The following is a 71,064-nucleotide window of genomic DNA, read 5'->3' as shown; positions in this document are numbered from 1 at the left end:
GAAGAACATATGGGTGCAGGTGTTGGACAGAAATGATGGTAGGTGCCTCTGGAACTTCTTTTCCGGTTGCTTATATTTGCTCAGTAAAGTAGGAAGCAAGGGCATCAGCTAAGAATTAAGAACGGAGGAATGGAGGTTCCAGAGGACAGGGTGTGAATCAGGAGGGCAGGAAAAAGAACTGCCCAGGGAAAAACAGTATGGTTACTAGATAGCACTAAGGGTCTACACAAGGTTTGTGTTCACACATTTAAAGCAAGATCAGTCTGGGGCGCCTGGGTGGCTCAGTCACTAAGCATCTGCCTTTGGCTCAGGTCACGATCCCAGGGTTCTGGGATCGAGCCCCACATCGGGCTCCCTGCTCAGCAGGAAGCCTGCTTCTCCCTCTCCCACTCCCCCTGCTTGTGTTCCCTCTCTCGCTGCCTCTCTCTCTGTCAAATAAATACATAAAATCTTTTTTAAAAATAAATAAAAATAAAAAATATAGCAAGATCAGTCATCACGACTGTATGCTTTTCTCCAGGAAATGCAGGCACAGAGTGAGTGCACAGCTGACTACAATGAGGCAAGAGGAGGTAAAGTTCAGTGAGGCAAGCAAGTGACTATAGTAGGACCATGGAGTTTAAGCTGGGTAGAGAGGGAAGAAAATGAGGAGCAATGAAAAGGTGCTCAGTGGACTGTTAATTCATATGGAGTCCAACAATTATTGGCATCGGGAGGTGAGCTGGAAAGATAGGAGGTGATGGTCAGAGAGTGGGGTCCATGAAATGGAGGTCACGGAGAAGTCACAGTGATGGATAATGATAAAAACCTCTCTGTGAAAATTAATGGCTGACACAGAATGGAGGACAAGGACAAGATTACTGGAGAACAGGAGTAGGATAAAATAACATATTTTTTAAATGTCAGGAATTAGAAGTGTTAAAGAGAGTGACATTCATCCATCCACAAGATAAAGTCGTACAGAAATGAGGAGTTAAGGGGCGCCTGGGTGGCTCAGTTGTTAAGCATCTGCCTTCGGCTCAGGGCGTGATCCTGGCGTTCTGGGATCGAGCCCCACATCAGGCTCCTCTACTGGGAGCCTGCTTCTTCCTCTCCCACTCCCCCTGCTTGTCCCTCTCTCACTGGGTGTCTCTCTCATTGGCTGTCTCTGTGTCAAATAAATAAATAAAATCTTAAAAAAAAGAAGGAAAGAAAGAAAGAAATGAGGAGTTAAGACCTAGGAGCAAGTAGAGGACAGCAAAAATTAAGGGCAAGTGGGTAAAATAATCTGAGGACATGAAATTCATTCTGAGGAGGAGGCACAATGCTCTGGAAGTAGCATTGAATTGCCCTCTTAACAGAGCCTGGCTGAAGACATAGGCCCCCTGCCCATTTCACTTCTTGTCTCCCTCAGAGGACTCAAGTCGGGGATGAAGAGAAGTTGGTAGCTGTGCTGCAGATGCTGATAAATGAGTCATCGAACGAAGCAGCTGTGGAGGCAGCCCTGTGCTTGGGTTTCCTGAGGCCCTGCAGCAACACAGCCCAAGAGTTCTTGCTGCAGTGCCTGAGCCAAGGGTCCAAAACCCAGCAGATGAAGGTGTGAGGGGCAGGAGGCTAGGCTCCCTGGGGAGCCCTGGGGAACCAGAGGCTGGTGCTCACTTCGGTACTGTCGGGGCCCCGTCATACTCAACCAGAGAAAAGAAGCTTCAGCGGGGACCACCGCGGAGCCTTCTGTGTGTCTGTGAATATGCATGTGCATGAGTATGGGGTCACACAGACCTAAGTGTACATGTGTCTGTATATATTTGATTTGTATGAGTGTTCATTTATAAATGTGCACCTATGTGCACACATGAACTTATGTTCTCACTCAAAAGGTGAAGAGGCAGGAGAATGGACCTGATCTGTTCCCCAGTTTTAGGCTCAGCCCTCAAGCCTACCTGGCCATCCAGATGCCTCTTGGCCCTGTACACCCCACCCTACCCTGCCTGCCTCCCACAGGCACTCAGGATGCTGGTCAAGATGATGCATGTACACACACCCACAGTCACCAGGGCCATCCTAGACCAGCTGTGCTATTCTAGTGTCCTGGAGGTAAGCTCTCAGACTGCCTAGGACCCTTCCTTCTCCAGCATAGCACAAGGGTGAGAGATAGGAAGAGTCTATCCTTCATACCTTCCCACCTCTGCTCTCAGCACCGCTTTGAAGCCACCCAGATGCTCAAGACCATTGGGCTGGAAAAGATCCAGGCACAAGGGCTGGAGGGATTCACATTTGACCTGCTCTGGAGGAAGACGTATAATGAACCTTTCCTTGTAAGTGAGACCAAAGGTCCCAAACCCAGGGAGCCCAAACCCGCCTCCTCTCCCTTCTCTGAAGACCTCCTCTAGCTTGGCTCCCACCACACTGCCCATAAAGCATCATATTCACTCTAAGACACTAATGCACTCCCTGTTCCCCTGTTCCCCTAATGCAGCCCACGTTTTCAAGCCACCTTGCCTTTGATCAGGCAGTTCTCTTAGCGAAAAATGCCGAGTCATCCCTCCCTCCCTCTGCAAGGTGCAAAACTGCCTTATGTTATTATTCACTCCTCCCTCCTTTCTGTCACAGTGATTGCTCCTGCAAGGCCAGTCCAAACACCTCCTATTGGAACCTTTCCCAAATCACCTCCAACAGAATGAACCCTGCCTTCCTCCGTGCTCCTTTGCTTTCATCTTTTTGTAGCTTATTACAAAACCAGCCACAGAACTTCTAAAGACATTTTTCTAAAATGTAAATCAGATTGTCTCACCTCTGCATAAAACTTTTCAGTAGCTCCCCAATGCCCTCAGGAAGGCTTTACACTGTCCTTCACCACCCAAGGCCTGCTTCCCTCTCTGGCTGCATCTCTCCCCACTCCTGCTCAGGGCCACACACCAGCTATGCTTAAAATGACCGTGTCCTCATTTATACCTGTTATCCCAGGGTAATTCCTCAGTGCCCCACTTTGAAGAGTCTCAGTGTGGTCACCTAGCTAAACTGAAATATTTTCTGTTCCCTAAGCCTCTAAGCTTTTGTACATGCCCTCCACTCTGCCCAAAAAAATCACCCTGCCCCCAGCCCTCTACTGGTTAACTGCCATTCGCCCTTCAGGCTTCAGCTGAGGCATCACTTCTTCTAGCAAATCTTGCCGGTACCCGAACTGAAGAGACCCTCCTATGTTCACCCTATAGTTAGTTCAGTCGTAACACTTACAACAGTAGGGTGACTGCCTACTCACTTGTCTGCTTCCCCTACCAGACCACGAGTTCAAGGCAAGGACCATATGTAGCACAAAGTCAACATTCAGTAAAGGTTTGTGAGCACTTCAAGGTACACTCCTGTATTCCTCTGTTGTCCCTCCTTAATCCTTCTTCAGGCTATGAGGCAGGCTGTGGCTGAAACTGTGGAAGACCTCAGGATGAAGCCTACAATGATGAACTTGGTGGAGGCGTGAGTGCCTTGGGCTGGGAGCTGCCAGAGCCAAACCTAGGCTGTGGGAAAGGGGCACAGGGTCGGAGAGAGCTGAGACTCGGATCCCAGTTCTTACTTCTCACTTGCCCATGCCCCTGGCCAAGTCACTCTTTGACCCCTGGGATTTTCTTTATCTGTAAAAGGGGGCTGATAATACCAACTCAGGGTTGTTATAAAATGTAAGAGCCCAAATTAAGATGAGGACGTGAAAGGGACCTGTAAAAGGTAGAGTTCTGGACAGATGTGAGTCCTAATTGTCTTTCAGTGCCTCCTGGCAAATTGCAGTACCTGCCTTTCCCTTCCTAGCCCCTTTCCTGACCCAAGTAACAAGCGGGAGCAACTGATGAAATTAGCATCTCTCATTGGCCTTACGCCCGACTCACTCTGGGCTGCAAGAACAACCAACCAGCCTTCCTCCCCTACCCTCTAATTGGATAACACTCTTACTCCCTTCTACATAGGCAACTGATGAACTCAAATATCACTGCACGCCAGGAAGCAGTCATCTCTTTGGTAAGGCCAGCTCTGCTTCTCTCTTGATGGCAGGGGGAGTAGGCAACTGAGCACAATTACTCAGGGGCAGAAAAAGCTATAAAGTTTGGGGAGGTTTGCTGGCTTATTTTAGAATTCCAGCCCTACCAGGATATCAGGGGTAACCTCTTTTTCAGGATTGGAAGCACCTACCTCCAACAGGAGACGGGTATGAGAGTCGTTGCTTAGATACTACAGGAATTGTCTTGACTCTTCCTAGTGAACAGTATGCGCTGGAACCCAATGCAGTGGCCCCAAAAGGGAAAGAAAGGGATACCTCAGTGGGGGAGCCATAACGCCCCCTCTCGGCAGGCCACAGAGTGGTCAGAGGGGGACTAGAATGGAAAAGACCACAGATGGGGCATCTCCCTAGGCTGGCTACTTAGTCACTCTCATTCTGCCTCTGCCAGGGCGTCCTGGGGATCCGCAGCCCACAGGTGTTCCACCTGCTCCTGGATATGCTAGACACAGAAAAGAGCCAGGCTGTGAAGAACAGCGTGAGGCATTCCCGCTCCCCTCTTCCATTTCTCTACCCCTCCTTTAAGCCTCTCCCACCCATCCTCACCACTTGCTCTTTGTCAGGAGGGAGGAAAGGGGAAATGAGCCTCAGACACTGTCCCTTGACTTCATTCCTTGGGGCCACAGTGGCCTATGGCCAGAGCACCCTCCTCCCCGAGGCACCCCCTCCACTCCCAGCCTTAGCTTGAAGTGAGCCAGCCATAGGACCTTTGTTTCAATGCAGCTACAAGAAACATTAACTGTCTTGGCCTCAATTGATCCCTGGATCCAAAACAAGCTGAAGAACAAGGTTGTCTTTGTGTGTGAGGCACTTAAGACTAATGAGGAGGAAGGGCCTACAAGGTTCCGGAAAGAGCCTGAGAACCCAGAAGAGTTAACTATTCAAGACTTTCAACTTGCACAGCTGAACCTGTTTATTGCAAAGTCCACAGCCACATCAGACCAACAGAAAAAGCTGAGTGCCCAGAGAGGCTCTGCCTTTTACCTCCCCTCTGCCTTCCCACCCTGTTTCTCTAAACCAAAACAAAAAGCACCAGCCACAGGGCCCTGGGTGCCAAGGATCAGGAAGCAGCTCCAGATCCTAGCTAAAACCTCCCAATAGGTCAGTTCTTCGGGCCAAGTCACCACTCTCCCTGAGGTTGCTTCTCAGGCTCCCCTGAGAAAACAATCTACACCTATCTTCCATGAATAAATGTCACTCTACCTATAACTGCTGGTCCCTTTGTCAGAGGCTGCATGGAAACTCAGGTCTCCTCACTTCTGGCTGAGTGTTAATTCACTCAGCCACATGTCCTTTTCACAAAGGGAAAGAGCCAGAGCTGCTCCAGTGGCCAACCTGCCTCCCTAAATCAAGCCCTTGTTTATGCCCAGAATTTGATGAGCCTTTGCCCAGAGTGGGCTGCAGAAGGGAAAGTAGGAGAAAATCCTGAAAAGCTTGGCTCTTGGATCATTTCATCTTACTAACTTGTCGCCCCTCACCACCACTTCCTAGTGGTCAGGAGGTAACAAAGCTATACTCAAGACCAACCATCTCTACGGTCTTTTTGCCACCTGCTTTCTGCCTTCCTCAGGGCCATGCCCTGTGACAGGCCCTCTTTACTCTCTAAAACTGCTTCAGTTTCTCCCTTGTTTGTTCTAAAAGCTTGTTTCCCTTTACCAATAGGACCTGCACCAATCCCAACAATCTACATCTTCCATCAAAAAAACAAAAAAACAAAACAAAAAAAAAACCCAGACTTTGTGGAGTCAGAAAATTCTGAAGTCTAAATCCTAGGGTCCATCACTTTCTTCAACTCTGACTTTGGACAAGTTCTGTAATCTCTGTTTCCTCACCTATAATAAAATGAGAATGATGCACACTACTTCAGAGAGCTCCTCTGAGGAGTGAACAATAATATACATCCTAAGAGAGTGCCTAGCATCACATAGGAAGCACTTGAATATGAGCTGCTTTTCTCTTTTCCTCTCTTCAGTGTTGCCATGTGAGCCTGTGACCACCAGAGGTTAAAAACGTCCTGCCACCCCTATTAATCCCCCCAATCTGATTGAAGTGATCTAATGTGAGGTCAACTTCTTCCCATTAAGCAGAGAAAGGTCAAAGTAAAATAGATGCTCCTTTCCATTTCCCCACACTCCAGTTTCTAGAGTGGTCCCGTTATTGTGAATCCAACATGATGTGTGTCACTCAGATGTATCTCCCTACCTACCCCCCCACTGCTTCCAGATGCATGTTTTGCCTCATAGAGTTGTAAGTAAAAACCAAAAGTAGTTTCACTATTCTGGAGTCTAAGCAACATTGCCTCCACTAGTGTGGCACAAAGACCAAAGATGGCAAAGATGATCTTCCTCTCTTGCCCACCCTGCACCTTTGGGCCAATGAACAATCTAACCCAAATTTCCCTGGGCCTTTACAGCCTGTGGGTACAAACAAGGGCTTAGTAACTACAAAATTCAGGCTCTCAACTCCTGCAAAATCCTGCCCACAGATCTCCAACCCCTGTTCCTCCTCCTCCGTATTCTGGCTCTTTAGAGGATGGTCTTATTACTTGACCAGATACCAGTCTCTGCTCGATACCTCAATCCTCATTTCACCAATCCTCATCAGAAGATTTAAGACAGCACTGAACATAAAGCTCTGCAGAGAGCACACACCATCTGGTACACCACCAACAGACTAGAGCATTCTCAGCACCAAAGCCACCTAGATGCAACACTCTGACAAACATGCTCAATCCAAGCTGTGGCCAGTTTCTCTCTGAAGCCTGAAATGCCCACTTATCTCAGCCAACAGCATCTGTTGATATTGCTCTTTGGGCACCACCCAAAATATAAGTTCCCCCCTCTTCTCTCTCCTCTCTTTCTAATGAAACCTCTGAATACACCCTCTGATGGCAGCAGAAACAAAAGGCATATACACCCTCCTCCTCTTCCAACATTCTCCTCCATCTCTGTGCTATCACCGAAATCTGGCTCTCTCCCTTGAACTAGCCTCTTCCCAAAGTCTTAGGTGTTGCTTATCCTCCTCCATTCCTTTCAATGTCACCATTATCCTGTGCCTTCATATAAAAATCACTCTGGGACTCTAGACCCACCACTTCTCTGTGGGTCTTGGCTCTCTAGTTATCACACTCTCTGGTCCACTTCTCTATTTTCTCTCATTCATCGCCTAAACCTTAGTCTTGCTATCACCATGATGGTAACAACCATCCAACACCCCATCTCCTCTCCCTTCCATTCACTTCAGCCACCCAGTTCCATGGTCACACCTCACCCGTCATCCCTAGGAATTGCTTCATCTCCAAAATCCTAAACATCTATTTTCAGACCCAAAGCTATCTATCCAGTTCTTTTTATCCCCACTACCAGTTCTTTGAATCTCATTAATAACACTATGCTCTTGACGTCCCTACATTCTTAACTGCCTTACTTTTTTTCTTCCCACTCAGCCTGGACTTCATCCTTCAACCACTATCCTCACTCTTCTTATACCTCTACGAGGTACGAGACAAATTTGAAATTTTTGTTCTGGTTACTAGTATCTTACTAGTAAAATCCCTAACCCTGAATCAAACTGCCTGTGTTCCTATAAACAAGTTGCTGATTAAAGATGGAGAAAAATCACATATCCATACAGACTGTATCTACAAAACACTTCTCCCCTATGTTAACTGAGCTCTTATTGTTGTCTGGCAATTTTATGGGTTCCTAATCACAACACTTTCCTATTTCCTACAATGGTTGTTTTAAGCCTTCTCTGCTACCCTCCCATTTACTACAGTCTCTTCAAACCTTCTATCATATCCCCCAACTCTCAGCAGACCACTATACTTTACTTTACTCAGGACAGAAAAAGACATCAGATGGAATTACCTCAACTTCCTGCCACCTCTTTTATAAGCATCCTTATACATAGAAAAGAGCACAGACCCTAAGGCCAGATCCTTGGATTAGAATCCTGACTCTGCCACCGCTAGAGAGGTGACCCTGAGCAAGCTGCTTAGCCTCTCAGGGCCTCTGTTCCTCACTTTAATTTACCCTCTGAAAAGCCCCTTCTACATGGCAATCAAAATCATTTATACCATTCACCTCTTCTCTGAAGTGTTTCCTATACCTCCTTGATTCACAGCATTGCTGTGAGAATTAGTTAACACACAGACTGCTTTTAATAGTACCTGGTACATGGTAACCTCCCAATAGATGTTAAATGTCTGTTATCATTATCATCATCTGCAACTATCCTCACCTCCAGTAACAACACAAGAGGCATTCTCCTCTTCTAAGGCAAATCCTTCACCAGTGTTATAGTCACCATTCCTTCAAGGGATGTGAATATTAATTATCCCCATTTCCTTGCAAGGAGTGTATAAACATGCTTTATAACCATCCTAAAAAACAATCTCCCACAAACCCACATCCCTGCCTAGATGCCTCCTAACTCACCCCACCTCTAACCACTCTTCATAATCTAGTCTTAGTTGCCCGTATTACTGGTCTCCTCCATCTCTCTAATTTCTATTATTCACCATCCCACTTCAGTTGCAGTTCAGAATTCAATTCTCTACCGAAAAGGCTTTTGCTAAGGCAGTGGTTCTCAAAAGGGGCAATTTTGCCCCCAAAAGGACATTTGGCAATATTGGGAGACATTTTTAGTTGTCACAACTGGAGGCTGCTACTGGTGTCTTGTGGTAGAGGCCAGGGATGCTGCTAAACATCCTACAATGCCCAGGGCAGCCCCCACAGCAAAGAACTATCCAATCCAAATGTCAGTAGGACTGAGGTTGGGAAGCCCTGTGGTAAGACAATTTAAAACCTCCCTATCACTAAATATCACTGCTTTCTATCCTTTGCATGACTTGGCCTGGCTTGAGCAGCTGACACCACTAGCTTCTCCCTCCTTAAAATCCACTTTCCCTTGGGTTCTACCAACACCTCTACCAACTGGGAATTCCCAATCTTTATCTCAGAATCCTCGTCTATTATCTTGATCAAATATTAGCATTTCTCAGGGTCCTGTCCTAGGCTCTTCTCTCTCTACATACCGTCTCCCCAAATCATTAAAATCAACTGAGGTTCTTTTTTTTTTTTTTTTAAATGCCCAGGCCTAACAGATTTCACTGTCTTGGAGTGGAACCCAGCATCCTTGTGCTTTAAAAAACTTCCTAATTCTAGTATACAGCTTGGATGGGGAAGCAGTACTCTAGACAGTCTTACCATAATTATATCTACTCAGCACTTTACCATATGTATTTTAATGGCTCTCATTAATCTCAAATCTCAAATAACAGATTCATTTATTTAGTCAATATTCATTGAGTACCTACTCTGAGCCTAACACTGTTCTAGGCAGTAGGGTAGAACAGTGAACAACAGACAAGGTTCTCTCCTCTCCTGGAGCTTATATTCTAATGGAGAGAGAGAAACTGACAACCACAAAAAGGTCATTCCCAATAGTGATAGATACTGTGATGACATTATAAAAGGAGATATGAGTGTCACTGGAGAGAGGCAGTGTTTTAAATAGGAAGGCCAGGGACGGGGGCTGGAATCTGACCCAACACTGCAGTGAAAAGGAGTCAGCCACGTGAGTATTTGAGGAAGGAGAATCCTAGACAAAGCATATGCAAAGATACTGAAGCAGAAGTAATTATGACCAATGTGGTTAAAGCAAGGTAAGTATGGATAAATGTTATATAATAAGGTTGGAGAGGGAGACAGAGGCCAGATCATAAGGGCTCTGCAAGCCAGAGTAAGGAATTTATAGCCTACATATAATAAAAGTCAATGGGGTGCCTGGCTGGCTCAGTCAGTAGAGCATATGACTCTCAAACTCAGTGTTGTGAGTTTACGTCCCACATTGGGCATGAAGCCTACAATTAAAATTTAAAAAGTCAACGAAAGGCTTTTAAGAAGGCACAACACTGTCATTCATATCTTTACAGTATCATTTGGCTGCTATGGGAAAAACAGATTTTAGAGGAACAAGACTGTGTAGGGGGACCTATTAATGGGCTTCGCAACTGTACACAAGAGAGATGATTATAGTTCGTACCTGCATTGTAACCAAGAATATAAAGATGGTTTTGAGTTATATTTTGGACACAGAATTAAAAAGACTTGCAGGTACAGGATGAATGAAAGAGAAATCAAATGTAAACTCAAGTTTTCTATCTGGTCTGGGAGGACAGTGAAGACATTTACTGAGATGAGGAAGCCTAGGAAAAGAGAAACTGATCTGAAAAGGGAGATCAAAAGTTCGTTTAGTCCCGGCAAGGTCACCAAAAGAAAAAAAAAATGTTCTGTTCAGTACATCCTAATGAAAAGGTCTAACAGAGGGACACCTGTATGGCTCAGTTGGTTAAGTGTCTGCCTTTGGCTCAGGTCATGATCCTAAGTCCCGGGATTGAGCCCCATGTCCAGCTCCCCGCTCACAGGGAGTCTGCTTCTCCCTCTGCCCCCCCCCCAACTTGAGCACTTGCGCGCCCTCTCACACTCTCAAATAAATATATAAAATCGTTTAAAAAAAAAAGACTAGGTCAAGTAGGAAGGTGAATATAATCCAGAGTTAAAAGGTCAAAACTAGAGACTTAAATTTGGTAGTCATCACTGTATTAGAAGGTATTTAAAGCCACAGTCTGAATGAGTTCTTCCAGGATAAAAGTGGTTGTGAACAGAAAGACAAAGGAGATCAGAACAAGCCCTGAGAAATTTCCAACATGTGATGGTCAAGTAGAGAAACTAGCAAAGGAGACAGAAGTCAGTAAAGAAAAAAAATCAGGGTGTTATGTTGAATGCCACTTTTTCTAAGCTGCAGATTTGCACACCCGGCTGCCTACTGAAATCACTCCCCAAATCTTGCTCCCAAACCTGTTTCTTTTCCCAGTGTCTCCCAGCACATCTACACAATTACCAGGCCAGAAACCTGACTTCTCTCCCCACAGTTTCTAACATCCAGCCAAAGCCTGTTAAATGTCCCTCCTCATTTCTCAAATCAATTTAGTTCTCCCCTCCTCATCCAGTCACTGAGCTCAGACCAGTATCTCTCTCACCTGGCTTACCATTCCGTCTCCAGTCCAGCGTCTCCACAATGCAGCCATAAGCATCTTTCAGTTGACGCCACTCAGGTCAGGCCACTCCCCTGGTTAAAATCTTTTAATGACTCCCTATTTGGAGGCATGGGAAAAACGAAATGCAAGGATCTTGTCACCAGCCTTGCTTACCTCTCCAGTCTTACCTTGCACAGGCCCCTCCTCGAACTCCTCCCTCTAACCACAACACGCTACATACAATTCCTAAACGCAGAGCTTGCTCTCCACTCTTTCTCTTAACTCCTGACTCATTTGTTCATGTCGTTAGTTTTCTGCTGGGAACACCATTTCCTCACCCAGCCTTCGTACTTGGCCAACTCCTACCCTTCCCTCAAGACTTACCAAACCTCCTTGTCCCCACGTGACTGGATTAAGCGTCCTTCCGATCAGCCTTCAAAACACCTTGTACTTACTCTTACTGGAGTGCTTGTCAGACTGTATACTGTTTGCTTGATGGGCAACATACCCAGCGTCTCATGCAATGCCTCACCCTTGGTAAGGGTAGGAGAGATAGTTCTTTAAGTAACATACCATGCACACTGGTATCTGGACCCTGGCTTATCAAATCCTTACTCTTCCTACCTAGCCCTCAGACCTCACATTCCTAACATCTAGAACACTGCCCTAAATAAATGGTTCACAACTGTAAACTGCAATTAAACTGACTGTATCAAAACCACCTGGTGAGCCTGATATAGATTCCTAGGCCTAGCTTTCCACACTTAACACGTTCTGATCAGTTAGACCTGGGGTGAGGCCTAGGAATCTGTAATTCTGACAACCTCCTCAGGTAATTCTGACATGCAGTCATTCTTGCAAACTATTACTCTAAACAGAGTAGGAGTTCAGTATTGTTGAAAGATACATTTTCAGTTCATTAAACAATGCATTTCTTAATTCTTTAGGGTTAGAGTCTGCTGTAACTGAATCCTGAGTGTGACAGAACAATGCACTAATATACAAAAGTCCACAAAACAAGCAGCCTTTATTGCAGTAATACAAAACACTTTCCATTTTGGCAATATTTTACAACGCACTTAGCTTCAAGGCTTGGAAAGGAGGTTGGAAACTAAATGGGAAAATTTTAACGGACATTTCTAAAAGAAAAACTGTCCCAGCCCTCCCACCCAAATAAAAATCCAAATGTCACTTAATTTCACTACCCAAGAAGAGGCCACGAGGAAAGCAGCAGGCAAAACTCTGGCAATTTCACTATGGATCATGTCAGAGACAAAGGAACATTCAAAACAGTCATCAGTATGGTCGGTTGCGCTGATCATTTCTGTAGTCGTTTCTAGGAAAAAAAATAAAGAGCCAGACTAAATTCTAATTTTCTACCAAAGGGGAGCATCAGACACTTCCTCAGCGTGCTGGTGACTGGTGTTGGTTTGACAATTTCTGTAAGAATGACACCATACCTAATTTATTTCTCTACTCCTAGAAGGTACTTAATAAATGTCTAATTTATCAGCTTTAAGACACAAAGTTCCTAGAAGAAGCTTTTTGCTATCACTAGCTCTCTTCAAAACTTCCCATCTAGAATAAGGACTCCAAACCACTGCGGTATTTCAGGTCAGAGACTGTGCCAATTCCAGCACTCTAAACAGAAGAGTGGCATCACAGAACTAGGCAAGCAAACATTGTCATGTAAGAATTCTGGGTCTGCCACTTACTATGTGACCTTGGAAAAGTACTCAGTGTTTCTTACTCCATAAAATGGGAAATACATCTACCTCACGGGGTTAAGAGGAGGACTAAAGAATATAGATACTTCCACAGGATTTCCCGCACAGTAAGAAGAGTTCAAAAGATAATTACTAGGGGCGCCTGGGTGGCAGAGCGGTTAAGCGTCTGCCTTCAGCTCAGGGCGTGATCCCGGCGTTATGGGATCGAGCCCCACGTCAGGCTCCTCTGCTATGAGCCTGCTTCTTCCTCTCCCACTCCCCCTGCTTGTGTTCCCTCTCTCGCTGGCTGTCTCTATCTCTGTCTTATAAATAAATAAAAAATCTTAAAAAAAAAAAAAAAAGATAATTACTAATAGCTAACAATTATATAGCACTTACCATGGGCCAGGAACTGTCATAGCATAGTAATCTAATACGACTCCACGAAGGAGGTATTGTTAGCCCCAGTTTATAGATGAGAACACTGATATTCCAAAGGGTTAAGTAACTTGCCTAAGGTCACATAGTGACCTATGGTGGAGCCAGAATTTGAACCCAGAGAAGTCTTATCTCTGAAAAACATGCTCTTAACCACATGCACACTAATTCTCACTACCCTATACTGCCTCTGGCATACCGATGCTTAGTATAATAACTGAAGTTCTTTCATATCACTGGTGGTTCAACTTTGTCTGCTTCTAGGCCATTCACGTGACAACACACTGCCATCAGTACCTACCATCAGTGATTTTCATCTGGAACAGCTATTACCAGAATCTCCACAGAAACAACTACAGGGTGGTACAACACATAGGATTTCAGAAAACACACCCCTATGAAAGGTGTGCCCCCCTCACTTAGATTAAGAACCTCTGATTTACATACAATTTCAAATTATATCTCAATCTCAATTATCTTTAGCCATGAGGAAGAATAGCACATATTCATATACACACACACCGACATAAAGATTTGTGAAACAGAATTTCCTAAACAAAGTGAGTTTCAGAAATTTCTAAATAGGAAACTAAATGAATATTCTCCATCCTCACTGAGAGAACTTCCAATGAAAAATTCAAGTTCCAAAAAACTGGACCTTAAGAAAATGTGACAAAAAGGGCTCAGATCCTAAAGCCTAGGAGCAGTGAGGTAAAATGGTTAACAAGTACATTCTAATACTCACCTTCCTCCCATTTTGCCTCCATAGCCGCCTCGGTCTCCTCCATAGCCGCCCCCACTCCTGTCACCTCCATAGCCGCCACCTCGGTCTCCACCGTAGCCCCTGCCGCCACCGCGGTCTCCTCCATAGCCCCCCCCACTGCGGTCTCCTCCATAGCCGCCTCGGTCTCCTCCATAGCCTCCTCCTCGGTCTCCACCGTAGCCGCCACCTCGGTCTCCTCCATAACCACCTCCTCGGTCTCCTCCATAGCCGCCGCCTCCTCGGTCTCCTCCATAGCCACCTCCTCGGTCCCCACCGTAACCGCCTCCTCGGTCCCCACCATAGCCGCCCCCACTTCTGTCTCCACCATAGCCACCCCCACTTCTATCTCCTCCGTAGCCGCCGCCGCCACTTCTGTCTCCTCCGTAGCCACCGCCACTCCTGTCTCCTCCGTAGCCACCTCGGTCTCCACCTCTGCCCCCACGACCTCTATAGCCCCTCTCTCCACCGTAGCCTCTTCCCCGGAAGTCTGCAAGGTAGAGATGCAAACCAGTGAGATCAAAAGGATAATGTAAACCACTCTTAATTGCTAGTCAGAAGATAAGTACCATGTAGATGCTGTTAAAAAGCGACCCACCTCCTCCTGGGGGACGAGAGTCCTCTGGTCTGGGCTCATTACACTGGTTGCAGGAATTCCTTCGAGCAAAGTTCATATTTCCACATGACCTGAGAAAGGGGGCAAATAAAAATGTTCAACAGTTTCCAATTGAATCAGAACCCCCTCTTGCATCCTCCAACCCCAATCCCAACTCCTACTACCGCCAGAGTAAATAGGATACTTACGGATTAGGGCAAACCCAGTCCCCACTTTTGGGATCTCCACCTCTCCCCTGAAAGCCTCCACGACCTCTATATCCTCCACGGCCTGGGGTAAAGAAGGGCGGGAGAGAAAAATCAGCAGCTGACATTAACACAGCAGAGGAAAAGCACCAGATGAAAAAATTAAGAGCAAGCAACCATCAATAACTGGGTGGCCATCCCCAAAATTAACCCCTATAGTAGAGCTCTGATTCTTTCATTTGAGGCTTTACTCAGTAAATCCAAGAAAAGTGGGAAAAGACTCCCGGCACACATTACAGTGCAAATAATGCACCAAAAAATTTCAAAGTCCACTTTCTATTATAATACCCTCTTTGGTTTGAGTATCTTAGTGATAAAGGTAGAGAAGATGTATTTCAAATTCAAGAAATTAAACACAATAGAAATGAACAAGGTGGCAGCCACTGTATCAGGGAACTTATAAACTGGTCAGATTACCTAATTAGGTATCATTTAAACAATTACCTCCTGATCTCCAGGTGAATAACAAACTGCCACAAAGCTTTCCAAAGGGATTTCTAGAACCTTCTTCCTACTACTTCCTTACCTATTACGATACCTTATTTACCCAATCTCCCTTCTCTACCCACTCTCACTTTAAGATAGAAGGAAAAAATCTTCTACCTTAGGTTTTTTCCACTTCTATCTTAGGGGGAGAAAGAGGCAGTAGTTCACACACTAGAGACAGAACATGGACTCAAATTCAAACCCTTTGTACAACACCCAGGCCTGTGAGCAACAAGTGTCTTACCTCGTCGTCCACCTCCACTTCCACCTCCTCTCATGAATTCAGGTCTTCTGGTAGCAAACGACACTTTAATGATGTTGCCGTGGAATTCTTTTCCTAAGAAGAAAAAAAAGAGTTTTGAAGAAATGCTACTCTGCATCTCTACCTCTCAAAAAATACATACACTGTCCTGGAAATTTTTAGTTTCAGAGCAATAATTGACATCCTCACACAAATTCAAACACAACAGTATTCCCTAAGAGTCAAGGTAACAGTGCTAAACATGATACAATCTACTGAATAGAGCAGATCTGTCACTGGGATGCAGTTACTTCTTACAAGCAACCCCCCCATCTAATATTTGTATATGAAAAGAGCAAAGTGCAGAACCATGTGTGTAGTATGTCACCACTTCTGCTTTATAAAGGGAATGTGTGTGTGGGTGTGCACATATATGTGTGCACATGTGCCTTTACATGGACATGCTATATATACACTGCCTATTATGCTCAACTCTCAGGTGAGGAAAAGAGATCACTGGGGGTCAAAGGTAGAAAGCTCATTTTTTACTCTACACTTCCGGTACAGTTTGAAACTCTTTTGCTATATACAAATAGTAGCTTTACAAGTAATACATGCCAGAAAAATGAAATCATATGTGATTATTTACACACATGCACACAAACCTATATTCTGTAGCCCCAGGGTCTTAAGAGACAGGAATTAATCTTTTTACTACTTTACATTAAACAAGAGGATTCATAAAATGGTCACAATTCCAGGGGCCTTAGCTCCCTAATCAAAGCCTTTATTATTATGGCTGGCAACTTTCTAGAGTATCAGAGAATAGGACCTAGGAAGCCACTCACGGATCAGTATTTTCAAAGCTGCAGAATGACCTGAACTACAGAATTAGGTTTAAGAGGCTCGTATGCCCTGTGGGCAAAAAGCACAATTATTTTTGAACATATGGGCAAGAGATTGCTTTTTAATTCACCAAAACTACGGAAAACACAGAAAAGTGAAGAACAATGGACCTAGCCTTCAAGAGCAAGGTGATGAGGCCTGCCAGATTAATGCAAAAAACTAAAGAATATGAAGGTGAGGACAGAGAATCACAATCTCATTTTTGAAGAAGAAATGCAATTATGTTTTCAAAGACACAGGTACAATAATCTCAGAACCAGAAGGGACCTCAAGTGTCTGTCAATCTAATCTAGCATGGTTAAGTCCTTTAGAGACTATGGATCCAGGCTGAGTTGGAATCCTGACTCTGCCAGTTATGCTATAATCCTGGGAATTATACAGCTTCTCTGTGCCTCCGTTTCAACATCTAAAAATAGTAATAATAGGGTGTATGTCTTATAGGGTTACTGTGAGGGTCATACTGAATTAATGTGCATAAAGCTTTTAGAACTATGCCTAGCCTATAAACCACAGTAAACACGCAGTAAGTGTTGGTTTTTATTAGAGTACGAAACAATGAATGTCTAATAACATGCAGAAATGACTATTAAAATGTTAAGTGAAAAAAGCATGAGACAAAACTACATTTGGAGTATAATGACAAACTTAAAAATGCTTTTAAAAGAGTGGAGTTAAATTTATTAAAAAATTTTATCTACGGTTATCTCTGAGTAGAGGACTATGGCTGCGTACTGCTTTCTTCTACTTTCCCATATTTTCTTGTTTTCAGGGGGAGAAAAGTCTTAATATTTCTTCCAAATATGTATTAACTTTGTATTTGAAGGGAAATTAATCTAAATTTATAAAGAAGAGAGTTAAGCAGGCCAACCCTCTGAATCTCCATCAGGGTGGCTTCAAGCACAAGGTAGAATAATAAGGCAATATTGGAGACAAACAAGAAGAGAGCTCATCTACCTCATTTCTAAAGGTATGTAAAAACTCTGGCTTTTATTTTTAAAATATCCACAAAAGTAAACATGAAAATAACCAGTCTACCAGAATATATTTTGACTTCAAGACTCTAAAACATTTATCCAAACTGCATATTGAAACTGTATAAAGATAATACCATCAAACCAGTCAATGGCTGCCTTAGCTGAAGGAGGGTCATCAAATGACACTGTTGCCTCTCCTTTTGGCTTCCCTGTGTCCTTGTCTGTATACAGATTTATCATTGGTTTTCCCGTCTTCTTATTTGTCTGAGGAACGAACAAGCTGGTATTAGCATTTTTTTAAAGTGATCAAATAAAGATTTTTTAAAGGAATTCACATATCCATACTATAAATAATTTGTACCTAATATAAAAATTAAGTTACCTATAGGTTCTGAAAAGGAAATCTCTCTTAATATATATTAAGTAAAGCCCAAGCTATGACAATGATACACAGAATACTGTTTTATCTGTGTATAATTTCTTTAAACCCACAAAAATAATACAGATAATGCTTCATGTAAATATATACCTTGTAAAACATTTAAAAAGTCAGGAAGAACGTACACCAAGCGAATTAACAGATTACCACTAAGGTACACACACTACAGCCTGCTGGGATGGGAGTGGAAGACAAATAAGGACGTTCGCTCTTCAGAACTGTGTGAATTTTTTACATGTCATGGGTAAATGAGTAAATTCCACAGACACCAAAACAAGGACAATTGCAAACTGGTTTCAGGCAAATGCTAAAATCTACTAACACTACCCTTACTGCTGCTTTCCAAGTTGAAGACAGAAGAAATACATGAATGAGACCAATGGTGCATGAGACATGTTAAGTACACAATAAATACAGTTATGAAATAAAGTATCATGTACTGGGCTAATATGTAATGCAGTTTGCATATAATGGCCTTTCAGAATCTATAAAATGTTCTCACAATCTCATCTGGTTCTCACAATTTTAGGCACTAGGCAGAGACTATTTTTAGAGCCCAAGACTGAAAACTAAAGCTGTAGAAGGCTGTGGAAAGATAAACAAGCAAGGAATAAAATTTTCATGTATTTAGCAAATTTAGCAAAAGGCCTACAGATATGGTTGGGCATGTGTATGAGGGAATTCAAAGAGACATAATAATCTTATGTAATCTTTATATCTTAACTAGAATATGTTAATAATTATGGGATTTTCAACATAAGCCGTACTTGCTACTCACCTTGATAATTCCTATTTGTTTAAAGAACTCCCCAACTTGATCTGTAGACACACCCTCCCCAAGTCCTTGCACAAAGATTGTGTTGTTATCTGAATTATCAGATTCTGAATCTAAGGGAAAAAAAATTATGGTTAATTTTACATATTCCTTGGTCTTAGTACATCCTGTTCAGTAATCAAGAGCAATAATTTATTGTCCACCTTCAACTATTTCTATGACCAAAAGGAAAAAGGACCAATATACAAAACATCTTGTATCAACATGCAAAGTGGTCACCATAGTTATTTGGTAGTAGATCAATCCTTACAACTAAACTTCAGTTAAAGTGGATCAAGTCCACACTATGTGAAATACAGACCAATTAAGGGAGATCTTAGATATCTTACTCTTTAGATTCAGATACAGGGCTGAAGCTCATGAAGAGATGAAGACAGTTAGTATTATTAGCATTCCTTTCTTTGGAGAGCTTTAATACTTTATAGCTAATCAATACTTTAAAAGCTCTCCAGCAGAAAATTCCCCAAATCTGACACTTTGGACTTCCAAGCAAGCCAAGCACAACTGCTGTTTTCCCGATCATTGCAATAAGCTTTGTATATACCAGAGGGCAGGGGCACCTTAACACACACCTTACCTTACACGCACACTTTTGGATTAGTACAACAAAGTAAGAAAGATGTACAAAAATTCAGTCCATCAAGGGATAATTCAGAAATTGCCATCCATATAGAATACTTTGGCATCTTAATAAAAACAAAAGTTCTTATTTCAATATATATTAAAATTTCTTGGCTCAAATAGATTTTTAATATCTAAATTATAACTTCCAAAAGGCTCCAGGTAGCCTTGAATTTCATTTAAAAATAAAAGCCACATGAAGTTAGTGACCTCTGCCGAGAGTAAGACAATTCTCCCCATGTATGAATTCAGGTTTCTCAGGCCCACTAAGCAGACTACCAATCTAATGTAATATTTTCTTAAACACGGTTTTTCTACTTCGAATTCCCAATGATACCAACTCTCTCAAATCTGATCTATAGTATTTAAATAAGTAATGTTAATTAGCAATACAAGATCAAGTATTTCTTCACAAAAGAAAAAGCAGAGCATAGGAAACCACAAACATAGCAATTTTCCCCAGCAAACTTTCCAATTTCCCATAATTTTTCTTTCTGGTATGTTTTTAGAAGTGAAGCTCCCCAATTCTGGAAACACTATCATATTAAATCTTCCTCCTGCCCTAACTCCTCCAAACACACACACTTTTCCCTTGAAAAATTGGAAAACTATCATTCTCTTAATGGCAAAGTCACAAACTACCATAAACCTTACCAGCATCTGGCCTGGGTCCATAATCCCTGTGACCTAAGGGAAAAGAAAAGAAAAAGAAAAAAAAAAAAGCTATTTAAGGCAACTCATTAGAAATTATGAAGAAACAGTAATAAAAATCAAGGCATGAAAGTCAATACTTCCAAAATCCTTGAAAGTCAACCATCACAGATTTACAAAGTAAATATATAAATTAAGTTTTATTAAGTTTAAGAAATCAAGATGAAAGTCAATTACTTCCTTAAATTTGTCCCAGATGGTACCCGCCACTTTGGCATTATGCTAGTGTATCACTTTTGTTAAGCTCTGGTTGTGAAGGCTGATTGGAAAACCCTAATAATTTAACAGCACCATGTCAGCTACCTTTATTAAAAAACGTATTGTCAAAATCCAGTGGAAGTCTCATTCATCGGTCACCACAGACTCTTTCATGCAAATTCACTGTGTAGAAACCCATTGGACTGTTTGAGATCAACTTTGGCTTTTTAATGTTTTCTTTGATATATATATGTATATACATATATATACATATATATATAATTTTTTTTAAAAGCACACAACACACACCAGCCTCAAGAGAGTAAGAAAGGGCTTAGACTGCGTCTGCGGGATATTGGTGGCTTTTAGATTTATATAGCATTTCCACTGAAACATTTTGGGATACTCAGCACTTACCACCAAAATTTTTGAAGCCACCGCGGTCACCACCACTGCAGAGGAAAAATTGAAGAAATGATTTCTTCCTTAAGTCTCTAATGTGCTGAGCCCTGGGCTCAATCTACACTTAACTGTCACAAGTAGAGCGCCTAGGGAAACAGTAGCACCTCTAACTTTCCAGTAAATTCCATTTCATAGACTCCAAAATGTTGTTTTCACCTAAGTGTTTTCCCAAGAATCTATTTCCACAAGGTTGCCTTTTCAAGCTTACTACAGAATGTATCTCATATATTGTTATTTTAAAATCTTCCCAACCCCAAGCCAAAGGGATACTATTCATATCATAACTTAAAAGCTGGAGGCACAGAATAAAGAATGCTACCCTGGAGCAAACATTCTTTCCAAGGGGGATATTTTTTTAAATGTGAGGAAAAATGAAAAGACCAGAAGAACAATATAAAGCTAGGTTAAGATTCTGATAGCAGAATGGGAGGTAAAAACTTTAGTAGTATGTTCTATTGTGATACAAAATTGTGGGTTTTATGAGATGAAAAAAGTGAGGTACAAATATACACGAAAGTGAGCCTGAATGAAAGTAGTCTTAAAAAATCTCAAATCATTCAGAAATCTGATAAAATGAGCACTAAAAGAAAGCATAACTTAAAACTGCCCTCCTACTCTACACCCCTATAATATACGAGATCTCTTCATATCAGAGCTACTGAGATTCATGCTAGCAACTGCTCTGTACACCAATCAGCAGACCGTATCAGAGACAGAACGCAACATACTCCAATATCACAGCTGCCCACAAGAAAATGACTATTTGGCAAACTTCCACTGGTAAGTCAATGGTCCTTGTGTGCATAAACCTATGTAAGAAATCTAAGATCTCTCTCATCAAGAAACTAAATACTCATACGTTAAAAGCTTGTTTCTCTTGCCTGAACTAAGCAATCCTCTAAGATTCACATGCGTCATGGAAATAAAAACACCTAGCTTTCAGATGGTGACATCTAATATTGTACTACTATTAATCATGTTATACTATAATCCAAGAAACTAATCCAATACACTAAGGTCTCTTCAATGCTTAAAAGCCTCTCCTGTAATGATAACACTGCCCCCTGTAGCCTCTAGATAGATGGCTTTTCTGAGCCATCCTGAGAAAAACCCCTCTGAGAAAGCAGTCTTCTTTTTTAAGTCTATTCTACTGCTTTGATGTAAAATCTCCCCTTGCAACGAGCTTAGGTACAGACACATGCATCTTAATTTGTTATTAATTTTAATTTCCAGGAAGACTATAAGTAGAATAAGGCTATTTCAAGGCTATGTAGATGACATAAAGCTCAAGTCCTTTATACACATACAGACTCCTATTGAGTCTCTAAGACCCTTCTTTTAGAACAGTACCCAAGCCCTTCCTACACTTCTAATGACCTGTATATCACTCCTTAACTCTTTTAAGAAAGGAAAGCTAACGGAGTTCTTGAGATTAATCTGCTATAAATCTTATTATTAGAAACCAAGATATCTTAGCTTTCTTCAAAGATGATCATGAGTACTCAAAAGAAAAAAAAAAAAAGAGGAAAGAACTAGTGAAAATATTAAGCCCGCATTCCTATCAGAAGGTTAAAGTCCCCAGGATAAAGTAGATTCTTTAAATAGGAAGTTTTCACAAGTAAGTGCTGGAAGAGATACCTCTTACTTATTTTGCTGTTATCTTAAGCCAAGTACCAAACTGTTTATCTGGCCACAGTGGAGAGAAAATATGCAACTACATATATCAGCTAATTCTCGTAATTTCCATTCTGGCCGGCAATATAATTTTGAACAATAAAAAAAGGACATACCACTGCAAAATAAAAGTGCTATAAAACAAATGACATTTGAATAGGTTTATTATTTCCTATTTCTCCATGTAATGACATTTTAACTTAAATCACCTTCACTGAGCATTTCCTTTGAAAATATGGCAGCTGAAGATTTCAACACAATGGTCATAAATATGAAAACATCACAGTGCAATTGCAAAAGTACTAGTCTTTAAACTAAGAGACTCAGGGTACGGTCTTTACTGTCACTAATCAATCTTGAAAATTCAGACACGTCAGTAATTCTCCCTAGGCTTCAGTTTCCTCCTTCACAAAATAAGGGTTTACATCCCTGCTACTCAAAGGGTGGTCCAGGGAACAGAAGCACAGGCAGAGCCTGAGAGCACCTCAGAAAAGCAGGATCGCAGGCCTCACCCATACCTGCTGAATCAGAATCTGCATTTTAATAAGATCCCCCAAGGAATTCGTTATGTAAAGTTTGAGAAGCACCAGTCTAGATGATCTACAATCCTATGTGAAGCTTTCTTTCAAGTTCAAATGTTTCATTCAAGTTCAAATGTTTCAATCATTTTTCTCTTCACTTAGGAAATTCCGTATTAACTAGTTATATTATAATCCCTTATAAGTAAATTTATTATATTAAATATACTACATAAACCTCAAGCAGTACTCACTATTAAATAGTTAACCAAAGATGGGCCTGTGGTTAAGAATCTTTCAAACCTGCAGTCAGGTTACAAAAGCCCCTTTTCCATAAACCAAGTTGAGGCTTCACTAGCCAATTAAGACAATGAAGATATGGAAACATCTTGGTCAAGATGTTGCCACAACAATTTGTCTTCCTCCCAGAAAAAGCAGCAAACTTGTACACATAAAGAATTCCTGAAGTAAGGACATTTGAAGGTAAAGCAGTAGAGGTATTTATAGAGATTAAACATCCTCCAATGTATGGCTGAGTGTCCCCTGCATAAGAAAACCAACTATATATTCATTCTTAACTACAGAAATTGTTGTCCCAAGTTCAAAACAACAATGAGCAGCCTATCATCCTAAGGTAGACTGAGGCTTCTTTCATTGTTACAGTATTACATATGTAGAGGAGAAGATGCTCATTTAATTTGATGGTCATTTAATTTCAGGAGCTTGTCAAGAAAAAGTTCTTTTGACAGAATCTCTACTCCAAATCTTACATTTAAAAAAAATCTAAATGTATCTATTCAAGGACTTAAACTGCCAAAAAATAAAAGGACAATACAGCAATCTTTGTTTCCAGAAAACCTATTAACTAAAGAGAAAAAGGGATTTAGCTAAAAATTAGAAAAGGTTAAAAAAAAAAAAAAACTGTGTTATGCCTGAATTTTCATAGTAAATCCAAAATACAATTTTTTGGGTATGAAGAACACTAACATTAATTCCAAATGAAAATAACTCAATGGATTTAAATATCATTCTCAACAGTAGCTGTATTTATGTCTTATTTCCTCCCATGTCTTTTGTGTGTGGTGAAAAGGCTGTTTGGATTCAACATTTACCCACATTTCAAGAAGCCAAGAATTTCTCATTCTAGAGCTACATGTCCAATACAGTATTCACTAGCCACATGGGGCTGTTGATCATTTGAAATGTGGACAGTCTAAATTAAGATGTACTCGAAATATAAAATACAAAACGGATTTCTAAGTCTTAGTATGAAAAAGGCAATACACAATATCTCAGTAATTTTATACTGATTATATGATAAAATATTTGGGGTACATTAAATTAAATATATTATTAAAATTAATTTTACCTGTTTTTTAATGTGCCTACTACAAAATTTAAAATTACGTATGTGGCTCACATTTGTGACCCATATTACATTTATATTGGGCAGTGCTATTCTAGACTATCACCAGAACATATGCACAATTTAAATGGAATTAGTCAAAAACTCTTCTAAGAAGACAGTCAAAATTCAAGATGACTTTTTTAGGCTTGAGATATTAAAGCCTGGAAAAAACTAAGTAACTTGACGACTTAATCATGAAAAATGGTTACCTATAAAGTTCTGGCAATTTTGCAATGCATTCATCACAACGCTGAAGTTAAAAACACGAGAACTTACAGCCTTAAACTTCTAGTCCACTAAGAGGTCAGTGATCAATTTTAGATGACAATTAGAAATTCAGTATTTTTTGTTATAACTGCTTTTTCAAAGAAAAACATTGGTTCCTAAAGTCCCTATAATTTTCACATGTTTTTCTTCCATATTTGGAAAGCTGGCAGCTTCCTTTTGGTCTGTATTCTTCCTCGAGCCACGCAATCATACGACTTGAGTCTAAGAATGTCCCATCCTTTACCACGTATCCAACCCTCACCCACAAACTATGCCCCTTCTTCTTTAAATAAAAACCTAACTAATGCCAGATAGTCTTCAAACAGCCCTGAAAGGACTGTATTTTCAACCTTGATATAATTTAAGTAAGATGATTAGAAACACAAATGGAAGTGTGATGAAGACTAACAAAAATGTTTGGATATTTTTTGTACTTAAATGTAAAACCAAGTGTGAACAAAACATCCTGAAACTGGGCACTTTTACTCTAATTCAAAATACTTTACTCCTATAAATAAGCTAAAAAATACATCTTGAGTAAGATACTGTGACGCATGAAAATTATATGAACTTCAAATTTCCATATCCAAATTAAGTTTTACTGGAAAACAACCATGTTTGTTTATATATTGCCTATGGCTGCTTTGGTGCTACAAGGGCAGAGGTGAGCAGTTATAAAAGAAACCATATGGCCCAAAAAGCCTAAAATATTTACTACATGGCCTTTCACATAAAAAATTTACCAGCCCAATATAGAGAATCATCATCATCCACATGGATTCCTAAAAAAAGCCTTTCATGAACATCCCATTTATTGGCCTGAAGGAGGAGGGCGGAGTAGGGTATAGACAGCAGTTGCAAGACCTCCTCCCCCAATCCTACCTTGAACCAGATCTGTATCATTCTGACCTAATATAAAGTGGGCTTCTGCAAAAGATACTGTGAAAAGGTTCTAAGGCTAAATAAAACTATTTGAAAATCAAAAACTGGAGCAAAAATTATACTGAAATATGATGCCAAGGAGGTTATAAAAGTCATTAAAAATGGGACTCTCAAGATGGTTAGAGTACGGAGCTCCCCTGTTTTATCAGGAGATTCATTCCAGGTCCTTTCAAATCTTTAAGATGAGTCATCTCTCAAAGATGAAAACATTTTTGAAGATTTCCCTACCCTCCTCCTCCTGAAAAGTGGGATTCTACCATTCTCACACATTGTCATAGTTTAATAAATAATGTATAGGATATAACTTCCGCATGAACAAAATCAAATCTACAATATACTATAAAACATACAGCATTCCAAAGAAGCCAATTATTCAAGACATATTAACCGGAAAATTAAATACACCTGTTGGCTATCTTGTTTGGGATTCTGTTTGAAATGGGAAGGAGGCTATTAGGAAGAAAGTAATCACCGTTATCAGTTTACATTGTTCATTTATATCCACATGATGGTAGGCTGCTCTCTTTGATAATGAAGAGCATACAATGATATATTTATATATTGTAAACTGACTTTGGCTATCAATCGAAAGATTGACGTTCAGTCTTATAAAAGTTCATCAAATATGTTTAGGCTTTAGTTTTGCCATAGTATCTAAGTACTGTACACTGAACACAGAGAAATACAAGTAGGTGATCAAATTCCTGGCTCACTTGAAGAAGTTAACAGTGCTGTATGTAACTAGTTTTGTTTCTCAGGTCACCTCAAGGGACAGAGAGTCCCTAAGGAGCAGAAGAGTGCTCCTTATTAAGTGTCAATTTACAGGCCACTAACAATTTCAATTCCGAAGGAACAAAAATTACCTTTCAAGCCTGTGTATTTTACACATAAATTTGCAACTGCAAACCTCAACTGAGAAAAACAAATGTCAGTTTTTTCATTCTTGTTTTAAGGCCAAAGTGCTAAATTTACAGATATATTTAAAAGTAATTTTATAACCAGCTTTCATAACATATGACAAAATTAAGTATATCAAAACCTGGTAATACTAGCAATGGGGAAAAGAAAAGCTGAATTAAAAAGTCATCTTTTCAACAGCTTAGTCTGAACAAAATATGCAATGATAGGGAATGTTGCGCTAATTATTTCAATAATTATTTACTTAGGAAGGAAGACAAAATAGTTTAATTACATAAAATCTTTCTCATTTGCCAACCCCACCTTTATATACTCTGCTATTGCCTCCTAATAGTTTCCCTTCCCAAGGGGATTCAAGATTAAGGAATAGCCTCTCTGCACTCCTATCTAAAATTAACTTACCTTTTATGTTTTACATATAATATACTTGGATTTCTCAATCATCTTTTAAAGGGGTTTAGACTCTATAGCTCTGGCAGGAAAAACATAGTTAAGTGGTTTAATCACAACCGTAATAGGGGAATTTTCTCCACTGGTGTTTAATATACACCACATAAACTAACTGCTAACATAGCCTATTCTGAGGTAATTTACTGACATCTTAAGACTGAAAATAAATTTTGAATTTCTGCCTTCTTCTCTACAACATAATGTACTTAAGCCTCTTAACTAAACCAGATGCTGGAATCAAACCAGCTAAGTAAAACAACAAAAATTTTTTTAAATTAAAAAAAGAGAGAGAGAAGAAATGTAGGCACCTATACCTAAATACTTACCTTGATCCTGTCATAGGACCTCTTCCATCCTTGTCATATCCCCCACGCCCTCTACCTCCTCCCTGTGACCCGCCATATCCTCTATTATCTTCTCCATACCTACTCACATCACGACGGTCATCTACAAAAGAGAAACAAATATATACGTGAATAAATAACCATTGTCATTTCTGACAAAGGCTTCCCATAACACAAACTTAAATGGCTCTTTGGGTCACATATTATGTCCTTCGGAAAATGACACATGTACACAGAGCTCAAATGCAAATTACCATAAAATCATCTGGAATTAAGTATGTCTGAGAATTATACCTGTGCAAATTCCATTCTGCTATAGTCAGATAGCAAAATGGTGACATGGATATCACCATTTGATGTGATGGTGGTGAAGAATAGTTTGAGTTACAGTACAATATTAGGTACAAAATCTTAATTAGATGAAAGGCATAACCCTACTCTTACAAGTTATTTCTTCATCTCAAAAATACTTAAATGTAAATCAAGCATGGACAAGAAATAAGTGGATTTTCAAACTGAAGACATATTCAGTGACTAAGTGACTGAAGATAGTCAGTGAATGAGCTTCCACGTTTACTCATTTACTTATTCATTCATTCAATTATTCAACAAATATTTAGTAAGCACTTACTATGAACCAGGCCCTATACTAGGCAATGAGGGTATAAATGAGTAAAACAAGACTTGTGCCCTTGAAGCATTCATGTCCATGGCACAGATCGATTTCTAAGATCAGCAGACTATTTCAAGTGCTGTAAGAGAACAAGTGAAAGAATGTCTGGTCCTTCTTAAATGAGGTGAGAAGGCTAATACAGGATCATAATCTCCCTAAATCAAGTATACCACCACTATCAAAACAACTGGTAGCAGCAGCATTGCAAATGATCAGAGTTAAGTGACGCAACAACGGAAATTCATGTCATCAGTCATCAAAAAGTCACGTGAGCATTTGGGAGTCTGAGAAGTTCAGAACAGAAATCTAATAAACTAGCTTTGATGGCCATAAGAGAAAAGCATGCATATTCAAGGTCACTCTGAATTTTTACAAACAGCTGAAATCCTATGCAGGTCTTTTAATCCAAAACTCAATAAAATTCTATGAAGGAAAAAAAAAATAAAATAACAGGTCAATATATCATACCTTGTGTGTGGTGGCTGTAATTCTCCCTTTGTGAATGGTAGGACTGCTGATTTTGATTATAGGAATCATGCTGCTGACCATAATTTGACTGCTCATCATATGAATCTTGATGTTGATCATAGCCTGACTGTTGGTCATACGAATCTTGATGACCATAGTCTGACTGGTCATATGAAGGCACTCTTCCACCTTGGCTGAACAGAAATCAAGAATTTGAAATTTTATAGAAGGATTATGTTCACTGTAGTAAATTAACTGAGACTGAGAGGCCTGACCAGGTAGACCTCAACCATATTTAATACTACTTTCTTTTTTTTTTTAGAAGATTTATTTGCTAGAGAGAGAGAACACAGACGGGAGGGGCAGAGAAAGAGAGAGAATCTCAAGCGGACTCTCCCAGTGAGCATGGAGCCCAACACAGGGCTCGATTTCATGACACTGAGATTATGACCTCAGTCAAAATCAAGAGTCGGATGTTGTTTTTTTTTTTTTTTAAAGATTTTATTTATTTATTTGACAGAGATAGAGACAGCCAGCAAGGGAGAGAACACAAGCAGAGGGAGTGGGAGAGGAAGAAGCAAGCTCATAGCGGAAGAGCCTGATGTGGGGCTCGATCCCACAACGCCGGGATCACACCCTGAGCCGAAGGCAGACGCTTAACCGCTGTGCCACCCAGGCGCCCCAAGAGTCGGATGTTTAACTGACTGAGCCACCCAGACAACCCTAATACCACTTTCGGGTGTAAATCATTTAGTTTTTTTTTATCTATAAAATCTCCTTATCAATAATGGAATGACCTTCAAACAATTCACTATCACTGAAGAGGTCCCAAATTATGAGAAAAAGCACATGCACCTTTGAAAACATTAGTGAAACCAAAAAAATCGCTGTGGCTTTTGCCATTCCCTTGAATTTAAAAAAAATTAAAGTTCCCACAAAAAACAATAATATGTCTCATTCTTTAACAAATGTATCACAACCAGCGCTGAGTCTTTTTTTTTTTTAAGATTTTATTTATTTATTTGAGAGAGAGAGCAAGGGAGCGCGTGCTGGAGGAGAGGGAGGAGGGGACTCCCCGCTGAGCAGGGAGCCCAATGCAGGGCTTGATCCCAGGACCCTGGGATCATGACCTGAGCCGAAGGCAGACACTTAACCGACTGTGCCACGCAGGTGCCCCAAGTGCTGAGTCCTTTTAACAGTTACATTAAAAGGCTCTCTATCACTTAGTTTTAACAATGTTATCTCATAATATTTTGGGTACTATTTTCTTATAATTATCTTTAGAACCTATAGTACATTCTCCTAAATAACTTCAAAGATAAATTTCAGAAAACAATAATAAGGGGCACCTGGCTGGCTCAGTGGGTGGAGCATGCAACTTTGATATCAGAGTTGTGGGTTGGAGCCCCACGTTGGGGGATAGTTTACTTAGAAAGCAGAATCTTACAAAAAAAAAAAAGAAAGAAAACAACACTAAATCAGATTTTTAGAAGAAGGAACCTGCTTTGTGATGCCATTTTTTATCTGCAACTAGTCTACCAAAAAATGAGACTGCTTTATGATCTCTGGCAATTCAAAAAGAAATTCCTAAGTATGTGCTAAACAATATGACTATTAATTACCTGTTCTCAGGATGGGAATGTTGAAAGGAACATTTAATTGGATTTGAGTGCTAATGTTACTTTTCTAAAAAGGGAACAAAAGTCTGATAACTTAATAGTCACGTCTTATTCTGCATCAGATGACCAGAGCAATCTAATAAATAATAAAGACCAGTGTATGTTCCCTCAACTCCTTAACCAAAGCACATCACATCAAGTCAGAACCCTAGTGCTTCACTTTAAAATTGTTGTCAAAAAAAGGGGAGGGGGCACCTGGCTGGCTCAGTCAGTTAAACATCTCAGGGTAATGGGATGGAGCCCCATGTTGGGCTCCACACTCAGCAAGGAGTCTGCCTCAGATTCTCTCTCCCTCTCTCTCTGCCCCTCCTCCCACTTGCACAGATGCACATGCGCTCTCTCAAATAAATTTTTACAAATTTAAAAATAAAAAGTAATAAAAATTTTTAATTGACAAAAAATAAAATGGTCGTCAAACCAAATCTAACACTTTTCTTTGGTCTGCATTTATTATCTCATGCTTCCAAAAACATATCCTTATAAAAGGATTTCCTAACTTTACAACTAACCAACAGGGCTTAAATAAGAGCTCCTCCTTCTGATGTAACATGCTTTCTGAAAATTATTCTCTGCACATGTACACTGCTTTCTACTTTTCAAAACACTCTCATATCTGTAAGACTGACAATGTGACCTCACAAATCTTTCCCCAATCCTTTTATTTAACTGAATTTCACTTAGAATAATTTTTTTCACTGCAGAGAGTATTTGTGATCTCAGTTTTTGCCTAATTTTTGATGTATGTAATTTAAGAGGCTACATAATCTTAATTTCTCTTTACCTCTACAAACTGGGTATAATTATTGACTCTTTCATTGTGGCTAAGGATCAATTAGAGAATACAAAAGCATTTCAAAAAATGTAAAGCACAATTTTAAAGAATTAAGTTGCTATTATTAAAATTAGTAACAAGAACAAGCTCCTCACATCTGAAACTTTAAAAAAACTATAAAACCAAAACAAAACAAAAAAAGCTATAAAACCTGTGAACTTGTTGGTAAATATTCACCTACCTATGTTAACAAATAAAACATACTTAGACTATCTGAAATGTGTGGATAGGTTTGGGCACTTTTTAAATATTTTTGTCCTTGAAAAGGTAATACACTAAAATAGCTAAAAAATAAAATGGAAATAAAAGCAAGCACTGAAAGTCTCCTTTTATAGCCAGGTTCTTATTTAATCTCAGATATAAAGCAGAGGTACAACTGTTTTTTTAACATTTAAATCATGTGCTGCAGGGCGCGTTCAGTCCGTTAAGCATCTGCCTTTGGCTCAGGTCACGATCCCAGGGTCCTGGGATCAAGTCTCACATTGGGCTCCCTGCTCAGCGGGGAGTCTGCTTCTCCCTCTGCTCCTCCCTGCTGCTCGTGCTCGCTCACCAGCTCTCACTCTCTCTCAAATACATGAAATCTTTAAAAATAAATAAATAATCTACATTCTTATACAGCTAAACAGTTAATATTACAAATAACACATCATAAGAATAAACTGACAATGCTAACAATTTCCACCTTCTTCCTAACACAGAACTATGAAATTCGGGGTGCCTGGGTGGCACAGCGGTTAAGCATCTGCCTTCGGCTCAGGGCGTGATCCCGGCGTTATGGGATCGAGCCCCACATCAGGCTCTTCCTCTATGAGCCTGCCTCTTCCTCTCCCACTCCCCCGGCTTGTGTTCCCTCTCTCGCTGGCTGTCTCTATCTCTGTCGAATAAATAAAATCTTAAAAAAAAAAAAAAAAGAACTATGAAATTCATACTTCAAAACTTCCAAAAAAAAAGTGTAACACTAGGAGTTTGGTGGTGAAGTCTATTTAATACCCAAAGTGTTATTTCCACTACCCAACACAATCTCAGTGCTTTTACTGTTTCCTTACCCTCCTGATGATTCCGTGTTTTGTTGACCCTGGTTATAAGACGGCTGGCCATATGAACTCTGCTTTTGATTCTCATAACCACCGTAGGATTGTGAATAACCTAAAGATTGGATGGATATACCATTTAGTAAATGTTCTGATTTTTTAATTTCTAAAATAGCAAATTTAATAAACCAGTCCAACCTGATTGGCTTTGTCCATAGCTGGAGTAGCTGCCATAGTTCTGTCCATATGAGGAATCAGAAGGTTGTCCATAGCCAGAATAGCTCTGAAATTTAGGTAAATACAAGTTTTATCACCTACTTAAGATAAAAATAACTATTTACGAAAAGCACAATTTATATTTTAACCTACTTGTGGTGCTTGTCCATAAGCTTGGTTGCCTGGATTTCCATAGGAAGAGTAACTGTAAAAGAAAAATGTACTCCTTGAAAGAGATGTGCTAGAATTTAAAAGCTTAAAAAAAAACCAACTTCATTTTCAACTTTCAACCCCATACAAGCTTCTCTTCTGAGAAACTGTCAATTTGCCTGTCTCTTACAGTCTAAATTGAAAGATGATGACCAAAGACTGTTAAGACATAAATGAAATCACTCCCAGACCTCTTGATACCAAACAAGCACCATAAGTTTAGCTTTGACAATCCCACACAAACAAAACTTCAGGAGAACTAGAAAATCTCAAGAGAATTATACTTGGGTGGGGGGGTGACTACATGGAAGCAAGACCCATAATAAAATTCTGAGACAGAAAAATAACTTTTTAAATTAGCACTTTAATCAAATTAGCTATGTTCTGAAGATTAATTTCTTCCTACCATCTGCCTTAAATCTGCCTTTAGTAACTATATTGTATCCCCAGTAACATAGCACAGCCTGGCATATAGTTTGCTGACTGAATAAATGTACCTTCCTCAGATTTGAACTTTAATTTTATAGCATGTAAATTCTAACAAGTCAGAAACAAACTTTCTGAATATATGCCCCCCAAAAATATTTGCCAAAAAAAAACCCTTTTTATTATTCTAGAATTATCAAGTGCTAAAAGAATTTAACTTTATAAAATATATTTCACTGAATAAACATTTGCTAGTTGCCTATTATGAAGTCAGCACTATCCTAGGAGAATAGAAAAGTCAAACCAGTTTTGTTTTCATGAAGCTTAAAACCTGAAGACAGAAGATACCTGAGATGCTATTCTGAATATCTCACATTGAGCTGCAAAATATTTATAATGTAATTTGAAGGCAGCTGTTTCTGGCAAGTAAGAGAACCCTACCGCATGTATACAGTCACACAAAAACCGACTTTTATTATAAGCATTGTAAGGAGTCTTTTTAAAACGCTAAACATTTATATTACAATGCTTAAGGAAAAACTGCTCTGAAAAAAACAGCATATTATATATAATCAAAAACTGAAATGCTTTCTCTAAGAACCTATTAAATAGTTCAACTGTCTAAATCCATGTAATAGTTTCATCTTAAAAATTTCTTAAAGAAAACATTCTTTAAAATACCTATGAGATTTGTTTTAATCTCTAGGGGGCATGTGTATTTACTGATTCAAGAAGGGTTTTTAAAAAAAAAAAAGGAAAAAATGTTTCAGTACATATGTACACAGGCCTTTTCCCCTTGACAAGCTAATATTTAACTCTAAGAAATCCAGATACCAATCTCTGAAGGAACGCATGACTAAATTCATCTTTTTTTCCTTAGTTCTACTCTGACATGGTATTATTAAAATGTATGTATACTTTACCTTTGCTGCTCACCCCCAGACTGACCGTAAGTTCCAGAATCTAAAACACATAAAAAGAATTTTAAATCTTATTTAAAATTATGTTTCCTTCAAAGGCTGACTTTAGCTTTTATAGATGAAATACAGTAAGAAAATGTAATAAAAACTATCTACAGAAGGAAAACTAGTTAAAATTACTGTGCAAGGATTTGTTTACAGTAACTGCATCTTTGAAAAAACTACTCCACAAATGTGTCCTGATGGTCTTAAGAACCAAGTGAACAAGCGTAAAACAATCCGTGAAAAATCCATCCTTTTAAAAAACTCAAGTTATCTTAACTGCAAAAAAGCATCTATTGAAACTAATCAAGACTAAAAAGGGGGGAAGACATACACTCTGACAAGATAAATTCCCAGGATTACACTGACTTCAAATCTTCACCAGCCCAACATACACACCACCCCCTGTACTGGACTGCTCTGGCCGTCAGCAGCAACAGCTCTCTGAAGACTGGTAAAAGCAGCTAAGTTAGTTGTTTATCCCCAACTTTACCAAGCTTTCAGGGATTTGGCCAATCGGTATACCAACTCAGCAAAACCTACTTCCAGCTTCCCTTTCGGGAATAAAAACTACCAAGGAAGGCATGAATTAAATAATATCAAAAAAAACCTTTTTTCAACTATAAGCTTTTCCCAATACCTCAAAACATCAGTTACATCAAAAACTTTTGAAGAGGCTCTATCTTTTAGGTTTCTACTCTGAGTCAAATGAATGACCTAAGTTTATTAGTGATGAATAAGAGTAATATTATATGAAATATTCTTTCAACTGCAATAAATAACTCTGAAACTGCTGACCATTAGGCCCAATCTCATCCAACATGAAAGAAAATCATTTGCTGTCAAACAGTTCTGAAAACCCACCAGAAATCAAATCAGTGACTTTGCATTCAATTCACATAAAACTACAGTATGAAAACCTTGCCATTGGCAGCGTAGTAGATGACATCAGATTTGCCACTTTTCTGCAGCAGAGCTCTACATTCAGACTGAACAAGATTATTTTTTTAAATCCTAAGAATACTGAATGAAATCCTGACAAATTATTTCTATGAATGTGAAGAACATAGGCTGAGATGAAGAAAAAATTGTTTATCACTGCCACACCCATGATAAAATGACCACAGATTTATCGCCAATAACCAAATAAAATATGAAAAGCACACAGAATCTAACTGGACCACAGATTAGATACATCTACCAAATGAAAAATGGAATTAGCTTCAACTAAATCAGAAACTGAAAAGGGATTATGAAGTGGGAGGGGAAGTATGAGTAAAACTTAAGGTACCCTTGGGATAAATTAAGCTTTAGCTTCAATTATATCCCAAGGCAATGATGGGGGGGGTCCCCCGCTGACAGAGCGGAGTCCAAGACCTGCTTATTTCCCTTTCACTCAAGCAAAATTATAGAAGGACACAGCATATAGGTTATGTGACCCTGGATCAAATCTAGTAAATATGAGAGTCCATAATTTAACCCAGTCACTTTGGTCCTCTGAAATTATAAATCTGACTTCTTTAGTTGCCTGACTTTAAAACTCTAGAAGATAGAATACTGATCAATAAGTACAGCCCTTAGTATAAATACTTGAGAGAAAGTACAAATGTTTCACATTCATGAGTTTGTAAATGTTATTTTTGGCATTTCAAACTACGGCTCATTATGAGTACTTGACATTTGAGCCTTGTGTCTGAATCCATGATTTAGAAATGCTTTCACTTCCAAGTGTATTGGGTTTTGATTCTGTTGTTTTCTAATTATATTCCTTGCAGCCAGAAAAGGTATTTTCTCTATTATTCCTGGTACTTATTAGGATTTGTTGTTTTTTGCTTTTCCCCTTGTAAATATTTCACTTGCATAAATGCCCCCATGTGCCTGAAAAGAACTGTGTATTTCCTAAATGTTGAGAAAATTCTTTAAGTCTAGATGATACTTAACTGCTTATACCATTCATACTCTTAACATTTGGTCTGTCCCATCTATTAATTACACAGAAAGGTATGCTAAAAAAAAAAAAAAACAAAAACAAAAAACTCCATCTGACCAGATTTGTCAATTATGTTTTTTTGGTTTCTATATTTTGAGGTTATATTGTTAGGCACATAAAAGTACAGATTTGTATATTCGTCAATTCCATTTTAACATTATGTTATGATTAAAAATGTCCAAACTTTATTTTGACTGGTAACATAACTAAACAATCTTGCTTTTGGTTGGTGTTTGCCTAGCTCATCTTTTTCTATCTCTGTACTTCCAACATTTCTTATTCCTATGTTTTAGGTATATCATTTCTGAACATACAGATAATTATTTTCCCCAATGTGAAACTCCTTCAACTGGCTTCTTCATATTTTTACTACTACTTTTCATTTATTCCTATGCACCTATATTAGATTTTTCTACTTACCAGGGTTTTTTTCTTTTTAACTCCTTTCCTGCCTCCTACTGGATTTTCTTTACTCCCTATTCCCCTATTGCTTTAGAAGTTACACATTCAATTTTTGTTCTTTTTGTTTTCATTTTTTAACTTCCAAATGTAATCACTTTACTCTTCAATGTTCCATACTGTTAGTATTTGCTTTACATTTATTGTGTTTGCTCCTTCTATTGTTTTTTGCATTCTATTCCTCCTTTCTGGATTTACTTTTGTTAGTTCTTTTGGCAAAGGCCTGAAAGTGGTACTCTTAGTCTTTAGACCTGGGATCATTTCATTATTTTCCAACTTCTTAGAACTTTTAAGTCTACCAATCCTACCATTTCCCTATTTTCCTCTAGTAGGTAATTGGTATTTCATAATATGCAGTTTCACATCAATGTATCTAGGTATGAATTGATTTTTATGTCTCATGTTTGAAACCACCGCTTTTTGATCCAAAATATTCATTATCTTGGAAAAATCTCACCTATAATAATGATTCCTCCCACATTTTTTTTTTAGATTTTTTTTTTTTTTTNTAGATTTTTTTTTTTTTTGGACAGAGATAGAGACAGCCAGCGAGAGAGGGAACACAAGCAGGGGGAGTGGGAGAGGAAGAAGCAGGCTCCCAGCAGAGGAGCCTGATGTGGGGCTCGATCCCATAATGCCGGGATCACGCCCTGAGCCGAAGGCAGACGCTTACCTGCTGTGCCACCCAGGCGCCCCCCACATTTTCTTAGGAGACATATTATATACATATTAGATGTATGACATGACTTCTCCATCTGTTTCTAAATCTTATTTTTCATCCCCTCCTTCTGAATTGAATTCTGGGTAACTCTGTCTTCCATTTCACTAATTATTTCTTCTGCTAGGTCTACAATTCAACTTAACCAGTTTCTATTTCATACTAGGTTCTTTAATATCTACATGGCCTTTCTTCCTACCACCTTGGTCTTATGGTTGATTCCTTCCTTTAGATTTTTAGTAATTTCAAACATACTCGCTTTCAGATTACCTATTAGGGGTTCTAACCCCATTTGTCACAAACTCTCATTTTGGTGAACTGTTTCCTTGAGTTCTACAATTTTGTAATGTGAATCTACCTTTTGCAAGGCTTGTTTTTCCTAGAAGATTCCTGTGACCTAGGCTGTGACATTTCCTCCAGAAAAGGTTTTCATTAGTTTCTACCAGGAGCCTCAAGGTTATTACCAGCCCAGAACCAATTTTTACGATAAATTCTTGAAGCACAGTTCCCAGGTTACAAATTCTCAGGACAGACTTTTTTCACTCGGGCCCAACATTCCTTGTTAGGTTATGCTGATATAAAGGTTTTTTTCTACTTCACTCTTTCACTAAAGACAATCTTTCAAACATCTAGGATTTATGGAAAGTCTCAGTTCCTATTATCTGTCTCTAATAGTCCAAAGCCTTCATCTCCTTGGGTACCTGGATAATAAAACCCAGTCGAGGGGCACCTGGGCGGCTCAGTCAATTAAGTGTGTGTCTTCAGCCCGGGGCCTTGAATCTGGAGTCCTGGGAAGGAGCCTCAAGTCAGGTTCCTTGCTCAGCAGGCAGCCTGCTTCTCCCTCTCCCTCAATCCCCCCCACCCCCTGCTTGTGCTCTCTCTCTCTCAAAAAAAAATCTTAAAAAACAAACAAACGAAGCCCCAGGTCTCTAAATGATGAGACCTAAAACCGCCTCTTTAGGGAAACGGTCAAGCTAGCCGTATGCTGGCTTCTACTTCGTTTCTGGCAGTTAGGTCTTGCCCTTTTTTTGTAAATTCTTTCATTTTTGGTGTTTGTAGACAGAGGGTTTTCAATTCATATTGGTCTGCCATATTGCCAAAATGAGAAGTACCTTAACTTCAATTTTTCTATGTATAACTTCTAACTTGAAGGCGTCAGTTAATTCACATTTGTAAACAATATTTGAATGAGAGTCTGACTTACAATATTTACAATTTTTACTTATTGACTACGTAAGCACTTATATTTTATAAAGTTTGTAAGTCTGCTCTGTCAGGCATCTCGAGTGGTTGAGTTTGTAATGTTTAAAGGATTTAACTAAACTTAATGCAATTAGCTGTTTATGGGAGTTTACTGTTACATTTATTAACTGAAACATTCACCAAAAAACAAGTCAAAAGCATAATGCTTACTTTTATACAAAGTCAAAAATATTTTTATACACATTTTACAAAATGCATGAACAGTATATAACACTAAGCAGAATTTAAAGATTCTCGCTTCAATGGACTTAATTTAGAAACAATCAATTTTGTATAAAGTTCTTTTCATATGTGAAAGCCAATCTTGATATTTAAAAAACTACTTACAAAGTGACAAATTAATCTAGTGTCTTGGTACTTTGAAGATCAGTACTAATGGGTAAACGAGCTCACATGCTAATATGACACACTGAAATCCTGGACTTTACAGACGGTAACCTCTAAAATTTAATCTTCCATAAAAGCTACACAGTCCTATAAAAATAGCCATTGTTTTATTCCAGTAAAGATGCTAAAAATCAAGACACGCCAATAGTTTTTAATGTCCACTGAAAGGGTCAATTTCCCCATAAGGGTAGGAGAATTTTATTTTTTTTTAAACCATGGATGGGTTACACACCTCCTAAGGATATACTTCTACATACTTCTGTGGAGCTTTACCAGACTTCATTCCAAATTATGCACCTGGTAAAAGATGCACCAATGTCTAGTTGGGAGTAAGAGATTCTTTTTTTCTTGGAGCAAGGATTAAATACTGAAAGAAGAGAGAAATCCTGTGCAGTTAACAGCCTCTTCCATCAGGTAGGTGTCCCATCCCACAAAAGCTCAATATTCAGACTTAACATTAAGGTTAATCTAAGGAATGTTTATTATTCTCCTGTCCAGTCTTGTTAATTTGGCCTCGTCTCAGCCTGCTACTTGTTTTTCGTCACACATTTCCATTCTTCTGCAAGACGGGGGGGGGGGGGGGGGGGGGGGGCCCTGAGCTCCANGGGGTTGCGTTTTGTTTTTTTTTTTTTAAACCAACAGGTCCTTCCTTAAATGTAAAAAGACTGTGCCCAGCCAACACTTTGATCCCCATCATATGGCTTCAAGGAAATGTTCTGCTTTTCCACGTGAAACGTGATCTCTCATGATGTCTTCTAGCAAGTGGATAGCTGGGTCTTTGCAGCCTGTGAGGTACCCAAAACAGTGGACCCTGAGTGGTTAGCCAGGACTGCTCAATCTAAACAACATTCGTGTTCCCGACTTTAAATTCGGGTTTAACAGGATCTAAACTGACTGTCCTGAAGAGATCAATGCCTTTTTTTCTCTAGGCCTCTTCCATACAAGGGGGGAGGGGGGGAGGTGTCTATGACTTTAAATGTTTCGTGTAAGACTGCCTTTCCTTTGGCCTGTATGCTTTAAGGTAAATGCCACATGTACCTACAGGAGTCTATCCAGAATAAAAAAGGCTCACTTTCAGGGCTCCTGCAGGAGATAAACAACTGGGTAAGGAAGAAAAATGAGAGGAGGGTGAGGAGGAAGCTGAATTATACGCAAACACCCCCATTCGAATCCGGGTGGTTACGGTAGAGGGAATAACGGCAAGTAGAATTTCGTGCAAGGCAACGTCCTTTGAAAGGGCTCCCAGAGCGTCAAGACCCCCACCTGATGAATGGGTGAGTCAGGAAGGCCCAGCTCCACTTCACAGATGGGGAAACTGAGGTACGAGGCGACGAGACGAGTGGCCCGAGGCCTCGCTGAAATATCTGAGGCGGAGCGGAGAACCAGAAGCACCGATTCTCTCAGGCGGATGCTCTAATCACGGGCTCCCCCGCCCCCGTGATGGCGTAGACGGCCTCCGCCCCCCCAACTCACACACCCTCCCCGGGAGCAGCATGTCTCCTCAGGTTCCAAGGACAGGGTCAAAAAAGGCGGGGCCCGAAGCGCTCCCGCCGAGATTGCAGACTGAGAGCGTTGGGAGCGTGCGTCCCTTCAGTCCAACATGGCGGCGGCCGCGGCCGCCCCCCCCCAAGCCTCCCTCAGGGCCGGAGGCTCTCCCTCGGGGCCCTCCGGTAGGCGGGAAGACGGCCCAACCCCGCCAGGCCCCTTCTCGCCGCTGCCGCTGCTCGCTGAAGGAGTCACCTACCCGACATGACTAACGGCCGCAGCGCGAAACCCCCAGAGCCCGCCGACAACAAGGAATACGAGAGCGAGGCGGCGCGGGGGCCGGAGCTGTACTGAGGGCGGCGCGGCGGGCTGAGCCCGACTGCGGGGCCTCGGCAGCCAATCAGAGGACAGTGGGCGGTACCACCGCGCCAAGGCGCGAGGGGTGGTTCAGTACGAGTACGAGCCTCTGAACCCTGAGGACTTCAGAAACCGTCTCTGTTCTCCCCTCCTCGGACGGTACCAATATTGAGAGGGAATCGAGAAGAGAAAGTACCAATGCCGCCGTTAGCATGGGGGAGGAAGCCGAGCCTACTTTCTCCGTCCCAATTACAGTCCTGTTCCTGACTTTTATCGCGTGTGACAGAATTCGAGGTTAGGAAGGGAAAGAGGGGAGGCCTTAGAAACACGGACTATTTGGTTAGAAAAAGCTTTCTTCCCCTAAAATTTCGAGTGGTATGCCCTAGTTCGCTCAGCTTTGGTTGCAGGCAGCTGGAGCCACCTGGGGGCGTTGGGTGTCGCCGAGCTCCGGGACGGAAAGTCGTGATCGCCTCCCGGTCTAACTACCTTGTCAAGTAAAACACAGACTACAAGGTGATACTGAAACAAACGTGTGCATTAAAACGAAACCACACACAAACCTGGCCTTGAGAATACAGTGGATGGGAGGTCGAGCTTTAGTTTTCAGTGCTGTCGTAATGGCCAACTCTAATTATCAGGCACCTTACATCATCTCATTTAATTCTCACAACGCACTGATGAAATATTATCCCGACGTTACGGGCGTGATCTTGCCCTAGGTCGCACAACTAGTAAATAGCCAATGTGGAATTCGAATCCTAGTAACCAGGCACCATCGCCTGTGGGTTTAACCATCATGTTGCACTGCCTAGTGGGGGCTGGAGCTCTAGAGTATAAAATGAGGCTGTGAAAGCTCGGAGAGGACACAAGGACATATTCCCCGAAGGCAACGCAACATCTGAGTCAAGCCAGAGCCATTGAGCAGAAGTTGACCAAGTGAGGTAAAGGGCTTTCGACTAGTTGTAAAACAAGTAATTCTGTATGTTTGGAGTTTACCCTCCAGGGGAGAATTGTAGATGAGTCCAGAAAAGTAGAGAGCTAAATAATCCATATCTTGTAAAATACAGTGCATTAGGATTTGTGCTTTATCTTGAGGGCACTGGGAAGCCAGAGGATTTTAAAGGAAGGTCACATTTGCATTTTCAGGCTGCAGTATGAAGAATGTATGGAGATGAGAGGTGCCTAAAGCAGGGAGACCAATTCAGTGGCCGACGAAATCATTCTGCTGAGAGATCACAGTAGCCTGGACTTAGGTTGTAGCTGTGGAGGTGAAGTGGCGAGATCTCTGAAATACTTCTGTGGTAGACTGAGCAAGATCAGGTGACCAATTTGGGAGGGAGGAGCTAAGGGACAGTGAGAAGCGTATTCTGAGTTTCCTCCCTTAGAGTAGTCGTCAGATGGTGGTATCATTCCCTGTGGTAGGGAACAGGAGGAGGAGCAAGTTGGGATGGAGGTAGAGGGATAAGTTCAGAATTAACACCTTCAGGTCAGAAAAAAGACATGAGGTCATCACTCTTCATTATACTATCAGTACCTGTACACTCAACTCTAGATATCGAGGGTCACGGAGCTCTCTGGATAAGTCCAAACAAGCAAGGTTAAAGGAATAAAAATTCCTTCATGACTAAAAATGATTCAGCCGATCAGCGTGTACACTGAGGCAGGCAACCCAGAGGAGGAGATGATGGGCATGTGCAATCACAGGAGAGAATTGGGTTAGGGATGGGGGAAACTTGTAGATTGTTCTTCCTCTTTTTTAATTTTAATTTTTTACAATTGGGTGTTCTTTTTTTTTAAGAGGGAAATACAAAAAATGTTGTTCATCATTGCCCCCTTAAGTTTGTACCATCAATTCATTCTTTCATACATGCATGCATTCTTCACTTAACTGCCATTTCCTGAGATCTACTCGATGTCAGGCCCTGGAAGGCCTGGAGGTGGAGAAATAGGAAACACGATGGCCCCTGCCCTCCAGGAACTGCAGTCCCATAAAAGGGACAGTACAAACCTTTAATTCCAATAACTACTGAATGCACTAGAATTGGAGAATGCAGAGGGTGCTCTGAAAACAGAGTAAGAGCACCTAGCCCACATGAAGGGTGGACGGAGTATTAAGGAAGGCTTCCTGAAGGAGATACCTCCTAAACTTAATTTTGATGAAAGAACAGGAATTAGGCCAGGGATGTATATCAGGAACAGCATGCTCCAGGCAGAAAGGGCTGTATTTGCAAAGACTACAAGAGAGCAAAGTGCCGGAAATTGCAAATAGTTCTGGCTGGCTGGTCTGTGGACATGCAGGGGTGGACAGTGGTTATAAATGATGAGTGAAAGAAGTACACAGAAAGAAGTACACATCTTGAAGAGCCTTGTGTGCCTGGCAGAGGAGTTTGGATACTAAATCAAAAACAATAGGGAAGGAGTGTCTGGCTGGCTCCATCTAAAGATCATGTGACTCTTGATCTTGGGGGGGGTGAGCTCGAGCCCCACGTTGGGTATAGAGATTACTTTAAAAATAAAATCCTTGAGGCACCTGGGTGGCTCAGTGGGTTAAATGGCTGCCCTCAGCTCAGGTCATGATCTTGGGGTCCTGGGATCGAGCCCCAAGTCGGGCTCCCTGCTCGATGGGAAATCTGCTTCTCCCTCTCCCTCTGCTGCGTTCCCCTGCTTATGTTCTCTCGCTCACACTCTCTCTCTCTCAAATAAATGAATAAAATATTTCTAAAATAATAAAATAAAATCCTTAAAAAAAAAAAACAGTGCGGAACTTCTGAGGAATCTAACCAAAGGAGTGACATTTAGGGGTTTTTTGTATTTATTATTTATTTTAATACTCTGGACAGCCCCGTGAAACAGGCATTGCAGTTGTCCATATTTTGTAGATAAGAACACTGGAGCTCACGGAAGTGAATCTCTTTACCAAGTTCACACAGCTAATTAGGGACAGAAGCAGAGCTCACATCCAGGCCTTTGGACCAACCCAAGGTTCTTTTTACAGTGTCCCTGCTCTCTCAAACATGAAACAGAGAACTCCTCCCAAGTCTGTGTTGTTCTGGGGCTTCTTCCCAAGGGCCCTTCTCTACCAAAAACTGACTCACAGATTGAGTCCTGTGCCCCGCTGTCTTCCAGGCTTTTGCCTGGGGATGATTATTTGGAACTGACTTCAATCTTCACCCAGCCGTTCTTCATGCTACGGGATCCTGCTCCCTCTACATCCACTATCTGGCCTCGCTCTGCGCAGTTAGGGAAGACAGAAGGTACATTTTACACATCAGCTTTAGCAGAATGTACCTGGGAAGGTCTTAGTACTGGGCCTGTTTGCCCTTGATCCATTCTTCAAGTCCTCACTTGGAAAGCTACACACACACACACACCCCACCCCCACCCCCTGCAAGCTACTTTCCAGTTTCAGAGATTCCCTCAGCGGATAGCTTCCAGCTAGAATCAGCCAATGGGCAACTTGGTGGAAAATCAGATGGTAGAAGAAAGGAAGGAGCCAGGGTTATGTCTCCCCTTCCTTCTCTGCCACCAGCAGTGTCTCAGGCAGCAGCTGTCCTCCAGAGATCCTTTCTATCTGTGACCCTGGCTCCTGGGATCCTGTAATCCTTCCTTCCTTCAACCCTCCCTTCTTCCTTCAGTAGAGCAAGAAGTAGAATCTTCTTGCTGTTGAAAATCTCTGAGTTGCCTCCCTCCATTGTTTGGCTTCCCAACCCTTCCACCACGAGGGTAGGGCTTTGTAGGGCCCTGTAAGGACGGTGAACTTTCTTGGAGTGAGAAGGGAAGCCAGTAGAGGGAGCCACTTAGCAGAGCCACGATAGGATCTGACCTGTATTACTGGGGTTGCTCTGGCTGCTGTCTTGAGAATGGACCACAGGGGGCAGGGAGGCTATTGCTCCCACCAGAATCAAAACCAGACCACAGCCATTAGACACTGATTTATTCTCTAGTTGGGTTGTCTAGTTCCCCCTCTGAACTCCACAGTGCCTCACACAGGGCCGGAAACAGTAGGCACTAAAAAAGGGGCAGGGGAGGGAAGCTTGTATTTAATGAATGAATAAATAAGGGGGAAATGGCATGACTTCTGTAAACTTCTCAAGCTCAAAGACCTTCTCTAGGACTTTCCTACATCTCCCACAAGGCTCGGAGTAAGTGTTCGAGGAGCATTGCTCAAAGACTGACAGCCTGCTCTGTGCCAGGTGTCACAGGCTGGTAAGCAGTCCTAGCCATCATCACCACCCTCCCACCCCCACCCCAGGAAGTGTCCCCAGAGCCCTGCTTCTCCAGCCTTCCTAGAGAGCAAGCCTCCCACGAAGATTTCCCTGAGGCTCTGTGAGGCAGGAGTCAGTTCCTTGTAAATGACCAGCTACCCCATCCTCTGGACAGTGGCAGGCACTTCCTGTTTGGGGTGGAAAGGAACCAGACACTTTCCTGTTAGCAGGTCTTTTAAGCAAAGCAGCAGATGCTGAGCAGGTCCTGGCCAGCCTTTCAAGCCAGATGCCTGGCGGTTAGACAGCCTTTATGTGGAAGGGAAGTGGGGCACAGTGCCAGATTGGCTAGGCTTTTATTGTGCTCCTTGCAAGTCCCCTGGGTCCTGCTGTGAGTAAAAAACAAACCAGAAGAGGCTATCGCCCTGCAAATAGTGATGAGGATTAGGAGAGATGTGGCTGCTCTGAGCCAGAGAGCATTTATTGCCTGGCAAGGAGGTGCCCCTGTGATTGTCCCAGGGCAGGCCTGTGTATGTTGTCTGGATAGGAGCATCCCCCAGTGTGAACCTGCACAAAGAATACAAGCATGTAACCTTGTGTCTGTGCGCTATCTAGCACTTGATAGGATTTAACAGTGGATAATTGTCTAGTTGGCTCCCTATAGCAAATCGGGGTAACAGAAAAGGCAGGACTTGTTGTCCTATTTTAAGATGGCAGAAACTCACAGAGGTTAGTGGACTTGCAAGGGATAATAGAGTTAGAAAAAATCCAGGTTCAAACCCAGGTCTGTCTCCCTCCAAATTTCTTGCCTTTTCCAGTCCCCTATGAGTATGTGCATGTGTATGTACATACAGGGAGGCAAATGGGCAGGTAGACTTGGCAAGGTGACCCAGTCTAATGAGAGCACATCCCCAAGTGTTAGAGAGAAGAGATTTCTCTTCCAGAGGCAGAAGTGGTTGCTAAAGACTCAGGGCTTCTAAAAATGAATCACAGCTAAAAATGCAGAGGTTAAAGTCAATAATGAACCCAAATTGTCACAGCTAACCTCCTCGAAACTCGGGGGAACATCTCCTCTTCAGGGCTCCCAAGCTAATCCCATGTTCTCATTCTTCTTCTTATTCCTCTTATTGTGTTTGGGGGAGGTTGGTCATTCTGTTAGTGCCTTTCTCCAGAGCCCAGAATTCCTTCTGATAAAATCTACTTTGTGCTCTGCACACTTCCTGGGAAGGAGGAAGGGGCAGAGACAAAGCTAATTGTTTTTCATATTATGAAGAGAGAAACTGAGGCCCAGAAAGGGCCTTGTCCAGGTCCATACATCCTGCCTGATTCAAGGGGTCCTGGTCAGGAAGACGACTCACTGACCAGCTGTCGCCTTCTGTCAGAGAAGAAGGAATGGCCCAGGCAGCTGCCAGCCATTCCCCTGGGCATGCAACGTGCCTAAGCCCTGTCCACTCTGGGAGAGCTGGGAGGCACTGTGGATTCGAACTGAGCCCCAGTGCAGAGAGGGAGGGGAAGCAGCTCTTTTTGAAGAGGAGTAATGGAGAGGACTGCCAGCCTAGCTGGGTCAGGAGCTTGCTCAGCCAAGATAGGGAGGGAGGGAAGGAGAGAGCCAGACCCTTAGAAAACCTAGCCCTCCTATCTTCCCCTTGAACATTGGTGTCTAGTATTTAGTGACTTAGTAGGTCTGGAGTAGAGCTCAGGAATCTGAATCTTTACTAAGTGCCTCCAGGTGATTCAATGCAGGTGCTCCAGGGATCTTTTGACTTGAGGCGAGATAGCATAGAGTTTAAGAGCTCAAGCTCTGGAGTTATACTATCTGGGTTTGAAATCTGGCCCCATTACCAGATTTGTGATCTTGGACAAATAATATAATCTCTCTGTGCCTCAGTTTCTTCATCTTTAAAATAAGGATGCTTATAATAGTAGCTTTCTCATAGGGAAGCTGCGAAGATTCAATGACATGATTTCTGTAAAGCACACAGCACATACATAGCACATGTTAATTTCTCAGCAAGCATTAACCACTATTATTTGTTCCAACTCCTCATTCCCACCCTCACCCCCACTTCCACCACAGGAGGAAATAATGGTATTGGATTAACATTGGGACTTGTCATCCAGGATGGTTTGGGATGTGGCTGATCCAAAGCCAATCTTCCCCCAAACCTATCATTCTTCCGATGCCCTTGCTGTGGACTGAGATTCTTCCAATAAACTACCCTGCCTTTCTCATCTTCCTTCCTTCCTCAGTGCCCCTCTCAGATGGCAGGCCATCCTCCCCCACCCCATCCAAAGTGACTTGGCTCAGGATGTGTCCTGGAAGTGAAAACATACAGTAAGTCAGTTGTGGAGCTGCAGAGGCTCCTGGATTCCTCAAGATCACAGAATTTGGTGCTCTGGGACTTATGAGTAGGCTTTGGAGGCAGGAGGGAACTGAAACTCCTGCTTTCCAGGTTCTAACCATGGAGACATGTTGTCTTTCTGGGAAACAGAGACATCCTGTGCCAAAGCATGGTTGAAGCCCAGGATGAATGTGTGGGCAAAGGAAGCTCTGTTCTGCATAAATTCTTGCAGGCACTTCCAAGTACAAATTCTTGGCATCTCCAAGTGACCACAAACAGAGGTGAAGTGGGACAGGTGAGGATCAGATGAAATAATCTAACCAAGAACACAAAAGGAAAACAGAGGAAGTCAATGTTCAAACACAAAAGTGGTGCTAGTTTTCCAGGTCCAGGGGCCATAGCTAATGTGGGTTGCAGAGAAAGGCAGGGTCAGCTCTCTGAGTGGCTCAATCCTCCCAGTCACTCAGCCCTCCAGGGAAGCACTGCTTCCTGCCTTCCCTTCTCCTCCCAGTGCAGCTGAAATGGACACCCTCTGGCATATGCTGGAGAGAGGGATGGAGAATTTCTGCCTGGAGAGAGAACTGGCAAATCTGGGATTGACTCCAGCTTGGCCAATAATGTCCTTGCCAACTGGTGCTCTTCAGAGCTCCCTGCCCTAGATAGATACAGAGTTGTATCTGGCCTTTCAAAATCCACCTACTGACGTGGAGAAAGGGGAACCCTCTTGCACTGTTGGTGGGAATGCAAACTGTTGCAGCCACTCTGGAAAACAGTATGGAGGTTCCTCAGAAAGTTAAAAATAGAACTATCCTATGATCCAGCAATTTCACTACTAGGTATTTACCCAAAGAATACCACAACGCTCAGTCAAAGGGATACAGGAACCCCAATACTTACAGCAACATTATCCACAATAGCCAAATTATGGAAAGAGCCCAAGTGCCCATTGATTGATGAATGGATGATGAAGATGATATACATATGATATATACACATACATATATTCCTATATATATATAGGAATATTATTCAGCCACAAAAAATGAAATCTTGCCATTTGTAATGACATGGATGGAGCTAGAAAGTATTATGCTAAGCAAAATAACTCAGTCAGAGAAAGTCTAATACCATATGGTTTCACTCATGTAGAATTTAAGAAACAAAATGAACAAGCAAAGGGGAAAAAAGAGAGAGGCAAACCAAGAAACAGACTTTTAACTGTAGAGAACAAACTGATGGTCACCAGAGGGAAGGTGGGTGGGGGAATGGGTGACATAAGTGATGGGGATTCAGAAGTGCACTTGTTATGATGAACACCGGGTGTTGTATGGAAGTATTGAATCACTATTGTACACTGAAACTAATATTACACTGTATGTTAACTAACTGGAATTTAAATAAAAACCTTTAAAAAATCCACCTATTGGTCAAAGACAGCATATACCACATCATACCCACAACCTTCAGGCAACACACTCTCCCCACCCCCCACCCCCGTTGCTAGATAAAAATAGAGTCTGCCAAGTTAAACTTGAATTTCGGATTAACGGTGAATGATTTTTTAGGATAAGTATGTCCCAAATGTTGCATTCGCACATACTCATACTAAAAAATTATTTGTCTTTAATCTGGAACTCAAATTTAGCAGGACATCCTGTATTTTTATTTGCTAAATCTAGCAACGCGACCCCACTCGCCTTCAGAATCTCCCTCCTCTAAGCTCACCGCAGGTAGCCGTTTCACAGTTCTGTCCTTCGCTGAGAACCCTCGTCCCAGTCGGCCCCGCTAGACTGAAAGCTCTCTGAGGGGAAAGGCCAGGCCTTGGCCACCATCTCTGGGCCTCCGTCCCAGGCAAGGACGCTCTTTACGGATGTGCACCAAGGCGGCGGCGAAGGGGCAGGGATGGGCTTACGAATCCATTACAACTCTATGCCCACAGCAGGGGCCCCGGCGACGCGATGGCGAAGGCCGCTCTTTATTCACTGGCCTGCGCAGAGGTGCGCCTGTTTCTAATTGGTTCGCCCAGGAGGAGTGCCCCCTTTTCATTGGTTGGCTTGGAGATGGGCGGGGCCTAGAGCCAATTAGTTCGCCCCGGCGGCCTCTAAGTCAGTCCACCTAAAAGAGGTGGCTTAAATTCCTCCACCAGAGTGGCACCTTCTTTGAAATAACACAAAAACCTGTGTGCTACTGAGGCTCTAAGCCTTAGGAAAAGAACACTGCAATACATTTGCTTAGCACTTTAGACATTCCAAGTTACTTTACACGTATCAACTCATGGAATCCCCACAACAGTCCCCCAGAGGTCGGTATCGTTGTGCCATTTGCATTTCACAGATCAGCAAATTGAGACCAGAAGTGACTAAGGCAGATTATGAAAACAGTTGACTTTTGCTCGGTGCGACTTAAGCGAAGGCTCTTACGTAAATCGTTTCACTCCACCTTTACTACGGACTGTGTGGAATACATAAAGCCAAGCATTTTACGCTTGTCTTCCCTTTTAATCTCCATGCAACTCTGGGAACTAAATATCATTGCTCTCGTTTTATTGATGAGGAAACTGACGCTCGAAGTAGTTAAATCCTTTGCCAAAAGTCACTAAGCCGCAGCCTACCACTTATTAATTGCATACTGCACGATGTCAGGTAGATGTCAGGTACAGTGCTCGGTTGGTTACTTACAGATATTACTCTCTCATTTAAATACTTGCTACAACCACATGATACTGATATTCTTATTATCGACATTTACTGATGGGAAAAATATGTTCAGAGAGGGTGAGTGATTTGCCCAAGACCACACAGCCAGCAGGTAATAGAGGCAGGATTCACACGGCTAGCAAAGAAGCAGATCTGGAGCTCAAACCCCGTTCTGCTAACCCTAGCCCAGGGCTCCTCTCATAGCCCCGGGCCTCGCCCCTTGCCAGCCTGGCTGAAATAATGTGACCCTCCTTGATCGAAGTCTTAGGTAGCTACAATCTCCAGAAGACCCTTCTTCCCCCGCCCTCCCCGGTGAGATGCGGATCAGTTGGAGGTAGCTAGCGAGAGAAGGGTGGGCAGGGCGGCGGCGGGCACCGGGCCAGGCTGTGCAGCCTGCGTAAGAGGCTCCGGGACTGCGGCGCGTTCCAGCGGCGGAGCGGAGTGGGTGGGGCCGGAGTGCCCGGCCCCCGCCCCTCCTCCCTCCCTTCCTCCCTGGCCTTCCCGGTCCCGGGACAGGCGACCCGCGGGCAGGCATTGCCGCAGCTGCACCACCTCGGGCCGGCTCCCGGCGAAGCCCCAGAGGGGCGGCCCTGCGCACGGAGCCGGGGCACCCGCGAGCCCCCCGGCCCTTCCCGCTCCGCGGAGAGGCGGCGCGGAGCTGGAGCATCCGCGGGGTCCCGGGAGCCGCTGACCGCCTCTGGCAGCCCGGCGCTCAGGGGCTCCCCACGCGCCCGCGGGGGGTGGAGGGAGCCGCGGCGAGATGGCGGCGCGTGTCGGCCTCCTGCTGCGCGCCCTGCCGCTGCTGCTGTGGGGCGGCCTGGACGCCCAGCTCTCCGAGCGTGGAAGCCAGGAGCTGCGCAGGGAGGCGGAGGTAAAGGATGCGTGCGGGGCGGAGAGGGGGCCGCGTGCTAGAAGACCCTCCAGAACTTTGCAGTCAGGCCACCCAGCCGTCTCATCTGAGCTGGCAATCTGCGTTACCCTCTCTGTCTCCTCACAAAGAGCCTGGGGGGCATTCTTCCCGGTGCCAGAGCTGGGACCACACAGGCACGCGGATCTACATTGATTTTCCCGGACTGGGGTGGGGGGAGGAGGGGGGAAGGAGGGAGCGACAAGAAGGGGCAGGCGAGAAACAGCTGAGAGAGAGGTAGCCCCCGCACCCCAGTTTGGCACAGACCTACCGTCCCTCACCGCCTAGGCTACGGAGACTTGGCAGTTCATTCATCGGATGCCCCGAGCCTTCCCAGAGGCTGCGGAGCCCCCTAGATTGGGGAGGTGGAGAGGATACCACTGACTGGCCCGGACACAGGAGACAACGCTGGGCTGGCGCTGCCACTGATCAGTTTGAGCAAGGCAGCGTCCAAGCTCGGGACTAGTTTCTTTTTTTCTTTCTTTTTTTCTTTCTTTCTTTCTTTCTTTCTTTCTTTCTTTCTTTCTTTCTTTCTTAAGATTTTATTTATTTGACAGAGAGAGACACTGCGAGAGAGGGAACAGAAGCNTCTTTCTTTCTTTCTTTCTTTCTTTCTTTCTTTCTTTCTTTCTAAGATTTTATTTATTTGACAGAGAGAGACACTGCGAGAGAGGGAACAGAAGCGGGGGGAGTGGGAGAGGGAGAAGCAGGCTTCCCGCTGAGCAGGGAGCCTGTTGTGGGGCTCGATCCAAGGACTATGGGATCATGGCCTGGGCCGAAGGCAGACGCTTAACGACTGAGCCACCCAGGCGCCCCACGAGACTAGTTTCTTAACCTATAAAATGGGTAAGAGTATTAAAGTCTCAAGAACTGCTTCTAAGGAGCTTTGGAACAGTGCTTCAGGACTGAACTTGAGAAAGGGGGCAGAGAGGTGGAGGTGAACCTTAAACATTTCTCAGTTCATTTTCCTCCTCTGAACTCACCTGCTTGTTGTAGGTTGCACAAGGGGAGCTCTTTGGAGGCAGGGGTGGGGATCTACTTGGGATATCTATTTTCCAGACAAAGGTGATTGTAATAATATGTCGGTATCACTTCTTTCTTTCCCAAAGAAGCATCTCTGTGTTCTCATCTAGTCTCAAAATTAGCACTGGGGTCTTCACTATTTTAAGGAGTTTCAATTCCTGAGCCCAGTGCTCTGCCCTGAGACTCTTGCTCCCTAAGAGTTTCATTCCTGCTCTAAAACTGCCAGTAGAGAACTCAGTACCCTCCCATTCCCCTTCCCTGGAAGAGGCATACTGAATCTAAGAAACCTCTGGAATGAAGAAGCCCCCACTGACTGGCTCTTCTTTCCAGCAGCCAGCTCCTATCACTATTCTGGAATATTTGAAAATGACCCTATTTCAACAGTGGGGTCCACCCCCTCTCCTTCCAAGCCCTGGTCTCTTGATTTGTGCTCTCTGCTTTTGCACATTTGGGAATCACTCTGTTTCACTGAATTTAGAATCTTACAACATCAAGTGCACGGTCCTCATAGCCCCAGGAGAAGGCTTCTGTCTACCAAGCCAAGTCCTATTAAGAGTCCCGCTCCACCTCCCCCCAAGTCCGGGTCCCAGTCAATCCTTGGCAGAAGAACAGAGACAATATCTCTGCCGCCCATGCCTGTGGTGGCCCCAGATGGAGAGAATTTTATCTTGGGGTGTGCTTGGGAAACATAATACCAAGCAGATTGAGTCTCTTACAGTCTATTTAACATAATTGGGGGAAGGGGATTTTTACCTCCGAGAACAAGAAATATTTTTAAAGTATAAAAAAAACTCTGGAAATGTGTATGTGTCTCTATATGCCTATGCATGTACAGATGTATGTATATATATATATATATATGCAAATTGGGGTGGTTAGTATGTCTGTATGTGCTTCTGTATCTGGTCAATTGAATGAGCTTCAGTGTCAGACAGACATGTGTGCAAACCTTAAGTGAATGATTTAATCTCTCTGAACCTCGGTTTTCTTCTCTGTACAATGGAGGTAAATAATGCCTATTTCATAAGACTGTTGTGTGTTTCATTGAGATAATATATGTAAAATGCTCAGCACAGTGCCTAGTACATAGAAAACAGTCTATAAAAGGAAGTTACTCTCAATATTCTTGTTATTATTACTATCTTTATCTTTATTTTAGAGAACAGAGCTTTATTTTTTTTAAGATTTTATTTATTCATTTGACAGAGATAGAGACAGCCAGGGAGAGAGGGAACACAAGCAGGGGGAGTGGGAGAAGAAGAAGCAGGCTCACAGTGGAGGAGCCTGATGTGGGGCTCGATCCCAGAATGCTGGGATCACGCCCTGAGCCAAAGGCAGACACTTAATGACTGAGCCACCCAGGCGCCCCTAGAGAACAGAGCTTCAGATGCAAGTCCTGGCTTGGTCAGGGCAACTGGGTGGCTCAGTTAAGCCTCTGACTTCAGCTCAGGTCATGATCTCGTGGGATCGAGCCCTGCTCAGCAGAGAGTCTGTTTGTCTCTCTGCACCTCTCCCCACTCATGCTCTCTCTCTCTCTCTCAAATAAATAAATAAAAATCTGTAAAATAATAATAATAAAGTACTGGTTCAGTGACTAGCTCTCCTAGAACAATAACACAGGACAAAATATGTAAGGCAACTATTTTCAGCATTGGACAACAGGCAGCATAGAGCTATCATTCCTAAGAGATGGTGTTGCAGTAACTATGGCGACATTATAAATTACCCCAAAACTTAGTGAAGTAAAACAAACATGTTCATAGATACTGTGGGTCAGAATTTCAAACAGGGCACGTGAGAGCTTGTCTCTGCTCTACAATGTCCAGGGATGGAAACATCTGAAGGCTCTTTACTCACCTATCTGGCTGTCAGCTGGGGGCCACCGTTCTCTCCTGTGGACCTAGCCACATGGTTTCTCCAGGTGGGCTAGTCTGGGCCCAAATGTGGCGGTTCAGTCTCCAGGATGAGGATTCCGAAAGAGAGAGATGGGGCGAGAGCGAGGGCAAGCAGAAGTCATATCCTTTCTACGACTGAGACGTACCATCACTTCTGTTGTCCCCCATTGGCTGGAGCAGTCCCAAGCTCCAGGTCGAAGGGAGGGAACACAGACCCCACAGTTGGTGGCAGCTGTGTTGAAGTCACTGTAAGAATAGCATGGGAATGGGAGGTATTATTGTGGTCATTTGGGGAAATACAGCCATCCACAGAAGGGAGCCACACAAAGTGAGCCCTGTGATCGCCCCGGCTCTTTGCTCAGGTCTAATTCCCTGACTGCGAAGCAGAGAGCTAGACCCCAAGCAAAGCATAGCACTCCTGCTGAGCTCGTGGGCAGAGTTCAGAGTTCAGGACAGAGAAGGAAAGAAATCATAAAAACAACCTGTGTGATCTTAAGCCAGTCCCCTCACTGCTGCAGGCGACAGTTTCCTCCTCTGTAAAGTAAGGGAGTCAAGCTTCTTAAATGACTCTCTTCACACTAACATTCTTTGGCTTCGGTGTGTTTGTCTGCCGGCGCCTGTGTGCGTGCGTACATCTCATCTGCCTGTGTGTCCGTGTCTGTCTGCATGTGTCTGTGTTCCCAGGTCTCTGTGTGTATCCCTGTGCCCTGTGTGCCTGCCTGTGTGTGTCCCTTGCATGCATACAAAATAATAAAGTTAAGGGTTTTCCAAAGTGGGCTTTGCCAGAGAGGAGACTGACCGCTTACAAAGCTGCATTATGAACAAGTTCATTGTTGCCCACTTGGGAAAACTAGGGCTGCTGGCGACACTAGTGAGTAGGAAGGGCCTCTGCTGCTGAGTTGCAAGATTGAGAGTTAATGAATGACATCATCACCTTGGCCCCCCTCCCATTCTCAATCAGGCTCTATCCTGTGCTTGGGTGACACGGACTGTCCCAAGGGATCTACTTACTGTGCTTCCCCTGGACCTCCTTAAACACCCAGGTGGTACGTCCAGGACCCACCTTCCATTTGGTGTTCTCCGCAGAGCTGCCCCGCTGCTCCCAGTACGCCAGGACAAGAAGCCGGTTAGTTCATCTCTCCAGGGAAACATTGCAGCTTCTGTGAAGTAACCACCCCCAGATGCAGTGTCTGTTTCTCATACCCCAGAGCCATTCATTTGACTTTTTGTGAGTCAGAACCCCAGAAGCCCGGGTGTGGAAGCCATTCCCAAGAGCTGAGAGCAGTGACTCACGGGTGCGGGGTGAACAGAAGTAAAGAAGAGGTTCTGGGGGGTCCCAGAGGGACCATGAGCTGGTGGAAAAGCAGTTGTCAAACCAGTTTGAAAACCAAGGGATCTAGCAAAAGCTGGGGAGTGGGAGCAGGAACATAGTGGGGAGATGGGGGGACAACTAAATCCAGCCTTGGTTAGGGCATTATTTTGTGCCCTGAATGTAGCCCTGCAAGCGTAGTGAGGACCGTGGGTCCATACAGTACGACTATTTGGCATTAGAAAAAAGTACAAGAGGGGTCTGGTTGGAGACTAATCTTTTCTGACTTCCTTAAGGACAAAAAATGAAAGGAGGGGGGATTACAGCAAGAGCTATCTAGGCTACACCCAGACAGAACTTTGTGAATATGAGAGTAGGAACAAGGGNCCGCTCCCCCTGCTTGTGTTCCCTCTCTCGCTGGCTGTCTCTATCTCTGTCGAATAAATAAATAAAATCTTTAAAAAAAAAAAAAAAAAGAAAAAAAGAAAAANGGCATTAGAAAAAAGTACAAGAGGGGTCTGGTTGGAGACTAATCTTTTCTGACTTCCTTAAGGACAAAAAATGAAAGGAGGGGGGATTACAGCAAGAGCTATCTAGGCTACACCCAGACAGAACTTTGTGAATATGAGAGTAGGAACAAGGGAAAGGAGGAGAAGATAAAGGGAGTCAGACAGAGGGAAGGGGAGCATCTGCCCCCAGTAAAGGAAAAGGGTCTGAGCTGGTTCCACAGCCCTGGGGCCTTCATTAGATCCCAGGAGCCAGAGAGCAAAAGGGACATGCTTGAGTCTTGTGGCATACCCGTGGTTCGTCAGTTGACCTGTTTGGGGTGTGATAGGAGATGTGATCCCAGCCTCTATTGAAAGCCAGAGTCTACCACCTAAGTAGCTTCTTTCCTCTGCTCTGGCCCCGCACCTGCTTGCAGAGGAGACAGAAAGAATCCAGCTAGAAAGATCCCCAGTTTTACCTTTTTCTCATTTGGGAATTTTCTCCCCAGTAGCAAGAGCAAGCTGGCCCCCAGGCCTTCCGTTTTAAAGCCTCCAAGTCACTTGTTTGAATGTAAAGAAGACATCCTGGGATAGGTGTCAGAGGATCTGAACTCCAGTGCTCGTTCTATTGCTCACTTGGGATCCTTTAGCAAAAGATGCTGCCTGCTCCCCTGAGACTTACTTTCCTCATCTTTAACACGGGATTAGCAACACCTGTCCTGCCTATGTTCTTGCAAGATGATTGTGAAGTTCAAAGGTGCAAAACTCTTGAAAGCTCTATACTAGTCACGGACTCACTGTGTTCCCGATTACCAGAAAAATACTTTTCTACATAGAACACGCTAAGGCAGAACACCAACTATCAACCATTGCATCTTGACTTGGCTGATAGCGCTCAAGGTCTATTGAATGACAAAGACAATCACATAGAGTCACTATGGAAAGATTAAAATCATAATGAAATGTAATGTGAGATGGAATAAGCCGTAGGTAAAGCAACATGGTTTCTGCGTGTTATTGCCATTTTGCATTTTAAAAATTCTTGGTCTCAGGGCACGTGGGTAGCTCAGTAGGTTATGCATCTGACTATTTCGGCTCACGTCATGATCTCAGAGTGGTGAGATCGAGCCCCGTGTCGGGCTCCACACTCAGCTCCTCGGCGAGTCTGCTGGAGATTTTCTCTCTCAGTTTTGCTCCTGCAGTTCTTTGATATGGAGGGTGTGACAGCCACTCTGCAGACATAAGACTGAACGCTGCCCTTCCCAGACTCACCTAACCAAGTTCCTTTCTGGCAATAAAGCTCTGTGACTAGAGCGGGAAAACAGCGTTTTTAATGGGGCAACTGTCATAAAGCTTTCCCAGGGCATCTTACTTTCTCACTGGATTTTCACGACACTCCTGTGAGAAAGCTAAAGCATTCTTACCTGTATGTCACACTTTGAGGCACAGAGAGGTTAAGTAACTTTGCCATAGCTCACACAGCTAATCAGTTGCAGAGGCAAGGCCATGATAATAGATGAAGCTGGAGTACATTTTAGCTCTAATCCAACCCTCTCGTTTTACGGAAGAAGAAATGGAGGCCCAGGTGCGCCTCAGGGGCTCCGTCGGTTAAGCATCTGCCTTCAGCTCCACTCATGATCTCAGGGTTCTGGTATGGAGCCCCGCATCAGGCTCCCTGCTCAATGGGGAGTCTGCTTCTCCTCTTTCTGCCCCTCCCCTTGCTCATGCTCACTCTCTCTCACAAATAAATAAGTAAAATCTTAAAAAAAAAAGAAACAAACAAACAAACAAACAAACAGAGGCCCAGAGAGGCACTGAACTTGCCTAAGGACACACAGTTCTTGGTAGTACAGGAATAAAACTCAAGACACAGCCCAGGGCTCTTGCCCTGCCAGCCCAGTGACTCAGAGTTCTTGACTCAGGCCTTAATTTATATGCTACACCTCATCGCTAGTCTTGCCCCGCTCAGAAATGGCCAGAATTCCCCCATCCCTCGGACACTAAATGGGCTGGGCTCTACGTACCCTCCTATGGCAAGTCAGGACAGCCGTAGGACTAGAACCCCGAGTTCTGGACCCACTCAGCTTTCTGGGTCCCAGGGAGAGCCGTTTTCATTTTACTCACACACCACAGCCACGCCCAGGACTTTTCAGAGGTGACTCCCCAGGGAAGTGGCTCCAGCCCTGACCAAGTGGGTGAGGCAGGTTGTCACAAGCTTTTAGGCCTGAGCAGGGTGAATCACAGAAGGGGCACAGTCCTCCAGCTTCCTCTCCGCTCAGCTTAAGCCTTGGGCTCCACAGGAGAGAGAATGGGTGGAGAACAGGGCAAAGAGAAAACCTTGTGTTTAGAGAAGCCAGAACATGGCCTCCCTGCAGGGGGATGGGGGTGACCCCAGGTGGAGCTCAAGGGGTCCCTAAGAGAATACAGGACAAGCCCTAGGGAAGCTCCAGCCGGGAAGGGAAATGACTCTTTCAAGGTGTTAGTGGTCTAACTGGAATGAGAACGGGAATGCCACCTCCTAGTCCTGTGTCTCTTTCTGGGATCCCTTTACCACGTTGTCACCTGCCCCCCACCCTTGCTCTTTCTCCCATGCAGACAGGGCCCTTTGGTCATCTTTGCAGGGGAATACTGAGGCTTGGCAAATGGGCTCACAGAAGAGGGTTAGGGACAGCTTCAGGGGCAGAGGGTGTCCCAACTGTGCCTCCTCCTTGCCCAGGGGTGTGGCTCTGCCTCCACTCAACAGAACTTTAGAGCACTCAGCACTGAGGATATGAGGGGCCCCCTTCCTATATGTAATTTTAAAATGTTCGTATTAAAAATATGAACGTTCATATTAAGAATAAAATAACGGTAAGGGAATCCTTAAGTTCTGATAATTGCCATTATAATACTTCGGTGCAGAGCACCTGAGTGGCTCAGTTGGTTAAGCGTCTGCCTTCAGCTCAGGTCATGATCCCGCGGTCCTGGGATGGAGCCCAGGGTCAGGATCCCTGCTCAGTGGGGAGTCTGCTTGTTCCTCTCTCTCTGCCTCTCACTCTCCCTCACCTTGTGCTCTCTCTCTCTCTAAGATATTCATTTATTTATTTATTCAAATAAAATCTTTAAAAAATACTTCAGTGCTTTTATGGAAATATAAAATGTCAAATGCTTAAAATTTATTTTTCTCATTCTTGGCCTGGTCTCGTGCTCACACTGCCTCCTGGGAACTCAGCTCTGCCTTGCAACCCACAGGGTGCCAGAGACCAGTCAGGAAGAGAGGCCCAGGATTTCCCCTCTGATGGACCCCGAAAAAAAGCCTCCACCCTCATCCTATCCTCCAGTCCACCTTGTCTGCCAAAGTACCAGGCACGGCAGCCCAGCCAGGAAACAGGAGACGCCGCGAGTCATATCCCCTCCCTTCTGCTCTGTCCAAGGCTTCATAGTTCCAGAACCGGAGCCAACTTTCTGATAAGGGCTGGGTGGGTTTGGGGGGAGGAGCACAGGGAGTGCCAGCCTGTTAGCCTGTGACCCAGTCTCTCCCAAGTCACTCAGCAAATCCGCTTCAAAGGGGACATTGATTTTCCGACTTCCTTTAGAAAGCTACTCTATCCATCCTCACCAAGGGAAGGGGAGGAGGCAAGGAAAGACAATCAGGCACTAGGCTGGGGCGGGGCAAGTCTAAGATAGAGCACCTGAACGGAGAACAGAGCTGTAACTGCCTTGCTCAGAGCAGTTCCCGTCTTATAGACGGGTTGCGTTCCAAGCGTATGTTAATTTTTCTACTAAGGTAAATCAACTAGATCAACTGTTTATGCTAGATAGGCATTGCTTTACTTAATCCTTCTGAGAATCAGGACGCCTGGGTGGCTCAGTCGGTTAAGCGTCTGCCTTTGGCTCAGGTCATGATCCCAGGGTTCTGGGATGGAGTGCATCAGGCTCCCCTCAGCAGGGAGCCTGCTTCTCCCTCTGCCTCTCCCCCTGCTTGTTCTCTCTCTGACAAATAAATAAATAAAATATTTTACAATAAATAAATAAAAATTCTTCTGAGAATCCTGTGGGGTTATTCTTGTTTTCACATTGTGGGTGAAGAAACGGAAAGTTCAGAGATGCTAAGTGATTTGTCCCTGGCCACCCAGAGTCAGGGCTGGGAACAGATTCTTGATTCCAAGCCCGGTGGCTATTCCATGATGCCACACTATTTTGGGCAATAAATGGTCTTCCAGATTAAGCCACTAGAACTCCTTTAATCCATTATGCATCCCAAAATAGTGCAAATTTGGAAAGGGAAAAAAGAAAATAGTACTGAAATACGAATAAATTAGTGCAGAAAAATATCGAAATGGACTTGGGAAGCGCTCTGTTGTCTAGAATAAGGGTTCCTTATGGAAAGTGGCTTTATTGAGAAGAGCGTGTGGAGGTCGCTGAAGGAGGCTATAATGAAATTCACAAAGCTGAGGCTGGCTACTTGCAAAGGCTTAGTCCCATCCTAGCTCTTATGTTTAGTTTTTGTTCTCGATTTGCACCTTTTCCTCGAGACAGCAGCTGCAATTGGAGTTGATTCAAGAAATTCAGCAAAGAAAAGTGAGTAAGAGAACAAGGAAGACAGAAAATTATTTCCGTAGAGGTAACACAGCCAGGAGGGCTAAACATGGAGAAATGATGTGTGTAATTCTCTGTATAAGAATTAAGCAGCCAAGGTGATATTTCTTTTAATCCGTTGATGAGGCTTTCTCAGGGACAAGGGCAAGCAGGGAGCCAAGTGCATCGCTTCCCTGAAGGGTAGGGCTGGTGATAGGTAAGGAGGATGAATCATGCCCTTCTCGCCACGTGGTCACCAGCTTTCAGGTGTGTGAGGGCAGGCGGTGGTGAAAAGGCATTTGGGCCGTGAGATGTTCTCCAGTTATACTAACTTCCTCAGGGGATTGCATCCAGGTCCACTGCCACCACATCATCCACATGCTGGAAGATTCTGGCTTCTTCCTTGAGCTCCAGGAACCTACAACTAATGTCACTTGTATCACAGTGTGTATCTTATTCACATCCACCCCTGTCTGTTCCCCTCATGCAGTCTCTAGCTTCACCACCCAAGGCAAACATTGAGGAGCCATCCTGGAATCCCCTCTTTCTTTCAGTCCTTACAATTAACCCACTTGAATCAGGACTAAACGAAAACTCCCATTTCCTACCCTGGGTGACGGTCCTGCCTCTCTCCCTGTGACTTCATCGCATGTCCTGCTTCTTCACACTCACTGTGCTAGCCTTCCTTCTGCTCCTTAGACACGTGGACATCATTCCTAGCTCAGGGCTCTGCGTTCGATGCTCCCCCGCCTGGAGTACCTTTTTCCACCTCACTGCCTGGCCAGCTACTTCTCATTCTTCCTGACTCACATCAAATATCAGCTCTTCAGAGGGTCCTTCTTCCCTGACCTCCCTGAAGGAAAGTCATTCTCAATCACATCACCCAGTTTCTGTTCTTCATAGCACCCAAACTGCCTCCATCACTTGTTATCTGTGTTTCTATTGTCTGTCTCTATCCGCAAGGCTTGTTGGTCATTGCACCTGACAGTGTACCTAGTACATTGTATGAATTAACAAATGAGTGAATGAAGACACGAAGTTGCACGTTTCTAATTCAAAAATTACTTTATTTTTTAAAGACTTACTTATTTAGTTATTTAAATAATCTCCACACCTGACGTGGAGCTCACACTCACGACCCTGAGATCAAAAGCCGTGTGCTCCTCCAACTGAGCCAGCCAGGTGCCCCCAAAACTACTTTTAACACTATTTTTTTAAAAGATTTTATTTACTTATCTGAGACAGAGAGAGAGCGAGCACGAGCACGAGTGGGGCGGAAGCAGAGCGAGAGGAAGAAACAGATTCCCCGCTGAGCAGGGAACTTGAAGGGGGCTCCATCCCTGGACCCTGAGATCATGACCTGAGCTGAAGGCAGACGCTTAACCAACTGAGCCACCCAGGCGCCCCCCCCCAAAAAAACTATGTTTCTAAGGAGCCAAGTTTTTATACAAACCAGAGAGTTGAGGGCAAGTGCAGTTGTTGTTCATAAGGCCTTAAATATATCCGTACTTGGGGGAGGTGAATTGTTTAGGAAGAAGCCAGAACAGAGAGAGAATTAATTCCCAGGCCAGGCATGGCAGAGCCTGCAGGCGAGCAGCCCCACTTCTGATCAATACAGGGCAGCTCCCTAGACAGTGAGATGTTCCAGAGCAGACTGAGGTGTATGAACAGTGCACATTTACATTTATAAACGCTGCTCTGTATGGAGCCCTCCGAGGTGACAGGCACTGTGTTAAGCGCTTTGTAGTCACTATTATCAAGCCTCACCAAAAAAAACCTGTAAGGTATATACTATTTCTAAGCCCCTTTTACAGATAAGAAACCTGTGGTTTAGAGAAATAGCTTGCTAACTGGGATTTAAACCCAGGCCGGCGTGATTCCAGAGCCCCCAACTGTACTTGTCCAGCATGCCCTGCTCCATCCCTGACCGTGCCATGAAATATTCTGGGTAGGGACTCCTCGGCCAGTTTGAGAATTAAGGAGCCTAAGGTTTAGAAGTAGTGAGTGACTGGCCAAAGACCATCAAGTTAGTCAGTGGTGGCCTGGAACGGAGTCTATGTCCTTCTGGCTTTGGTCCCAGGTCTCCTTCTCCTATAGCTCAGGGACCTCATAGGGACAAGGGTGAGACAGGGCATGATGCATGTGCAACGGACCCTCGGAGACCAAGGGAGGGGAAAGGATGCCACACCGTGGGAAAGCTGACGCTCCTCTCTCCCCCAGGCATTCCTGGAGAAGTATGGATATCTCAATGAACAAGTCCCCAAAGACCTCACTGCGGCAAGATTCAGCAATGCCATCAGGTATGTGGGGGATTTGGGGGTGCTAGAGGGCAAAGCTTGGGTTGCCTCCTCCCTCCTCCTGGAAGGCTGACCTCCCACCTGTGTCCAAGGGACATGCTCCATTGCTCCCTCCCCCTACCACTGCTGCCACCAGCCTCCTGCTGTCTCCAGGGAAGCTCCTTGCCCTCACCACCACCACCCACCCTCCTGCTGTGGTCCTTTATCTCAATTCCTCCTGACAGGGAGTTCCAGTGGGTATCTCAACTGCCCATCAGCGGCGTGCTAGACCCCGCCACCCTGCGCCAGATGACGCGGCCCCGCTGTGGGGTGGCTGACACGGACAGTCAGGTGGCCTGGACCAAGAGGGTCAGTGCCCTGTTTGCTGGACGCCAGGCCAAAATGAGGCGTAAGAAACGCTTTGCAAAGCAAGGTGAGCCCTGCTGAAATCTAGCTAAGCTGGGATTCCCAATACCTGAAGCCCCGTGGCCAGAGGAAAAACCAGCCCAGCCTCGGTTTTGTCAGTTGCCTCTTCCCTAGGGCTGGAGAGGGGAGAGCAGTGGGTGAACAGGACCCCTCACGTGGAGGGCCATGTTTGTGAACACAGGCATTTAAATCAGAAGTACACCTACATGGATGGATTTTCGTTACGCCGGTGTTTTCCAGAACAACCCCGTCAAGCCCACCTAATTCCTTGATCAGTTTGTTAGGCAGGGCAGTTAAACTGTTGCCAACGTTTTGCTTTATGTTTTCCCAAAGTCGTTTTCATTGGAATCGATTCTTTTTTCGTAAGAATTATTCAACAAAGATGTGATTTACCGATCAGTTTTAGTTTGTCTATAGCACGCTTTTAACAGCCTTATTGGAGTAGAATTCACATGCTGTAACATTGACCCGTTGGAAGTGTAGTACTCAGTGGTTTTTAGTATGTTCGCAGAATTGTGAGACCATCACCATAATCTAATTCCAGGACGTGTTCATCACCTCCCAAAGAAACCCCATGCTCCTTAGCGGTCATTCCTCACCCCCTCCCCCCCCCCCCCCCCCCCCCCCCCCCCCCCCCCCACTGACAACCACCCATCTGCTTTCTGTTTCTATGGATTTGCCTGTTCTGGACGTTTCATCACTGCTCATTTTATACACCACAATTTCTGCTGTCCTGATTCTCCTTTTGCAGTTTTGGTTTTATCTTTCCTTCTCCTCCTCTTCCTCCTTTCTGTCCAGATCCAATCTTCCAGGATCAAATGTTACAGACCTAAGATTTCTGAAAATTGATTCTTCCGTCAATTCTTCATCAATAACGAGTTTTACTGTGTGTAGTTTTAACAGCTTCTTTGTACTAAGTCTAATTTTCTCTGACCGATTTTTGCAGTTCTTAGGATTTCTAACAAGATGGGCTTGTTGAGTCAGGTTTTCATCTATAATTAAGTTTAACTGCGAGCCCTTTGGGCCGTTGCCTCTTTTAATTTGCATTAACTACTTGCAGAGACAATATCCATTGTGAACAGAACACAAGGTTCATAGGTCATTTTTTTTTTTCTGCGCTAATCCATAAGGAAGTTGTGGGCGGTTCTGCCCAGCTATTGGAGGATGGCAGTGATGGGGTCCGGACCTTAGGTTGGCAAGTCCTTGGTGCCAACATATTCTTCCTCCCACTGTGTTTCTGTACCGCAGAGGTGGAACAGAGGCGCAGCATGAGCTGGGACAGCATTCCTGAAGCTGGGGCTCTGGGTTCAGCAGACATAAGCCCTTTCCAGTTGCAAAGTAGAGATGCGCCATGATCACCAAGGGGAAGGGGCTTGCCGTGGAAGGTGGGGCAGCCCCAGACACAGTCTCAGCAGTGGCATTTCCAGATTATCGGTGGTGTCCCAGAGAATTGGGATGATGTCTCCCGGGCATCCAGGGCACAACCTGCCTTCCAGAGATCCTTCCTTCCTTCTGGCAGCATCTTCTCATGCCTTCTCCAGGGAGTAGCTGATGGAACCCATTTGGCGCTGTTCAATTTGGAGCATCAAGTTGGAACAGAGATTCAAGCTAAGGCATCTCCCAGACAGGTAGCCTTGCCCTACCAGCCTAGCCCCATGTCACTGTCTGACAGTGACCCCTGGTGCAGACAGCAGTGGCTCAGGTTAGATGGAGACTCTCACTCTTGTTCATAACCTAAACCACAGCACCTTGACTTCCTTTACTCCCTGGGTGAGAAGACCTTCCCTAGAAAGGAGCTGTGTGCTTGGCAGGCACTTGAACACTTCCTATGCCTTCCTTTGGAAAAGGTATTATTTAACAGTCAGCCCTTCCTGAGCATTGATGATGTGCCAAGTGTGGTTCTAAATGGGCGAAGTCATATAATCCCATAACAACCTTAGGAGATAGGGACCATCACTATCCTCATTTTACAGAGAGGCAAACTAAGGGACAAAGAGCTTAGGATACTCCCCCAGGGCCACATAGCCAGAGTGTGGACAAGCCTTCTCGTCACTGGGAGGACAAAGTGAGATTCCACATGTGAAAAGTCCCAGAACACAGGTGGGTGCTTTAAAAATGATATGGTTTTCTAGGCCAGTGACTGTCTACTCTGCGGGCAAATGCTATACCGATGAAGTCGGGTTCCAGGGTAAGGTTGCCAGATAAAATATAAGACGTCCAGTTAAATTTGAATGTTGGATGAACAACAAATCATTGTTCTGTGCTCACTTTTATACAAAAAAAAAATTGTTATTTATCTGACATTCAAATTTAACCAAGTGTTCCATGTTTTCATTTGCTAAATCTGGCAACCTCATTCCAAGTGTCTGGTCCCCTCTGTGCCTGCGGGGGAGATTTTCAATCCTCCTCGGTCCCCCACGGAGCTGTGGGGGGCAGCAGGTAGGGGGTCCAGGGGTGAATCGGGGGTGGAAAAGGACGGAGAAGGGAATAGGCATTTACTGAGCACCCACCACAGGCCCAACAGCTATACGTTGCTAGTTCATTTGCCGTCTCATTTTTACCACAAGTTAAGTCTTACCAACCACACTCTGCAAATAAGGAAACGAAGGTTTGGAGAGGTTCCATAATTTGCTATGTAAGGTTGTGAGTAGAAGTGCTGGGATTCCAACCAGACTTCTTTCCACTGTATCCGATGCCTGTTGGGAGTCAGGACTCCACGGTCCTCCCCAAGCAAGGTGTCTAGATCTCCAGTCCTCCTCATGTCCTTTTCCCTCCCTCTTCCCTTTTGGATTTTGGGGCAAGGGCACGGGGGTGGGGTAGGTGGTGGGTGGAGGCAGGGTTCCTCCTTCTTGACAGGCACACCAACGACCCCTCCCAAGGAAAATTTACCATTTCTCTCAGTCCTGTACCTATTTGTCCTCCCTGTCCTCCCCCAAAGACACACGAACACCCATGTGCATGCACACACTCATTCACAGAGGATTTTTATCCTGCAAGCTGTCACCTTCCCTAGCTAGAGTTAGAGAATTGCCCACCCTCTCCCTTTCTTGCCAGATGAGTGAAGCCTCCCTCTAATGCAAAGAGGCAGAAGGAGCTGCCTCGAATTTCTAGCTGCTTGAAGCCAGGCAGGGAGGGTCTGGAAGTCAGTCAGCCCCAGCAGGGTGTGGAAGTGCCCAGCGCCAGCCAGTCCAGAGCCCTCCGAGTCACCTCTGGACCCCAGGCCTTCCCTCCGCCCTCCTTGTCTCCCCCCCTTCCTAAGAATCCTTCCCTCTTCCCTCCCTGAGGGTTGGTCACTGGCTGGGAGGGGTTGGGTGGCTGCCAGGCCAAACAGGCCTGGAAAGGCAGCATTGCCTTGAATGGAGCTTGGCTCAGGGTGGGAGAAAAGACGTTCCCCTCCCCCACTTCCATGGGGGATAGGGGAGGGAAAGGGCAGTCTGCTCTCTACCACCCTCCCTTCCATCTGGAGAATTTCAGCTCATGCAGAGCCCCTGCGTTGACCCAAAGGAGCCATGTTCAGGCAAATTTATAAACCTTGAGTCTTAGCAAATATGCCTGCTTACCTGTGTGGTGTAGTAGAAAGTACACTGGATAATGTGTCGGGGCCTGGGCTCAGGGCTTAGCTCGGCTACTCACTCATTCTCTGATCCTGGGCAGGTCTCTTCCCCCGGGTCTCAATTTCTCCAGAACAGAGCAGAGAGCTTGGATAAGGAGATGGCCAGCCTTCCTTGACTTCAGGCCTCCTCCCTGGTTCAGGCAAGGACTTCCCTGAGACAAAAGGGCAGGCTGTCTGAAACTTCAATTGTACCTCCAAGGACAGAGAGGGCTGTGCCCACTGGTCTGGCCTGCCCACTTGTCACCCATCCTTCGGGAATTCTGGTCCATTTGGGAAACTGAGGCCCCAAAGATCACATGATACCTATGCACTCCCTGGGCCCACGAGACCTGCCTCTGAGCTGTGAGTCGTCCAGCCGGGGTTACAATCTCAGCCCCTGAGCTTGCAAGGCTCAGAAATAGCCATAAAAAACTCGGGATCTGGACCTTCTAAGCACCCTGGCCCTGGGTGTGTGGTGAGCTGCAGGGGGACCCAGTTGACCTGAGGCTTGGGCAAGAGGCCAGAGTCTTAGGTCCAAGGGAGGAATTGCAGTTCTGGGCAAAGGAATAGAAACTCGTAACTAAGTGGAGATGGAAAAATTTCTCTCCGTCTCAGTGAGTGACAAAACACACCCTTTGTTCTTATTTGTTTTCACCTCAGAGCTCTCCAGAGTCCCTGAGGAAGTGAGGGGGAGGGCCAGGGGTCAGGAAAAGACCTCTAATAAATGGGTCTTGGTAGCTTGTCGGCAGCAGGCCTGCGGCATGGAACGGGAGGGGCAGGCGGGTGTGAGGGGTGGAGAGGAGGAAGGGGTGAGAGGGGTCGCAGCTGTGGCCCCAGTGGCCCCATCTCTCCTCCACCCCCTGACACAGTAGGCAGAGGTAGGGATTTGCTGCCAGCAAGAGATGCAGAGTGGTTTTCAGCCTCAGCCCAGGCTGCGCGGAAGAAGACCCCAGACCAGAGAGTCCTTCAGGTTGGGGGCTTTTCCTGGGCAGAGGTCACATCTCTCCCAGGGACCTCCCCAGACCAAGCCACTAGACTGGGGTCACTCCGGAACAAGGGTAGTCCTGTCAGCTCGAGAGCAGTGTCTCCCCAGCCAGATGGGCTCTTCCCAGGACAAGGGCTGGGTCTTTCCCCTTCAAATCCGGGATTCTCCGGAGGAGGGCCTATCTCCGCATCATATGGGTCCTTGGGGACCAGCCCCAGGTCCCGCAGGTCCATATGACTGACGCGGCCTCTCCGGCTGGCAGGCAGCAAGTGGTATAAGCAGCACCTCTCCTACCGCCTGGTGAACTGGCCACAGCACCTACCAGAGCCGGCAGTTCGTGGGGCCGTGCGCGCCGCCTTCCAACTGTGGAGCAATGTCTCGGCGCTGGAATTCTGGGAGGCCCCAGCCACAGTCCCTGCTGACATCCGCCTCACCTTCTTCCAAGGGGACCACAACGACGGGCTGGGCAACGCCTTTGATGGCCCAGGTGCTGACACAGAGCCTCTCTCTCAGGTGGCAGGAGGGGAACCCAACTGGGAGAGGCAGTCTGGGGAGGGCAATGGGACCTCTGCTCTCCCTTTGGCCTTGGCCAAGCTGGATTCCCCTTCCAAGAACCCTCAGTCTCCTCCTCTGTGGAATGAGAACAATGGTTTCTGCCCGATTACGTGCCACATGGCTGCAGGGAGGGCCAGATGAGGTTCTGCATGGAAAGTGCTTTGCAAATTCCAGAGAATTTTCTGGGAAATGCTTCTGAGGTCCCTGACGTCCATCCTCTGCCTCTAGACAGGACTGTGCCTCTCCTGTTCTCCAAGAGCGGATGTTCTCCCGACCACCACCCTAAAAACATCCAGAGGCCACCACTACCCCTCTCCTGCCCTCCCCACACTCACTACCACAGTCACTGCCACAGGGCAAGAGGCATTCTATCCCCTACCCGCCACAGAAGTGCTTCGCATTCCCACATCCCAGACGCCACAGAAGTGCTTCGCATTCCCACATCCCAGACGGGTCTCCTGTTTGCCCCCAACCTAAAGGCATATGGCAGCAATTTCAATTGCTCTCCTCCCATTCTGCCCAACACTGGCCTTTAGAACCTGGCTGCAGGCTACTTTCGCATGGACCTCACCCCACCCCACCCCTGCCCTAATGAGGGAAAGAGCCCTGATTGGACGCCTTCACGGTGGGGACCCAAGCCCTTGCATGGCCTGGGAATTTGGGCCCTCACCGCCCTTGAGCTCCTCTGCTTTGCATCAAGCCCACTCTAAGCAAAGCCCATGTCCAGGCCCTGTTGCTGGGACCCAGGGTAGGTCCGGGAGAAATCTAAGCTTTTCAAGAATCCACATGTAACACATATGTGTTTTTGCATGTAACTCACTTCACCCCTGCTATCTACATGAGATTTTCGTGCCCATACCCCCCTGGAGTATGGCGGCTAAGGCAGCACCAGACTGGGAGAAAGCTCTCTCATTCGGGGCAGGTGTTTGTCTTTTTGAGTTTAGGTGTTCTCTCTCTCTGAAACCTGCCATCTGTCTCCCAGGATTAGTGTGAGAAGTAAACGTTAAGGGCTGACATTGCTCGAGGCATATTCGAAAGAGGAGACATGTATTCCTCCTACACATGGCCCACGCTCCACACCCCAGGCGGCTCTCCTTTAATGGCAGTCAATCCCCATTGGCCTGGGCTCCAAGAAGCCAATGCTGGAAGCGCCTTCAGTAGGCTTCTAGGCCAACATTATCACCCAGCCATTTGCTGACCCCTGCCCCTGCAGAAAGTGAACCATAAAGCGTGGGGTCCTTGGAACTGCATTAACCGATAAGCTCCCTCTGGGGCATGCCACAAGCTCGAACGTCATTGATCCAGTTCATTCCCTCTGCTCACTCCTAGGTAGAGACCCACAAAGGGGCCCCGGCAGAGGAAGGCAAGAACACAAAAATAGATGTCTCTTTTTATTAAAGAGACTATACATACCCAAAAACACACCCAGCACCCAGATCAAGAATTGGCATTACCAACATCCAGAAGGTCCCATGGTGCCCACCTCTGGGGTAACCACTATACCTATTCCTAGATCTTTGTGAAAATAATTCCTAAGCAGGTTTCATTATGGGCTAGGCACTAAATATTAATTGTAACCCATTTATATACACGCATCCCTCTGTAATCCCCAGAGCAACCCCGTGGGGAAGAAGCAGCTCATTGTCATCATTCCCATTTCAGATCAGAGGGGGTGCTATTTGTCCAAGGTCACACAGCTAATAGCAAAACCGGGATTGAAACCCCGGCAGTTAGGCCCCATGCTGTATGGACACCACGCTGCCCCTTAAGCGTCCACACCCCACAGCCTAGTCTTCAGATCAGCGCTCCCCACTTCAGCCTCTGCCAGAAGTCATTAGGAGGAACACTGTGCCGCAGAAAACAACCACACCCAGCCCTGGGGCTCCGCGCTGTAAGGTGGGGACGCGGGGACTGACGAGGCGGGCGGTGGCTCCCCCTGACCCTCCGCGCCGCCTGCAGGGGGCGCCCTGGCGCACGCCTTCCTGCCCCGCCGGGGCGAAGCGCACTTCGACCGCGACGAGCGCTGGACGCTGAGCCGCCGCCGCGGGCGCAACCTGTTCGTGGTGCTGGCGCACGAGATCGGCCACACGCTCGGCCTGCCGCACTCGCCGGCGCCGCGCGCGCTCATGGCGCCCTACTACAAGAGGCTGGGCCGCGACGCGCTGCTCAGCTGGGACGACGTGCTGGCCGTGCAGGGCCTGTATGGTGAGCCCCGCCCCCCGGCCCGCCGTCGGTCCCCCCCACCCCGGGGCCCCGACGCCCGCGCGGCGAGCAGGAGCCCCCGCCTGGAGCGCGGCAACCCGGCCTCCCCGAAGCCACGGGCTCCCTTCACATCCCGAAGAGCCCCCCGGTGCCTGGCCTCGCCATCCCACCCAGGTCCCGCGCACCGCCCTCGCTGGCGCTCCGGTTCCCCAGGGCTGCCCAACCCCGGCCTGGGCAGTTCCTCTCCCCTCGCTGCCCCAGCCCTCAGCCCTCTTCCCCCGTCCCAGCCCTCGTTCCTGCTCCGCTGGCTCTCCCCCAGCCTTCCCCCTCGCTGACGCTGGCGCCCGCTTCCCTCCAAGCCTGGGCCTCTGCCTGGAGGGTAGACACAGCCGAAGTCTCCCCCCATACACCCCCAAAATGAGCCGGCCAGTGCGGCCGCCCAGCCAGCCACGGCTGGCCCCCTCTGAGGGCCCGGGGCGTAGGCAGGGCCAGAGCCCTGGGTTCAAGTCACTGTGCCATCCCTGCTAAGCAGTTGCTCTTGGGCAAAGCATTTCCCCTGTGAGAGCTCTCAGTTTTACCTTCTGAGAAAGGGGTAATCATTGAGGCCCTGCTTACCTCACAGGGCTGTTGCACTAGTGGGTGTGAACTTCTCTGTAGCGTAAGAAACCGACGCAAACAGCTGCTATTTCATGAGTGTATACTATCGGCCAGGCACTTAACACGCTCACAAGGTATCTTTTTGTCCACAGATGAGTGAACAGGGCTCAGAGAGGTTAGATAACTTGTCCAAGGTCACACAGCTCAAAAACTGTAGACCAGGATGCAGGAGCTGGTGCCAAATTCTAAGCTTGTTGGACTCTGCCTCACTATCATAAGTCAAGTATAGTGATGTAATTATGATTGCTGTAACTATCGTAGCCCGGGCCCCTGAACTCTGCCCTCGTGCCATCTGTGTTGCCCAGGACTCAGGGAAGGGAACCTTCTGCTCTTCTTAGTGCCCACCTCTTGTGTGGTCCCCCACTCCAGTTTTAGCTCAGTAGGGTCCTCTTTCCCAGACTGTTCGGTAGGAGAGAGGACTTTTAAATTTAGTGCTATGGTTAATAATACCAACCACCAAGGACAACTCTTAGCCTCCCACCCCGCACTGTCCTTCCCTGCCTCTCATACCAGATCATGACAGAAGGAACCAGAAGGGAGGTCTTGAGCCCTCTACATATGCCACAATCAGTGTGTG

The 71,064-nt window shown here is 44.5% G+C and overlaps 3 protein-coding genes across 10 annotated transcripts in view; 2 read left to right on the top strand and 1 right to left on the bottom strand.

Annotated features, from left to right (window-relative positions):
* HEATR9 (HEAT repeat containing 9) overlaps positions 1-5,140 on the top strand; it is a 12,462-nt gene extending 7,322 nt beyond the window's left edge. The window contains exons 10-16 of the mRNA XM_002923624.4: positions 1,394-1,576; positions 1,981-2,073; positions 2,175-2,294; positions 3,377-3,450; positions 3,933-3,984; positions 4,413-4,499; positions 4,745-5,140. Coding sequence (XP_002923670.2) covers positions 1,394-1,576; positions 1,981-2,073; positions 2,175-2,294; positions 3,377-3,450; positions 3,933-3,984; positions 4,413-4,499; positions 4,745-5,122 — 987 coding nt within the window. The 3' untranslated portion in view covers positions 5,123-5,140. The remainder of the gene's footprint in view (positions 1-1,393; positions 1,577-1,980; positions 2,074-2,174; positions 2,295-3,376; positions 3,451-3,932; positions 3,985-4,412; positions 4,500-4,744) is intronic.
* Positions 5,141-12,071: 6,931 nt separating this feature from the next.
* TAF15 (TATA-box binding protein associated factor 15) lies at positions 12,072-40,407 on the bottom strand. 2 transcript variants are annotated; one of them, XM_034639898.1, is made up of 16 exons: positions 40,281-40,407; positions 33,681-33,720; positions 32,275-32,326; positions 32,104-32,188; positions 31,921-32,020; positions 28,364-28,557; positions 27,304-27,325; positions 20,657-20,691; positions 19,985-20,017; positions 18,653-18,762; positions 17,570-17,699; positions 15,559-15,651; positions 14,772-14,853; positions 14,566-14,654; positions 13,953-14,457; positions 12,072-12,399 (listed from the first exon to the last, which is right to left on the bottom strand). In XM_034639898.1, the coding sequence occupies exons 1-16, from the start codon at positions 40,285-40,287 to the stop codon at positions 12,360-12,362; spliced, it is 1,617 nt and encodes a 538-aa protein (XP_034495789.1). In that variant the 5' UTR covers positions 40,288-40,407; the 3' UTR covers positions 12,072-12,359. The 2 variants fall into 2 exon arrangements, with proteins under 2 accessions (XP_034495789.1, XP_002923669.1); XM_002923623.4 differs by having other exon boundaries at positions 27,205-27,325; positions 40,281-40,406.
* A 9,700-nt stretch (positions 40,408-50,107) lies between these two features.
* The window catches only part of MMP28 (matrix metallopeptidase 28), a 24,025-nt gene continuing 3,068 nt past the window's right edge, over positions 50,108-71,064 (top strand). Inside the window, exons 1-7 of one of the 7 annotated variants that reach the window (XM_034641003.1) lie at positions 50,108-50,489; positions 54,405-54,569; positions 58,469-58,582; positions 62,015-62,094; positions 62,316-62,503; positions 67,336-67,560; positions 69,588-69,833. In XM_034641003.1, the coding sequence (XP_034496894.1) occupies positions 50,379-50,489; positions 54,405-54,569; positions 58,469-58,582; positions 62,015-62,094; positions 62,316-62,503; positions 67,336-67,560; positions 69,588-69,833 (1,129 nt within the window). In that variant the 5' untranslated portion in view covers positions 50,108-50,378. The remainder of the gene's footprint in view (positions 50,490-54,404; positions 54,570-58,468; positions 58,583-62,014; positions 62,095-62,315; positions 62,504-67,335; positions 67,561-69,587; positions 69,834-71,064) is intronic. The other 6 variants (XM_034641005.1, XM_034641004.1, XM_034641006.1 and 3 more) reach the window with 6 other exon arrangements.

Source organism: Ailuropoda melanoleuca, chromosome 13, assembly GCF_002007445.2.
Source record: "Ailuropoda melanoleuca isolate Jingjing chromosome 13, ASM200744v2, whole genome shotgun sequence".
Taxonomy (NCBI): Eukaryota; Metazoa; Chordata; class Mammalia; order Carnivora; family Ursidae; genus Ailuropoda; species Ailuropoda melanoleuca.
Note: the sequence above shows the minus strand (reverse complement) of the source record. Positions and strands in the feature narration are given on the sequence as shown.

Bases quoted from the DNA above. Each gene is read 5' to 3' on its own strand.
- TAF15 (XM_002923623.4), bottom strand. The intron at 20,692-27,204 runs GTAAGTATTTAG...TTTCCTCTGCAG, and splicing joins GGTCCTATGACAGGATCAAG to TGGTGGTGACCGCGGTGGCT. The intron at 20,018-20,656 runs GTAAGTGCTGAG...CTTTTCCCTTAG, and splicing joins TGGCTTCAAAAATTTTGGTG to GTCACAGGGATTATGGACCC.